The sequence below is a fragment of the Salvia hispanica genome, chromosome 4 (genome assembly GCF_023119035.1).
Source record: "Salvia hispanica cultivar TCC Black 2014 chromosome 4, UniMelb_Shisp_WGS_1.0, whole genome shotgun sequence".
Lineage (NCBI taxonomy): Eukaryota > Viridiplantae > Streptophyta > Magnoliopsida > Lamiales > Lamiaceae > Salvia > Salvia hispanica.
In genome coordinates this window covers 24,093,125-24,161,775 of record NC_062968.1, presented here as the reverse complement: position 1 = coordinate 24,161,775, position 68,651 = coordinate 24,093,125, and the positions used below count along the sequence as shown (strand labels likewise).

General features: G+C 34.9%; 10 protein-coding genes and 1 non-coding gene across 25 annotated transcripts in view; 5 read left to right on the top strand and 6 right to left on the bottom strand.

Annotated features, from left to right (window-relative positions):
• LOC125185582 (maltose excess protein 1-like, chloroplastic) overlaps positions 1 to 2,317 on the bottom strand; it is a 3,808-nt gene extending 1,491 nt beyond the window's left edge. The window contains exons 1-7 of one of the 4 annotated variants that reach the window (XM_048082139.1): positions 2,024 to 2,317; positions 1,782 to 1,875; positions 1,343 to 1,686; positions 1,077 to 1,250; positions 704 to 994; positions 538 to 627; positions 28 to 129 (exon numbers count right to left, since the gene is read on the bottom strand). In XM_048082139.1, coding sequence (XP_047938096.1) covers positions 28 to 129; positions 538 to 627; positions 704 to 994; positions 1,077 to 1,250; positions 1,343 to 1,591 — 906 coding nt within the window. In that variant the 5' untranslated portion in view covers positions 1,592 to 1,686; positions 1,782 to 1,875; positions 2,024 to 2,317. Of the gene's footprint in view, positions 1 to 27; positions 130 to 537; positions 628 to 703; positions 995 to 1,076; positions 1,251 to 1,342; positions 1,730 to 1,781; positions 1,876 to 2,023 lie in introns of all 4 variants that reach the window. The other 3 variants (XR_007170190.1, XM_048082138.1, XM_048082140.1) reach the window with 3 other exon arrangements.
• A 2,523-nt stretch (positions 2,318 to 4,840) lies between these two features.
• Positions 4,841 to 6,984, top strand: LOC125220725. Its single transcript, XM_048122872.1, has 3 exons — positions 4,841 to 5,033; positions 5,118 to 5,204; positions 6,499 to 6,984. The coding sequence occupies exons 1-3, from the start codon at positions 4,841 to 4,843 to the stop codon at positions 6,942 to 6,944; spliced, it is 726 nt and encodes a 241-aa protein (XP_047978829.1). The 3' UTR covers positions 6,945 to 6,984.
• An 840-nt stretch (positions 6,985 to 7,824) lies between these two features.
• Positions 7,825 to 12,322, bottom strand: LOC125221825 (zinc finger CCCH domain-containing protein 55-like). Its single transcript, XM_048124103.1, has 4 exons — positions 12,225 to 12,322; positions 10,913 to 11,301; positions 8,347 to 10,552; positions 7,825 to 8,146 (listed from the first exon to the last, which is right to left on the bottom strand). Exons 2-4 carry the CDS (start codon positions 11,239 to 11,241, stop codon positions 8,111 to 8,113), a joined length of 2,571 nt encoding a protein of 856 aa, XP_047980060.1. The 5' UTR covers positions 11,242 to 11,301; positions 12,225 to 12,322; the 3' UTR covers positions 7,825 to 8,110.
• Positions 12,323 to 13,483: 1,161 nt separating this feature from the next.
• LOC125217556 (carbamoyl-phosphate synthase large chain, chloroplastic-like) lies at positions 13,484 to 18,045 on the bottom strand. Its single transcript, XM_048119071.1, has 4 exons — positions 17,889 to 18,045; positions 16,456 to 17,820; positions 15,659 to 16,351; positions 13,484 to 15,139 (listed from the first exon to the last, which is right to left on the bottom strand). The coding sequence occupies exons 2-4, from the start codon at positions 17,788 to 17,790 to the stop codon at positions 13,595 to 13,597; spliced, it is 3,573 nt and encodes a 1,190-aa protein (XP_047975028.1). The 5' UTR covers positions 17,791 to 17,820; positions 17,889 to 18,045; the 3' UTR covers positions 13,484 to 13,594.
• Positions 18,046 to 19,201: 1,156 nt separating this feature from the next.
• LOC125218114 (vacuolar protein sorting-associated protein 45 homolog) lies at positions 19,202 to 23,487 on the top strand. The gene is made up of 13 exons (XM_048119714.1): positions 19,202 to 19,518; positions 19,977 to 20,178; positions 20,373 to 20,452; positions 20,572 to 20,799; positions 20,993 to 21,118; positions 21,213 to 21,293; positions 21,388 to 21,529; positions 21,656 to 21,834; positions 22,119 to 22,274; positions 22,496 to 22,603; positions 22,690 to 22,811; positions 23,006 to 23,137; positions 23,211 to 23,487. Exons 1-13 carry the CDS (start codon positions 19,429 to 19,431, stop codon positions 23,269 to 23,271), a joined length of 1,707 nt encoding a protein of 568 aa, XP_047975671.1. The 5' UTR covers positions 19,202 to 19,428; the 3' UTR covers positions 23,272 to 23,487.
• A 723-nt stretch (positions 23,488 to 24,210) lies between these two features.
• Positions 24,211 to 28,233, top strand: LOC125222969 (protein LAZ1 homolog 1). Of its 7 annotated transcripts, XM_048125892.1 has the most exons (10): positions 24,215 to 24,465; positions 24,768 to 25,051; positions 25,222 to 25,278; positions 25,807 to 25,915; positions 26,462 to 26,646; positions 26,727 to 26,815; positions 26,911 to 27,166; positions 27,274 to 27,291; positions 27,383 to 27,519; positions 27,624 to 27,790. In XM_048125892.1, exons 2-10 carry the CDS (start codon positions 24,836 to 24,838, stop codon positions 27,637 to 27,639), a joined length of 1,083 nt encoding a protein of 360 aa, XP_047981849.1. In that variant the 5' UTR covers positions 24,215 to 24,465; positions 24,768 to 24,835; the 3' UTR covers positions 27,640 to 27,790. The 7 variants fall into 7 exon arrangements, with proteins under 7 accessions (XP_047981851.1, XP_047981849.1, XP_047981850.1 ...); XM_048125894.1 differs by lacking the exon at positions 27,624 to 27,790 and having other exon boundaries at positions 24,211 to 24,465; positions 27,368 to 27,513; XM_048125893.1 differs by lacking the exon at positions 27,274 to 27,291.
• Positions 28,234 to 28,810: 577 nt separating this feature from the next.
• Positions 28,811 to 28,901, top strand: LOC125185765. The gene has a single exon (XR_007170265.1). It is a non-coding gene; the product is annotated as a small nucleolar RNA Z221/R21b (small nucleolar RNA).
• A 654-nt stretch (positions 28,902 to 29,555) lies between these two features.
• On the bottom strand, positions 29,556 to 32,758 carry LOC125218697 (uncharacterized protein C57A10.07). The gene is made up of 3 exons (XM_048120435.1): positions 31,759 to 32,758; positions 30,265 to 30,389; positions 29,556 to 30,064 (listed from the first exon to the last, which is right to left on the bottom strand). Exons 1-3 carry the CDS (start codon positions 32,354 to 32,356, stop codon positions 29,747 to 29,749), a joined length of 1,041 nt encoding a protein of 346 aa, XP_047976392.1. The 5' UTR covers positions 32,357 to 32,758; the 3' UTR covers positions 29,556 to 29,746.
• A 9,585-nt stretch (positions 32,759 to 42,343) lies between these two features.
• LOC125220724 (dof zinc finger protein DOF5.3-like) lies at positions 42,344 to 45,333 on the bottom strand. Its single transcript, XM_048122871.1, has 2 exons — positions 45,269 to 45,333; positions 42,344 to 42,803 (listed from the first exon to the last, which is right to left on the bottom strand). Exons 1-2 carry the CDS (start codon positions 45,331 to 45,333, stop codon positions 42,344 to 42,346), a joined length of 525 nt encoding a protein of 174 aa, XP_047978828.1.
• A 9,430-nt stretch (positions 45,334 to 54,763) lies between these two features.
• On the bottom strand, positions 54,764 to 58,383 carry LOC125185119. Of its 6 annotated transcripts, none has more exons than XM_048081608.1 (8): positions 58,233 to 58,383; positions 57,715 to 57,817; positions 57,064 to 57,149; positions 56,871 to 56,912; positions 55,775 to 56,728; positions 55,475 to 55,693; positions 55,256 to 55,380; positions 54,764 to 55,104 (listed from the first exon to the last, which is right to left on the bottom strand). In XM_048081608.1, the coding sequence occupies exons 2-8, from the start codon at positions 57,736 to 57,738 to the stop codon at positions 54,917 to 54,919; spliced, it is 1,638 nt and encodes a 545-aa protein (XP_047937565.1). In that variant the 5' UTR covers positions 57,739 to 57,817; positions 58,233 to 58,383; the 3' UTR covers positions 54,764 to 54,916. The 6 variants fall into 6 exon arrangements, with proteins under 6 accessions (XP_047937565.1, XP_047937564.1, XP_047937562.1 ...); XM_048081607.1 differs by having other exon boundaries at positions 58,228 to 58,372; XM_048081605.1 differs by lacking the exon at positions 58,233 to 58,383 and having other exon boundaries at positions 55,475 to 55,681; positions 57,715 to 58,209.
• A 4,282-nt stretch (positions 58,384 to 62,665) lies between these two features.
• Positions 62,666 to 66,137, top strand: LOC125217652 (WAT1-related protein At1g43650-like). Its single transcript, XM_048119174.1, has 7 exons — positions 62,666 to 63,019; positions 63,101 to 63,163; positions 63,282 to 63,398; positions 63,539 to 63,782; positions 64,219 to 64,377; positions 64,858 to 65,009; positions 65,892 to 66,137. Exons 1-7 carry the CDS (start codon positions 62,817 to 62,819, stop codon positions 66,001 to 66,003), a joined length of 1,050 nt encoding a protein of 349 aa, XP_047975131.1. The 5' UTR covers positions 62,666 to 62,816; the 3' UTR covers positions 66,004 to 66,137.
• Positions 66,138 to 68,651: the final 2,514 nt, after the last annotated feature.

Here is a 68,651-nt window from a genome sequence, read left to right as displayed (position 1 = left end):
TATGTAAAAGAGGATGAAAGAATAAACCATTTGTGCAACAGCCATCCACATGAAAAGAACAGTAGCGGTCCACCCAGATATCGATCCAAGAATTTTGACGCCTTTGTCAGAGAGCTTGCCCATGCGACCCTGAAAATTTTACACGTAAATACAGAAGATTCTCATTTTCGGATCCTGTTGCTATCCAAACGACCACCAGTATAAACATTAACACATATTTTATGAAGCATGAAAGAAAACTATTGTGATATTCATACATAAGTTAGAATGCATTTTCACTTTTCATTTGCCACCAAATAAAGATTATAGCTCTATCTCTGTGTTATCTCTCTATTTGTATTCTCACTGTTTTCTTAGCTCTGGTATGAAAGTCATCCCGAAGCCCTATACAGAAGTTCTACGATGCTAGTACTAAACCTATTCGGACAGCTTTTCTTAAAGCAGAGCAAAAGCAGAGATCATCTCAATAAACAAAAAAAAGATTATTTTCGCCCTTTGTATTTGACAAATAAATGAGGTATGGAGCCATCATCTCACCATAAATACAGCAACCAAAGAGGTAATGAAGGCGATAGTTCCCGGCAAGATAGTGTTTGGCACATAAGGAATGAAAGTCGACCACATGACCTGCAGTAGCCACAGGAAATTGATGTCAAATGGTTCGAAATAGCCTATGAATCATCTTGAGTACAGCAATTATTACTTGTGGGAGGACGGAGAGCCCGGCTACGGTAACAAAGTCTTCCCAAAATCGCCAGATTTCGGGGTGGAGCCAGTCGAAATATTTCAGAAAGTTTAAAGTCATACCAGAAGCGACCACGATAGAAGTTGCAACAAAATGAGGGAGAGGCATAGCTCCACCCATAGCCAACTGCAACAATACCACATACGTTGATATCACTCCTAAGCTCTGGACTACAACTGCTTCAGTCTCCTTCTTCTTAATGAAGTACGAGGCCAGGCAAAGATTTCCAAGCAATCCCGTAAGCATGCCCTGCAACATAAGAGGATATAGTATACGCCACTTATAATTTTTACTCCCAAGCATAAACTTAAGCCCAAACAAAACCCCTAACCAGCCATGGAACGGCCAGAAGCGCAGAAGTGTTCCCCGACAGAAGATTCCTCGTATTGAGTATGATCTGAGGCAGTTGCAACAGCAAGAAGGGCAAATTCGCAGCTCCAGCAAACTTTGCTGTCATTGAATCCCATTGCTGAAATCCTTCGCCTTTTTTCACTTCGACTGATTCCTTCATATGATTTTGTTTTGTTAAACACCACCGGTAAGAGGAACATAATGCAAATTACAATAACGAACAAGTTAACATTTGGACATAAATACCTGACTGCTCGGATGCAGATAATCTGAGCTAGAACACGAAACAGTCTTGTCCCTATAGCAACAGAGTGATTGGCCACGAAAGAGAGCCTCCTTCAAGGGAAGCTTGTTTTTCTTGATGCCTCGTCTCAAGTGTATCGAAGGAGACGAGACACACTCCAACCTTTGTGGATTAGAACTGAAAGAGCACCTGATTGATGGCCTAGGCGTGTGCAGCGGTATCTTTCCCAAGATTATCATCGAACCCGCCATCGATTAAGAAAAAGCAATCACGATCCTCCTCTATTTGCAGCGCTCCAATAGTGAGAGTTAACTTAACTAGTCACTTTTACACTCAGTTGCAGAAACTTCATAACAATCAACCGCAAATTCAACACTTCAAGCTAAAACCTATTGACAGAGCAATGGCAAATAAAGGACACCATTGTTAAGAACAAATTACCTCAGCTCAAATCAAGAATTATACTCTCCACAATAAAAAAGATGAAATTTTGGCATTATGCAATCCACATTCAAGAAGCACAACAATCTTTCTACTGCAATGCCAACCAAAAAAACAACAAAAACAATCAAACTTCAAGAATTCTGCACAGCCCTTTTGGGCATTTCGTCAAGCAGCTAGGCAGCTTCAGCAAAATAAAGCTCAAATCAATCATCAGTCACAAATTAAAAGGCTCAACTTACATATATCATCTTCTTCCACAATCTTGAATTCAAGTCAGAAATCAAGTGAATTCTTGCCAAAGATTGTTTCTTTAGGAAATTTTTAATTTTTAAATTTCCCGAGCTATCGTTGTGGTTGCGCTGTGCTAATTTGGAAGGAAACAAGCGATTCGGTAAGCAAAAAAGGTGGTGCTTTGTCTGTTTTCTACTTGCAGAAATATCTCAAGATTCACGATCTTTTATTTAATTTTTGGGTAAAAGGAATTCAGGAAGATAGAAAATTAGGAATTACGGTTTTTCACTTTTTTTTCGTTTAGCAATCCAATGAGAATTAATTGGGAGTAAATCTCAATTCTCAACTGACGACTTTGACATGAATTGATTGAATTGAATTGAATCTAATTTTTAACCATATCCACTTTTTGAAATATGGACATAAAATATGCAATTTAAATAGTAAAATTATTTATGTGATTCCATTCTTTTGGATGCAAATACAATTGCGTCTCAACCACACACAAAATATACCTATTTTTGAGATATTTTATGATGATATAAGTAACTTCAATTCGAATTTATAATTTACACCAAGTTTTAGTATATTATAATTACAATAATATATTTGAATTTATTTATTTCTTGAGATAATCACCATTTCCGACAAACTTTGTGAATGTATCCAAAAAGACGGTGCTCTTGTTTAGAAAATGATATTGCAAAAAATGATATCACTATTGTAATTATATTAATTGTTAAAAGCATCCAAGATCCAAGATCTTTATTGTTTATAACTTAAAATTTATGAATAAAAGAAATACTAAAATTTCGTTGAAGAACAAAAGTTATACTAATATAAAATAAATGAAAATTCACACAATACACCTTAAAATAAAAAAAATTGGGGAATGTTTTATAAACAAATAATAATGATTATTATTATATTAAAACCTATTTTTTCTAATTATTAAAATTACAATGACACATGACGTGCTTTTATTGGACAACGGGTAGTCTCTTACATGCACCATTGTGCGAGCATAACATAAGCAACTATCTGCCGGCACGTGCTCAAAACGATTGTACATCATACGGCTATGGTTGCTCTCAGACTAAAAAACTTATGTAAATACTATAGGTTCAAATAAAAATAGTGTCAATTTCAGAAATCAATCATTCATAGTACATAAGTTTGTTAACCTTGAATAAACCCAACAATTTTTTTTATTATACTTCACTATTGCTGCCTTCAATCAGCAGCTATATTTACTTGCTATAGTTCTTCCAATAAGCAGAAATTATCTACTTAGAAGAAGAAGAAGCTCCTTTCTCAATATCAACACAATACACATCATCCTTCTCCTTCTTGTTGAAATCTTTCTCAAACCTCTCATCCTTTTCAATGGATATAGCTTTGGCCTCTCCTCCATAAGGCCCTTTCACAATGTCCTCCTTCACCTTCACATGCTCGTCCCGACGTATCACCCCAGCCTCCTCCTCGGTCTTCTTCTCCCCCTTATTCCTCGTCAGCAAGTGCCACATTGCTAGTAGGCACAGGGCCAGGAGGACGAACCACCCGAACGAGACCACCACCACGATGAAGGCAATATGAGCAGCCATTTTAGTTATGATAATGATGTTGATTTGAGTTTGTTTTGTATTTTAGTTTGGGAATGTTGGTGATGAGAGATATGGTTTTGCCTCTCTTTATATTGTGATGAAATGTTCATGTTTTTTATGCTTTGAAGGGTTGAGAGACTTAGCTCCCATGTTAAGGTTTGCTTTTGATTGAAGTGGAAAACACCTTTTATTTCATTCACAAGTTTTTTGGATAAAAAAAATTGTTTGGGGTGTTACCTACTACCAATAGATTGTAGTATGAGTTTAGGGGCTTATGACAATAATTTTATTTTAATTATTGGGCTTGACATGCTACCGCAATTTTAATACAAGGATGGTACATCCAAGTCAAATAGATAAAGTATTGTTATTTCCTAATTTATTGCTACATTCATTTATATTCATACTCAACAATATCAACAAATATTATCCATATGTAAGGGTAATTCTGTTCATATATAGTCCTCATTTTACTTACTAAAGCATCTAATTAAAAATGTGGGGAATTTGAATTTTTAAAATTTTCATCAAATTTGGATTTGGTATACTAATTTTGAAATCTACTTAGAAATTATAATTAAACTATTGATTTATTTAGATTTTGTTATTAATCAAGATTCTAGTGTTGTCGCAGTTCTACGACTTACTTGCTTACGTACTATCGGATGTCAATATTATTCCTAAACCCTATAATCGTTGATATATTTTTAATTTAACGACATCGATTTGGTCTAGTTAGATATTTTGACATGCCACATCAGACCAAGACGACATCGTTTTGGACATTTCGGCATGTCATCTTGAATTCAACTTGAGGGAAAATCAATTTTATAGGAAATTGACTACACATTAAAATTTATGAATATCCACATTCAAAGTTGGTGATAAAAGATCTTATTAACCCATAACTTTTGTATTTTTTTGGCTATTAGTCCAATTTGTAAATTTCAAGTGCTTCGAATTCAAATTAGAAGCTAATTTACTCTGGCATGTGTGCAAATGCATAACCAATTTAATTGGCTAGAAACGCTAGTCTTTCAATTCAATTTAACCTCTTCATTTAATTTAGTGAAATAGTAAAATTTCATTATCTAATTTAATTTACAGTAAACTGACATGTCTCAATTCAATTCAAGCATGACCTAAAACTTATTTAAGGGACATCCAAATTGCAAAATACCATAATCTAAGTTAACAAAAAAAGAAATGTCTTCTACTACAATGAAACTATTATTTGCCACAACATGCTTTACTTTCGTTTCGATCGCAATCGCGCTCGACACCCCTGACGTAGGTGATGGCAGTTTAATCCCGAGACTTCCCATCCCGGGGTTAGGTGATGACAATTTAATCCCTGGACTGCCCATTCCAGGACTAAATTTGCCTGGCATCCCATGCCTAAACTTGGTGACAGGTGTGTTAGTGTGCATCAAAGATTTGATATCATTCGTTTTGAGCATCTAGTTGCGACCCATCAGCAAAGCATGTTGTGATTCAGTATTGAAAGTTGAAGATAGTTGTTGGCCGAAAGTTTTTCCTACCAACCTGTTGAGTCCGGTTGTGATAGAGAGCATTTGCCAGTGGAGTCAAGCTCATCCGTTCCCGTTCTCGACCTTGGCCCCCCCACCGCCGGAACCATCAGCATAGTTGTGGTGTCGATGTAGTCGATGATTGTTTTAATATTGTCATTGTGATATGTTGCAATAGGCTAAGAATTCATCCCTTTCATCATTAAAAACATTATTAATCGGAATATTAGTATTTCACATGTTCACAAGTTTTTTTTTTAAATAAATTTTTGGAAATGAAATTATTTAGTTCAGTATAATATCCTAATTTCACATGTTCACAAGTTCAATTTGAAAGTATGTCTAATTTAATTTAGGAGAAACGGTCATGTTTCAATTCAATACAACTTGGCTCATTTAAAGCTTATTTAAATGACATCCAAATGCAAAATATCATAAGCATACTATATAAACAAAAAAATAATGTCTTCCAGTATGGAAAAATTATTATTCACCACATTATGCTTCTCTTCCGTTTTAATCACAATGGCGGTGATGTCATTATTTTGCCGGGGCTGCCTAAACTCGGTGACGGAAATAGGAGTGTGCATCAAAGATCTGACATCATCAGTTTTGAGCATCGAATTGCAACCCATCAGTTCAGCATGCTTACTTACATAACATCGTCAGGCGCCAACTACATCACATCATAGGAGGCAGCAAAACAACAATGCCAAATTAAATTATTTTATTTGTTGAATTAGGATATATAATAAAAAAGAAAAGAAAAAAGAATGAGATGGGAGAGAGAAAATGAAAATCAAGAAACAAGATGGAAGGGATAAATAAGTTCCAGAAAAGAGTTCAAATACACACCCAAAAAAGTCTTAATAAAAAAATTATTATAGTCCTAACTAACTATGCTAAATGTAACACAAATGCAATACACAACTGTATAATCGAACACTTCATCACAATCTAAGGTCTATAAAAAGAAAAGGAAGTTATTCGAGAATAAAAAGGTCTATAAAAAGAAAAGGGAGAAGAAAAAAAAACTTATTAACCCATAACTTTTTGTATTTTTTGGCTATTAGTCCAATTTGAAATGTTGAAATAGTTTTGCATTTAAAGTGCTTCAAATTTAAATTAGAAGTTAATTTACTTAGGCATGTGTGCAAATGCATAACCAATTTAATTGACTAGAAACGCTAGTCTTTAATTCAATTTAACCTCTTCATTTAATTCAGTAAATACTAGTGTTTCAGTATCTAATTTAATTTACCGGAAACTGTCATGTCTCAATTCAATTCAACATGACCCATTTTAAAGCTTATTTAAGGGACATCCAAATTCAAAATACCTTAAGCTAAGTTAACAAAAAAATGTCTTCTACTACAATGAAACTATTATTCGCCACAACATGCTTTACTTTCGTTTCGATCGCAATCGCGCTCGACACCCCTAACGTAGGTGATGGCAGTTTAATCCCGGGACTGCCCATCCCGGGATTAGGTGATGGCAATTTAATCCCTGGACTGCCCATCCCGGATTTTCCAGTCATCCCATGCCTAACCTCGGTGACAGGCGTCTCAGTGTGCATCAAAGATCTGATATCATCCGTTTTGAGCATCCAGTTGCGGCCCATCAGCACAGCATGCTGCGATTCAGTGTTAAAAGTTGATGATAGCTGTTGGCCGAAAGTTTTTCCTACCAACCCGTTGATTCCGATTGTGATAGAGAGCATTTGTCTGTGGAGTCAAGCTCATCCGTTCCCGTTCTCGACCTCAGCCCCCCCACCGCCGAAACCATCGGCATAGTGGTGGTGCCGATGCAGTCGATGATTGTTTTAATATTGCCGTTGTGATAATTGGCTAAGGATGCGTCCCTTTCATCGTTAAAAAAAACAATTTAATCTGAATATTAGTATTTTACATTCACAAGTTTTTTTTAAATAAATTTTTGTAAATGAAATTGTTTAATTCAGTATAATATCCTAATTTCACATGTTCACAAGTTCAATTTGAAATTATGTCGTATTTAATTTAGGAGAAACGGTCATGTTTCAATTCAATACAACTTGGCTCATTAAAGCTTATTTAAGTGACATCCAAATCCAAAATACCATAATCTAAGTTAACAAAAAAAATGCCTACCAGTATGGTAAAACTAGTATTCACCAAATTAAGCTTCTCCTTCTGTCGTCTCAATCACAATCGCGTTGGACATCCCTAACCTGCCTGGCACGAGATGGTGATGTCAATATTTTTCCGGGACTGCCCACCCCGTCACTAAATTTGCCAAACATTCCATGCCTAAACTCAGTGACAGGTAGCGTTGTTATGCATCAAAGATTTCATATCATCAGTTTTGAACATCGAGTTACGACCCATCAGTACAGCATGCTACTATGCAACGTTGCGAGCTCGAGTCCAAAGGCAAATCCATATTTCAGCATTAATATGACTCATATGACTTGCATACATATAAGACACCAACCCAGAAACGTTGCGAGCTTGAGTCCGAAGGAAGATCCACATTTCAGCATTAATATGACTTAATACAACTTGCATACAAGACATCAACCAAAACGACACCACATCAGAGGCAGCAAAACAACATCGTTTTACATCAAATTAAATAATTTTATTTGTTAAATTAGTATAGATAGTAAAAAAGAATGAGATGGGAGAGAGAAAATGAAAATCAAGAAACAAGATGCATGGAAGGGATAAAAAAGCTCCAGAAAAGTTTTCCAGAAAGGCTGTGCAGTTCCAATACACACCCAAAAAAAGTTCTAATAAAAACAATAAATATAGTCCTAACTAACTATGCTAAATGTAACACAAATGCAATACACAACTGTATAATCGAACAATTCATCACAGTCTAAGGTCTATAAAAAGAAAAGTGAGAAGAGAAAAGGAAGTGATTCAAGAATCGAAGGTCTGTAAAAAGAAATGGGAGAAGAAAAAAAAGAAGTGATTCAAGAATCTGTCTTTAGACAACGGTCCACATAAGCCTGCAGAGAGAGAACACAAGTTTGTGTGTTAGCACAAGGAATCAAAACTACTGCTTCACCACATCAGAAAATCCAATAAAATTGACTACATATTTTGATGATAAATGAGGGATTTGGAGGCTGAGATCACAAACTGAAAGTAGCAATTTTTAGTCATAAGAAAAGAAAAATATTAAGCAAAAGCACAGAGTTTACTTTACCTGTACAAGTTTGGTGATTTTGGGTTCGGAAAATGAGAGATACTGCTCAACTTTCTCTTGCGTCTTTGGAACGTGTTCGGTTTGAATAGAGCTTGTTATTTTGTCCACCACCTTTTTCACGATAGTTTTGTGAACGTCTCTGCTCATCCGGCCTTCCTTCCATTTAGGCTTCAGTTTGTCCTTCACAAACTCTACCAGAGAATTTTTGAACAGACGCATCCCTTTATCATCCTTGTTAGCAGTACTTTCATCGGCTTTTCCCTGGCCATCCAAAGTTTCAGATTGCTTCCCGTCTTGAACTCCCTTACTTTGCTCCCCCGTGCCCACTTTCACTTCATCACATTCTGGATTTTCACGTGCTGTCTCTTGTGGCTTATTTGGCCTTCCGGAATGATCTATTTCTGAGTTATCTGCCGAAGGTACTTGATTGCCTTCATGCTCATTGCTATTTCTACCATTCTCCACAGAACTGACTGGATCATGAGAAACTGTAACTGGATTGAGTTGTAGATTGGCTGTGCTGTCAAGTGGAACGTGGCCAGATGCATTAGATGTAGAAAGCACCATTCCTGTTGAATTGGAGACTTCTTCGACTGGAGGTTTTGTAGAATGTTGATTCTCAAATTTTTGATTCAGGACAGGAGCAACGTGCTGAAGAGCAGCAGATAGAAGAGTGTTTGCATATTGAGCAGACTGCTCGTTGGTTAGATTTGGAAAAGGCAAAAAGGTGCTCGTCTCTGTCATCCCAGCCATTTGGATAGCGTTTTGAAGTTTCTGAATCTGAGAGAGATTCAAATTAGCAACCTGGTGCATCTCAGCCCCATTCAAGGCTGGCATCTCTTTGCTAACAGCTTCCTTCGGAATAGATGAATACCCAGCAGGAAGTACACTTTCGCCATTTTGATGCGAGTTTTGCGCAGAGATAAAAGCTGGAACGGTAGCATTTCTGGGGTCTTTCACCTCATCGATAATGTCAGAATGGAATGAACTTACTACGTTGTTTTCTACTACTCCAAGGTTCTGATGTTGAATATGTGAAACTGGAGGAACATTCTGCTGCCAGGCATTCGAGGGAAACATTTGCTCTACCTGCAATTTGCTCGTACCATCTTGATTTTGCAGCTGCATATCATGAAACACGAGGACATCCTGTTTGGCCATAATATTTTCCTCTATAATAGATTCAGTAGTACCTACATCACCATCATAACTGCCATTTCCTGCACGATGTAGAGGCGCTGAAATATTCGTGTGTTGTGGAAGTCCCCAGTTTATATTCTCATTTCCCAAACCGTGGCTCATTCTATTGTCAAGAGTGCTGTCTGTAACAGTAACAGCAGAACTATTCCTACCAGAAGGCTTCATATCATCTGAGATTCCACCTACCTCGTCCCATGGTTCCCATCTCGGGTCATCCCTCTTGTTAACCTTGTCATGTGAGCGACGGTCATTGTCACGTGAACTACGGCCATTGTCACGTGAACCACGGCCATTGTCACGTGAACCACGGTCACTGTTGACTTTACCCAGCCTGCCCTCTAGACGATTAAAATTTGGATCCTCGTGAGAGAATTTGCAATTATCCCGTTCACAATTTCCCGCTAGAAAATACTTGCAAGGTGGGTTCCTATTTCTGTAAGTCGAGGAGGAAAGTTTAGTACCTTCAACAGAGGATTCATCGTGGTGAGAAAATTTGCAACCGTCTCCCCACCTACAGCTACCCTTGACAAAGTTTCTGCACGGTACTGCACTTCTACCTTTATGTTGGAATTGCTCATCCTCTCCATGATAAGGATCAGAAACATCACCCCTTAATTCAATCCGAGGACCTCTGCTGTAAGACTGTTTAGATTCATTTCCATGATCTGCCCTATTTCTCCGACTCTCTGATATGTCCCCTCCCCCAAGGCCGCCATCCCTGTGACTGGTGTTTTTTGGATGGAAATGTTTGCTAAAACCGTCTCTTCTGCCCCTTCCTGAAGCAAAATCGCCTTCAGTTGCCATCTCAGGTAGACTTCTCCTGTCACTCCATCCAGAAGCTTGATGTTTATAATCTCCTAAAGGGCTACGACTTCTTGTCCAACCCCTTGCTTCGCTGTCACTTCTGCTCCTGCTCCTTCCCCTCACTCTTTCCCTGCCCCTACTCCTGCTCCTACTGCGACACCTGCCTCTACTCCTGCTTCTGCTCCTACTTCTTCCTGGGTACCTACAATAATAAGACAACAATCAAGCATGCACAATCAAAAAGAATGCATCACAATTCCGACATTTCATATTTTGTTTCAGGACATCTTAGAATAAGACTCCACTCCACCATATCCCACCTTAGGACTAAAGGTAAGCTATTTTTTATATACACAAGCACTAAGTAACATTACATTATAGCTTGAATTGCTGCAGTGAAAGATTATTTACGAGTTACTGATAAACTGAGAGAAACTAGAAGAGGGGAAGGGATATTAGAAAACAACAGTCCACATGTCATAATCTTATTATGTGATATTGTGATGCCAGAAAAGGTCGATAATACAACTATAGCCTAGATTTACAGATACTACTGGTGTACCTGCGAGAATGGCTTCGGTCATCTTCAGGAAATTGGTTGTATTTGAACTCAGGAGACATGTACTGATAATAACTATTTTCACCGCCTATTCCCTTTTCTTCATATGCGCTCTCTCTACCTTTGGGATAGCTGTCATTCATCCAAGCAACTGGGTCTTCATGAATTGATTCCATAGACGGGTGACCAGAATGATACCTGAACTTCGGCACTCCGTGGGATCCAGATGCAGGAAACTCATGATTATGTTCACTATCATGACTGGGATACGTAAAAGGTTTTGTTTCAGCTTCCTCACTCCACAATGATTTGCGTTTTCTGCGCTCACCCATTAGAGAACTCTCTGGCTACAAAAGCTTGCCGTAAATTTGTTTCAGCTCATGCAGCTGGATCTACAAAGAAAGCAATATAGCTAAACTCATCATTCTTGCACCATTTCAGGCTTACCAAATGTTTTCTTCTTGAAAAATTTACTCTACCATGTTCTCAAATAAGAAGCACAATTAATGAAACATTCTTCAAAAAAATGAAATGTGCTTGGTCTCTGAGCATGAGCTATGATAAGCATAGACTCTTTACCAATCAAATTTTGTTACACAGTAGTAGACATCATTATGGTAACTTGGTAAGTCGGGACTATACTTCATTCAAGCCACTTCATTCATGCAAGCAATTTATTTTTCTCTCTTTTCTCCGTGCGCGCCTATGCACACAGGGGAAGTGGGGACTGTACTTCACAGAACCACAGCAACTGAGCTCCTTCCATTCATGTTCTATACATGGCAACTTTCTAAATATATCCTAGAGGTTAACCATTTCCAGCAAAGATCAAAGCTTCCTGTTGATTACAGTTCGCCTATGGAACACCTTATCGAACCCAACACTGTGCCTACACTATCCATAATTAGAGCATACAGTGTCCAAAGTTGGCCCAGCCAATCAGATGAAAAGAGGCTAACTTTTCAATTACGGACTACGGTCAAGTGGAAATATAGACTGGATAGCACCAACCTTGGTACTTGTGGAAGAAAACAAATGCAGAAAAAACGAATCAAACAACTCTACCAAATTAATCAATATATGCAGCAATTCATCAAACAGATAATCCCCAACAAACAAACAATTAATTCCAAATCTGGCCCAAAGTTCATAGCTTTTCAGCTACACCTTCAAAACACCTAGCACTCTGAGCTCAATTTGCAGGAAAACGCATACTAATAAAAAAAGGTTCGAGCTAAACACAGAAATCAAATAACCAAAAAAACTAATTGAGCAAAAGCACAACCGAAAAAAGGCGAGGACGGCGAAATTAAACCTTTGAATCGAATCCCCAAACCCTCGTGAGCGAGCTAGAGAGAGAAAAGGGTGCGGGCCTGAGATTTACAGAGAGAATTGACTCAGTGAAAGTCGTTTGGTCGCAGGTTTTATGCCAATTTAGTATTCCAGAAAACTGTAAATTTTAATAAATTTTTTAAAAAAAAGAGATCCAAACTTCAAAGTTCAAACCATAAGGTAAATTTCATATTAAATCTAATCAAATAAATAGCCTTTGAAATGTGAACATTTGTTCTAATTGATTTAAATCAAATTAGGATTCAATAATCTTTAAATATAGCTTATAGATCCCTACTTTTGTCTATTGATGGTAACTATGATCTAATTATGGTGTATGCACAAGTCTTATGGTCATAGATAATTGTTTACCCGTATATATTTAGGTTTCTAATTGAGTTGAGATTTTACTATATTATTATCAAATAAAAAGAATCAAAGAAAACAAACCGAGATTTGGATCGGCCGTAGAACTCACTGGTAGAAGATCGAATAGGCCGTGCAAGAGATTTTTCTTGAAAATGCGGCGGTATGCAGAAGATTTTTCTTGAAATTGTTGCGGCGGTAGTGTGCCCTATTTGCAAATGTTCGCTCTTTTATTTGTTGATAATTTGGTAATTAATGATTGTTTCTGGGACAATATTGTCCATTCACAATTTAAACATAAAAATTTATATACCAAATAAAAAAGTAAATTATTTGCATCATTGATCTAATATACTTACCAAATACTAACTCATGATAATTTAGCCATCTAAAACTAAATAATTGAACATAATTTTCTACTATTGAAGTAACCTCAGTAGTACATACCAAACATATTCAATATAAGTTATTTAGTTTTGTGTGAATAACTAACATGAGTAGATATTTTGTGTATTAGATAAACAAAATAAATATTTAAATTCAATGATGGAAATACTATTAGTTTGTATTTAAATATGAATTATAATCGCACAAAAACGTCCTTAATAAATCACAAAGGTGAAAACTTTGAGTGCAATAAAAAAAATAACTATATTATCGCATTTAACTTTAAATATATTTGATATGTAAATTTTATTTTATAGCAACTTATTAAAATTATATTTTTAATTGTTTGTTTTCAGTATAAATTCAAAATGATTTTAACCTCTGAAATAGCAAAATACTATCAATGCATCGTTCCATCTCAAAAATAAAACAAAATTATACAATAGCTCAAATAGAAACATAAAACTAATACTCACTGTATCGTCCCAGTTCAAAAATAAAACAAAAACATAAATATATTTGTTCCAAATTCCACAAAATGAGTTATTCAAACAGAAAACAAAACTCAGAAGCATAAAAAAAGCAGCAACTTAGCAAGTCTCAAATTGATGCCGATTGCAAAGTTTTGCTGCTCTCTGTATCTCTCTCCTCCATGAAGTAATCCTGAAGAGCCGTCATTTCAATCTTGTTCGATCTCAAGCTCTTGATCGCCGCAGCAGTAGCCAAGGCACCGGCCACCGTTGTTATCACCGGAATCTTGTATGCCAACGCCATCCTCCGGAGCTTCAGGCCGTCGATCTGGTCAAGCTGGTCGCCCGAGCTCGTCACCACCATCATCTGAATCTGCCCGTTGGCGATCATGTCGGCGGCATGTGGCCGCCCTTCGTGCATCTTCAGCACGCGCTCGACGGGGACGCCTCCTAGCTCAAGGACTTGAGCCGTCCCGGACGTCGCCACGATCTTGAAACCGAGGCTCGTGAAGGCTACGGCGATGGGGCCGAGATGGGGCTTGGTCAAGTCGTTCACGCTGAGGAATAGCGTCCCCGATAGAGGCGGCTTCTGCCCTGCGGCTATCAGCGCCTTTGCGAAGGCGATGGAGGATCCGTAGTGGATGCCCATGACCTCGCCCGTGCTCCGCATCTCCGGGCCGAGGATGACGTCGGCGCCCTGGAACTTCTCGAATGGGAGGACGGCTTCTTTGACAGATATATGTCTGGGGATGATCTCATCTGTGAAATGCAGGTCTTGAAGAGACTTGCCAGACATAACCAGTGCTGCGTACTTAGCTAGTGGGTGCCCGATCGCCTTCGACACAAATGGGACGGTCCTCGAGGCTCGAGGGTTCGCTTCGAGCAAGAAGACATCTCCAGAAGCTGTGATTGCATATTGACAGTTCATAAGTCCACAAACGTTCAAGCTCTTAGCTAATTTTGTAGTCCAAGACCTTATCGTCTCCAAGCTCGAAGACGACACCGTTTGTGTGGGAAGCATGCATGCTGAATCACCCGAATGGACACCGGCTTGCTCAATGTGCTCCATTATCCCACCAATCACAACATTACCATATGAATCAGCAAGAGCATCAATATCGATCTCGATAGCATCAGATAAGTACTTGTCAACCAAAACAGGACGGTCGGGATCCACCTTAACTGCAGTTTCGAGATAAGTAATGAGCTTCTCGTCACTGTAAACAATCTCCATTGCACGGCCACCCAGAACATATGACGGTCTAACCACAACAGGGTAACCAACCTCCGCTGCAATAGCAAGAGCATCTTCCTCGCTCCTTGCAATTCCTCCTTGCGGCTGCTCAATTTTTAACTCTGTCAGGATTGCGTTGAATCTCTTCCTATCCTCAGCAGCATCAATAGAATCAGGCGATGTGCCCCAGATGCGAACATTTCCAGAACCACTTCTGCATTCGGGCTTGTGCTCATCTATATATTGTTGAATAGGAAGAGACAGTTTCAGCGGAGTTTGCCCACCAAACTGCACAATAATGCCATCTGGCCTTTCCAAGTCAATGATGTTGATAACATCTTCCACCGTGAGAGGTTCGAAGTAAAGCCGATCACTGGTGTCATAATCAGTTGACACTGTTTCAGGGTTGGAATTCATCATGATTGTTTCAAAGCCTGCGTCCTGAAAGATAAAGAAAAAGTAAGATATAAGCATGGACAATCAAATTGATGAAACTGAAATCAATTAAAATTAAGTTCCCCTTTTTCTTATTTTTGCACTAACTGAATCAGATCCCATTCGGAACTTCAACAAATTCCTCTATCCAACTAATAAAAGACAAAGCTCTTATATAAGTTTAGTATCAATAAAATTGTTTTGCTGCTACAGACAGGCAGTGAGTATATAAATCATATGAAATGGCACTATTGCATCAATTATATTTTCATCTTGGCCCATAATCTCAAAATAAACCATATAGATTTACAAGCTATAGTCACATAGCTATTGACATTTTCATCCAAGTCCTACAATGACTTATCACGAGTAGAAAGGATCAATCGGCAAATATAATTGCAAATTAATAACAGATCATATTAACTGTTGCACATTTACTAATCCATTTGGAAGATTTCTTGTAATGTAGTTGGGGAACTAAATTGCAAATGAGAGAACACAATAGGAAATTAAACGATCACCAACCTGAAGGGCAAATGAAGTATGACAGCAGCAGTAATCAAATTCAATTCCCTGGCCAATTCGATTTGGTCCCCCACCAAGGATCAAAACTTTTTTCTTGTTGGTAGGAGCTGATTCACATTCAGTTTCATATGAAGAATACATGTAAGGTGTATCAGCCTCGAATTCTGCTGCACATGTATCAACTCTTTTGTAAGCTGGTTTGACACCTAAAGACAACCTCTTTGATCGAACTTCCTTCTCAGTAGACTTTGTAGCAAAAGCTATCTGAACATCACTGAAACCTCTCCTCTTCACTTCCCAGAAATCATCCTTGGTCAATTCTGATAAACTCCGTGCTAACAGATATTGCTCCACATCCACAAGTTCTTTAAGCTGAGTGAGGAACCATGTGTCTATAAGACTCAATTCATGGATGCCCTCCACTGTCATTCCTCGCTTCATGGCAGCATATATGGAATGAATACGATCGGGACTGGGTACCCTCAGGCTGTATTTTAGTTGTTCCCAGTCCCAGTCAAGTTCCTTGACCTTTCCACAACCCCATCCAGAGTACCCACATTCTAGCGAGCGGACTGCTTTCTGAAAAGATTCCTGAAATGTCCGCCCTACAGCCATGGATTCACCAACGGACTTCATTTGGGTGGTCAAAATAGGCTCAGAGCCAGGGAATTTCTCAAATGCAAACCTCGGTATCTGCATTCAAACATATAGAGTATATGAACATGTTTATTGGACACAACACATCGAACTAAGAGTAACGAGATAGAGATAAATGAAAAGGGAAAACTGAACATTACCTTGGTTACAACATAATCTATAGAAGGCTCAAAACTTGCTGGTGTCTTCCTAGTGATGTCATTAGGAATCTGATCCAATGAATACCCAACTGACAATTTGGCAGCCATCTTGGCAATTGGGAAGCCAGTAGCTTTAGAGGCCAACGCAGATGATCTTGACACTCTAGGGTTCATCTCGATTATCATCACTTCTCCATCTTTGGGATTAACAGCAAACTGAACATTTGAACCACCGCATTCAACTCCAATTTCCCTGATAATCGCAATAGAGTAATCCCTAAGACGTTGGTACTCCCTGTCCGTCAAGGTCTGTGCAGGGGCAACAGTGATGGAATCCCCCGTGTGAACCCCCATAGGGTCGATATTCTCAATCGAGCAAATAATCACCACGTTGTCTGCCAAATCTCTCATAACCTCAAGCTCATACTCTTTCCATCCCAACAGCGACTTCTCCACCAAAACTTGTGATGTCACACTAGCCGCCAGGCCCGACTTACAAATAGCTTCAAACTCCTCCCTGTTATACGCAATTCCGCCTCCCGTCCCACCCAATGTAAACGCAGGCCGGATAATCAAAGGAAACTCCCCAATCCAATTAGCAATCTCAAAACACTCCTCCAACGTTGTCCCAATCCCCGAAGGAGGTGTCTTGAGCCCAATATTCTTCATCGCCTGCTTAAACAGCTCTCTATCCTCAGCCTTCTTGATTGCGTCAAGCTTCGCCCCAATCAGCTCCACTCCATACTTCTCAAGAGCACCGCTCTCTGCCAAGGCAACAGCAAGATTAAGCGCAGTTTGGCCCCCCATCGTGGGCAACAGAGCATCCGGCCTCTCCTTCTCAAGCACTTGCTCCACCAACTCAGGTGTCATAGGCTCGATGTAAGTCCTATCCGCCAAATCCGGATCAGTCATTATCGTAGCAGGATTCGAATTAATCAATATCACCTCATACCCCTCCTCTTTAAGCGCCTTGCAAGCCTGCGTCCCCGAATAATCAAACTCGCAAGCTTGCCCTATCACAATCGGCCCCGCACCTAGGATCAAAATCTTCTTAATGTCGGTCCTTTTACCAATTTTTCCACCACTAAACCCCCCTACATTCGCTAAATCACCACTGCTCTTACCACCACCACCACCACCACGCTCATTCTCACACTTCACACTATTCAACACTGACAGCCGAGTCGACAAGTATAGATTACTCAAATTCCTCCCCGGTGCCACTCCCAATTGCCGCGAAACGCGCGGAAATTGCCTTTTTCCGGCGGATAAGTAACGATTGGATTGAGTAGACTTACAGAGCACATTACTGCAGCTATGCAGAGACTGACTCATCTCCTCTTATTCAATTTAGAAGCAGAAATCCTGCAAACAAATTCATTCAGATAACAGGAAACCAGCAGCAATCGTACAAATGCAACAGTGGGAAATACCTCCCTGACGGCGGCGGAGAGAGAGGTGAATGATTGGCGTTACTTTGTCACTGCTAACGAGTGTGTGATGGTGCAGAAATGGAGAGAGAGCTGTGTTTGTATTTATGGTGAGGCTAGGGTTTCCAGAGGTGGATTTGCCGGCGTTTTCTCCATTTGTAGTAAAATAAATTAATGCGGTGAAGAAGGCGACAAATAAAAAAGATTTAATCGAATAAAACCGGGTATATATTTTCGTTTATTATCGAAATAGAGATTTTCGAAGTTTATCCAACCGTTTTCTGAAGTCAAATTTATACAAAGTGTTTTGGTTTTAAGTAAATCATCACCACATTCATACGAATCAAATAGTCGTTTAATTATAACGTTTCGTAAATTTCATTATATTTTATCTTTTTTAGAATGTGGTTTAGATGAATTTGGGGACAGATAAAAAGAGTTATCAGCATAGTGGTATGACAATTCTTTCCACTATATATTATGGGATTGGTGTTGCACTGATAATAATTTTATTGTTTACATGAGAATATTTATTTTATTTTTTCTTACGTACAAAAATATAGAAAATATCTTGAATATGCGACTTTTATTATTTTACGACTTTTATTATTTGGGGTGTAATTTATCATAGAATATGCGACTAGTTAGATTTGTTGCTCTTGGTACATGTGTTAGTGATTGTATCTAGGGTTATTTTTATGAATAAACTCTTGATTTTGAATGTCACTTTACTTTAAAATTTGCTGAGAGATTTCATAAAAAGAGAGAGATATTTTTCAGATTATTAGTATATTTTTGCATTTTTCTTTTTCTTTTTTTAATTCTCTTCATTTTCTTTTTATTTTTCTTATATAAAATGAACAAATTATCTTATTAATTAATTATATACCTTTTTAAAGAGATAGTAAAAAAAATAAGAAAGATATTTCACTAAATAATTAAAATTGTACATAGACATGAGAGGCTCCATCTTTAAAAATTTTTTATTAAATATGATTGTTTAATTCATGAAAAAATATTCGATTGTAATATGTTATGTAAATTATTCACATAATTAATTATTTATATTTTGTGCAAAAAATAATAAAAAATAATAGAAAAATATGAAGAAATGCAAAAATTCATTTATTATAAAAAATTCGCATGCCTCAATCCTAATTTTTAAAATGGTCATGAATATAATCTCAAATTTCAAAAAAACTAGCCAATTTGATTCCCTGAAATTTCACAAAATTTGTAAATAGAAGACAAAGACACTACATTCCTTATATCTCAATTATTTGAATTGTAGTAGTAGTAATTTGGAATGTCTTTTATTTTATTTTACTCTTCTCTAAATAGAAGACCGCCGTCCGAACTACCAGCTGAACGAACGACGTCGTACCGTATTCCCTTCACCTGAATCTCTCTGCTTGATCTCCCTATTGACTGACTCTCTCTCCCAATTCTGTTTAATCCTACCATTCTTAAACCCCAATTCGTAAAGATTTGTGATACAAACTGATCAGATCGGCAATCCAACTGGATCTTTCGGAAAGGGAAAATGGTGCTGATTTCGGTTGTACGAGATTACATCAATCGAATGCTACATGACATTTCCGGCATGAAAGTTCTCATCCTCGACTCTCAAACGGTGATTTTCGCTTTTCGCATGCTCTTTTGCTTCCTTTATCGTTGAAATTTCGATCTCGATTCGTCAGTTTATGTGATTTTTATGTTATGGTTCTTAATTGATCGTTGAGCGTCTTTGTCCTGCGACATTTGATGTTAGAATTGAAATTTTGAAACTTGCATTTTCATGATTCGTATTGGAAATTTGGATCACTAAGCTGTAACAGAACGTCCTGAAATATGGATGAACGAGCTCAATTTGTTTGGTTCTATATTATTGATTACAACTACAATGAACAATAGAGTGAAATTAAGGAAGGTTAAGTGAACTGATCACATGCTCTGTTATCCGAATTCAAGATGCTAGTTAGCTTTTTTGGTTGAAGATTCGATGTGCCAATGTATATTTCAGAAACGGAATGAAGTTCAGAGTGTCTGATCGTCCACTTATTTAAGTTGAATCTTCGAAATTGGCTGCAGGTTAGCGTTGTGAGTGTTGTGTATTCACAGTCAGAGCTGCTTCAGAAAGAAGTGTTTCTTGTGGAGCTTGTGGATTCAATTTCGATGTCAAAAGAACCCATGATGCACCTGAAAGCTGTCTATTTTCTCCGTCCAACATCTGAGAACGTAGTTCTTGTGAGACGTCAGCTGAATCATCCTCGGTTTGGAGAGTACCACCTATGTGAGTATCATTTTATCTGTATCACGCATTAGTCATCCCGGATAAGTAGGATATGGTTTGTTAATTTGCTTGTCAGAATTTCGTTCAGATTTTACTTCAGAAGCTGCTTATGAATAGTTGCTGGTATCTTAATTTAGTGGAATGTATTGTGGATGAGTGACTGAAGTCCCTACTGCCTGGTCATATTGTTACAGTTTTCTCCAATATGTTGAAAGACACTCAGCTGCACAATTTGGCTGACGCAGATGAGCATGAAGTAGTTCAACAAGTGCAGGTACTTCAAATTTTGTAGAAGTGCCTCTTCACTGCCAAGGAAACTGACATTTTTAATTACTCTATTGGTTTGATTCATGTAGATGAAAATTGGCCTTTGTCTATTTCTTTGGTATGCAGGAGTTCTATGCTGACTTTGTTGCACTTGATTCCCATCATTTCTCCTTAAATATTCCATCAAACCATATGTATATGCTTCCAGCCGTGGTGGATCCATCAGGTTTACAGCACTTTTGTGACCAAGCTATTGATGGGATTGCTGCCATCTTCCTGGCTCTAAAACGTAGACCTGTTATTCGTTATTCACAGACATCTGATATAGCCAAAAGGATAGCACAAGAAGCGATGGTGAGTTACATTCCTTTGGGGTTATTCAGTAAGATTTAAAAATTCCACTTGTTCCTTCAAAAAATCCTAAGTCTGATGACATAAAAAATTCCTATGGTGAACATAGCATGCTCACTGGATTCACTTACTTTCTTCTAAATGCTTTAGGAAGATACTATAGAACTGATTTGGGGTTAATTTTTTGTCTCTGCAGAAGCTGATGTATCAGCAGGAGAGTGGTCTTTTTGATTTTCGGCGTTCAGAGGTTTCTCCGTTGTTGCTTATTCTCGATAGGCGAGATGATCCAGTGACTCCTCTTCTCAATCAATGGACATATCAGGTCATTGTCTCCTAAAAAAAGATGTTGATGTGGTATTACATACTACTAATATTCATTCTGAATATGACAATTTATTAGCTATTGTTATCTGTAGGCCATGGTTCATGAATTAATAGGCATTCAAGACAATAAAGTAGATCTCAGAAACATTGGCAAGGCATCAAAGGACCACAAGGTTGTTATTCTTTTCAGTATAATGTGGCTTTCTGCTTTGTCATTTCCAATGTATGAGGAAGTTTGTAACTTCAATTTATTTTTAACGCTCTCAGGAGGTTGTACTGTCTTCTGAGCAAGATCCCTTTTTCAAAGCCAACATGTATGAGAATTTTGGAGATATTGGGATGAATATAAAAAAGTTGGTGGATGATTTCCAGCAAATTGCAAAAAGTAATCAGAATATCCAGACAATAGGTTCGTCTTCAGGCGGACGTCTTTATCAGACAGACACTCTATGATATTTTTCTTCTTTCTGTATCTGTAACTTCATATGTCCTTGATGGAAATCTCAAACATAATGACAATTTAATAATTTTGCAGAGGACATGGCTAAATTTGTTGACAACTACCCAGAATACAGAAAAATGCATGGCAATGTTTCCAAGCATGTGACATTGGTTACCGAAATGAGTAGGATTGTTGAAGAGCGGAAACTAATGTTAGTCTCACAAACAGAACAAGATTTAGCCTGTAATGGTGGGCAAGGGGCAGCGTTTGAGGTACAATGGTGTTTTTTCAAGTATTGAGTATAGATTTTCTTCCAATTATTTTCAAATTGGTCCTGATTTTTGAGATGATTGTTACAATAGCTCTTCTAGTGCATCTCAGTTTCAGCAGTACATATTTAATGAAAGGACATAACCTTATAGGTGACTAAGCATGCCTGATGTCTGCATTAAGATGCTCGAGATGACATCCCTTGGATATTGTTGGATTTCATATAATCTGTTCCAAATTAAAAAAGTGTCTATGTAACTGTCTTATACTGTGTGCTCCTATGCAGGCTGTTACAAACCTGTTAAATAATGAAAATGTCTCGGATATTGACCGACTGCGCTTAGTCATGCTGTATGCTTTGCGGTATGAGAAAGAAAGCCCCGTCCAGCTGATGCAATTATTCAATAAATTGGCAGCTCAATCTCCGAAGTATAAACCAGGGGTATGTCTTTTTAAAACCCTGGAATTGGGTTCACATTTCTAACCGATTGTGTACTCAATTTATTGGACTATTAGTCTCCCTGTGCGGGGATGGTATTCTGGACTTTATAATACTGAAGCTGTTGATACGGGAGCACATTAATTGAGTTTTTATGAAGAGATTTTGTACTTTGCCAACTGATAATTTACAAGATGTATGACATTTGCTATCTTGGCTTGCAGCTTGTGCAATTCCTACTGAAGCAAGCTGGTGTTGATAGGCGAACTGGAGATCTTTATGGGAACAGAGATCTGCTCAATTATGCTCTTAATATGGCTCGCGGACTCAAAGTATGTCCACAAACTCGCATCTAATTTTGCTTAATTAAAAAAAGTATCTAACTAGGTTTTGAAAATAAATCATCTCTCTTTCTCAGGGAGTGGAGAATGTATACACTCAGCATCAGCCCCTGCTATCTCAGACGATGGAGAGCATTACTAAAGGACGTATGAGAGATGTGGACTACCCTTACATCGGAAACCATTTCCAACAAGCTAGGTACAGTCTTTGAAGTGTTTCCTCCCTTTAGAGCTAGTCAGACGTGAGAAACTGCTATCAGCCACAATTGAACATATGGTTTTCTCTTTACAAAATTACATTGTTAGTAGGAGAGTATTCATCTAGTTTGTGTCTGCATAATTGGATTTATAGTGTTCAGTTGTAGATCATCTTCGAATATATTTCTTTGACAGGCCTCAGGATGTCATAATTTTCATTGTGGGCGGAACTACTTATGAGGAGGCCCGCGTGGTTTCCCTCCAAAACGCTACGAATTCTGGAATTCGTTTCATCCTTGGTGGTTCAGCAATCCTCAATTCAAAGAGGTATGTTTGACTTTACTTGATTCAAAAGTTTCCCAATTCAAGGACTGCTTAAATCATCGCGACTGCTATATAGGTTTCTGAGGGACCTCGAGGAAGCACAGAGAATCATTCGGACAAGCACAAATGTGATATGAAACGCACCATGATGCCTCACACGAGGGATGTAAATTTTGGCTTGACATAGAAATTTGATTTCTAAACAAACCGAGTTCGATGAAGATATCAACCTTGCTCTCTGGATGGGTTTAGATTAGAGCAATTTTTGTTGTTCTGTACAACGTTGGTTATGTATTGTTTGTAATTGTACAACTATTTTCTTCTTGTTTATACAACAAATCTTTAGGAATTCATTTGCAGTGAAACATTTGTGAAGTTGCATAATGTTATACATAGAATAGATCATCAGTTTATACTTTATATAGTACTAACATAAATAGGACCTGAACTTTTAAGGCTGCACATTTAAGGTCTCTGAAGTTTTTTTTTTATAAAATGTCTATGAACTTTGCTTATTTGAAAATTGAGATGCATTTGCACTTATTTAATTTTTTCAAACAAAATTGCCCTAGTCCACTAAACAACATTTTAAACTTTAAAATATCTCTCACCCTATATATTTCATTTAATTTGCTGGATTGTAGTTTTATTGATGACTTAATTTACTATATATATTTTATTTTAATAAATTCATACTCCTATATCTTTATAATCAATTTTCTATATTTTTTATTTTATAAATTCACAGTAATTCTTAAATTAGTACTATCCTTATATTCTGTTAACTTTGATATACTGATAATCTAGTAAACTACATTTTCCTCCAATAAATATAGTAGTATAGTCTATTTCTTTTTCCAAGTTTACAAATTTCTCATATTTATTTTTAGAATGTCCCAGATTAAATAACTTATTTTATACTTTATTAAAACGTAATAATTCATTAAACACAATTTTCTCTACCTAATTCCTAAATATAATTTTTTCTACTTAATTTACTACGGAGTACTAAATAATTTTAAATCACTGATTTAAAACCGTAGCCATATATCTCAACAGCGCACAGAGAATCTCGCCACGTATTTAGACTGTGAGAGACTTCTGTGCCGTGACGGTGACACTAACACGATTGTTTTCCTCAGTTCCCAACCGCCGAAGCAAAGGTCGATAGAGACTCTCTCTCTCTTCTCTTCCTCTCAAACACACATTCACACACGCTCGGAGCCCTTGAGAACTGAGACTTTTTGATCTGGAACGAATCTCGATAATCACTCCACTTGACTATCGCTCCAACACTTGGTTGATTTTGGGGAAGAGTAATTTCGCCATCGGTAAGAGGTTCAGCTCCGGCCTGAAAAAGCACTCTATACCTTGTTTTGGATTTTGCTTGGTTAATTTGATGAACTTGTGTTGGTAGGGATTTACTCGGATTTTTTAAACGATATTTCTAGGAGAATGAAATACTAGTTGTTTGGTGAATTCAAAGCTGCACGGATTCTGATATTGTAATTTCTCTTTATTGATTGATGATTGTTTGCTAGGATTGATTATATACTTGGATGATTCTTTCAATATTTGATTGTATTTGTGATCGGAGAATGGTGAATTGTGATGTGATCTGGTTGTTTAGCAGGATTTTAGGCTCACGTTGATGGAGCTCGATTTGGATTAATGTGCTGAGAAGCTTGATGATCTGCTGCAATGCGGTGGAAAGGGGTGTTAGTATCGTTACTATGTCTTGCCACTTCGGGTGAATCAACAGACGTGATTTCTAGATTTTCTTCTATAGCTTTGGGTACTGAGACGTCTTCCCTGTACAAATGGACGGTTGCCAGTGCGGGGATATTCGTGGCTGTGGCTCTTCTTTTGTCAACGTTTCTCATCTTTGAGCATTTAGCTGCGTACAATAAGCCGGAGGTTTGTTATAGGTTTTGCTTTTTGATATTTGTTCTAGCTTCATAAATCATAGTTGATTGTCTGGCTTTGGCTAGACCTTTTATCTTTATCAATTACTCCATTTATCAATGCTATTCTGATTGATTTATGCTGTTGTAACAACTAACAAGTATCTCTTTTTTATGTTTCAGGAGCAAAAATTTTTGGTTGGCCTGATTCTGATGGTTCCTGTTTATGCAGTGGAATCGGTAAAGATAGCTTATCACAACTTATATTTCCTATTTCCTCTCAATGTGAGAGCATCACTACATTCAAGAGATGGGAGTTGAACAAAAACATATTGAGTAGTAAATAACATGTTGGAGGAATTGTTTCCATGATTTGTTTATTTTTTGTAATGTTTCTGTTTAGTGCATTATACAGTTATGCTAAGTTATGCCAGGGAACTTGGTTTTGTTTCATGTATGTTGAAATAACTTCATCAAGTCGATATGTCGATTTTGTTCACTCTTCTTTATTATGAAGGGTCTCTCTCAATATGGTTGCTCTTGTATGGGAATACAATCGTAGAGATCATACAATTATTTTGTTGGACATAAGATTAAGATGTTTAAGTATATGACTCCTTAGGTGTACTTCACCGAAATTTCATTATCAATAATCTATGCTCTATAATCTATATGCTCACAGCCTCACATTTTTCTAGATTTATTTCTCTAATTAGGATGGCGTAAAGTTTTTATTTTACGATTGATGTCCTTGCCTTTTGTGAACAGTTCTTGTCGTTATTGAATGAAGATGCTGCTTTTAACTGTGAAGTTATCCGGGATTGTTATGAAGCTTTTGCTTTGTATTGCTTTGAGAGATATCTCATAGCCTGCTTAGGTATGTACTCTAGTGCAAAACTTGTATTATATTAATAATATCATTATGTAGTGCTAATTATTTTGAATTACAAGTCACACCTTCTTTTGTGGCCCTTCTTTTGGCATTCTAAAAGTTGTGCTCCAAAATGTTATCTGTTCAGTTAGTGAACACTTGTATGCTAAAGATTTAAAAGGTTCGAATTCCTCTATGCAGTTGTGCTTAAAACTCATTTCCTCATTCTAATGAATTGGCTTTTATAGCAACGAACAATGTTATCTCAACATTTAGAACTTTCATTAATCATTAACTTAGATTCTGTATCCTCGGGTCTTCAAAACTAGAAAGAGTGTTAAAAGTGGAATGTTGAGTATGATACATAAATGTGATTAATGTATTTTTATTGATTAACATTTTAGATATTTCAGATTTGATTGTTTGATACTTATCTTTGTGTAAAAGAGTAATTATTTTGTGTTGATGGAATTATTAGACATTATTTACATTTTATTTTCTTTTCAAGAATAAAAGATGTACTAACTCTGGTGGGCATATCACATCCTGCAGGCGGGGAGGAAAGTACCATTGAATTTATGGAAAACCAGAATTGGATCACTTCCAGCCTACCTATTATAGATGAAACTTATGCTTATGGAGTTGTAGAGCACCCTTTTCCATTGAATTGTTGTCTGAGGGATTGGAAGCTCGGCTCCGAGTTCTATCAAGGCGTGAAAATTGGCATCGTTCAATATGTATGCATGCTATTTTTCATTAAACAGAATTTAATGTTAAGTATATGTATTGACTGCAATCTAAATGCCTATATCTGTAGATGTTACTGAAGCTGATATGTGCCTTACTAGCAATGCTCTTTCAGTCTTTGGGTGTATATGGAGATGGAAAGTTTGAATGGGGTTATGCGTAAGTTTTTGCTTTGAGGCTCTTTAGTGTACCATTTTGGTGTGTATTTACCCAAGATAGTTTTTTTTGCTAATCAATTTATAATCTGCTTGCAGTTATCCATATTTGGCAGTTGTTCTCAACTTCAGTCAGACTTGGGCCTTGTATTGCCTTGTGCAATTCTATTCTGTTACCAAGAATAAGTTGGCACCTATTAAACCTTTGGCTAAGTTTCTGACATTTAAGTCGATTGTGTTCTTGACATGGTGGCAAGGTGTTGCCGTAGCTTTTCTTTTCTCTTTTGGAGCTCTGCAAGGGTCGCTAGCACTGGTTCTGAAAGCACGTATACAAGACTATATTATCTGTATTGAGGTGTGGGAAGTATTTCATAAGCAAACTTGCAATTTAGATTAAAAAGGTTCTAGAAATGCTGAATTTACTATCCTTATTCTCAATTTTCTGATATCCTTGTTATTCAGATGGGCATTGCTGCTGTGGTACATCTTTATGTGTTTCCAGCTGTACCTTACAAACGTGGAGAGAGATGTGTAAAAAATGTAGCTGTGCTGACAGATTATGCATCTTTAGGAACTCCACCAGATCCAGAGGAGGTTCGAGATAGTGAACGATCAACTAGAGTTCGCTTTTCTCGGCAAGAAGACAGAGTGCAAACTCCAAAGCTGCATCAGAGTGTTCGTGATGTGGTCATCGGCAGTGGTGAAATTGTGAGATCATCATCCCTGCTTCTCTATTTTCTCAATTAATGCACTTCATGAGCTTTTCTTATGGACATCACCATAAATAACTGTTGATTTGATATTTTTTCTAGATTGTCGATGACATGAAGTTCACAGTATCACACGTTGTAGAACCGGTTGAAAGAGGCCTTGCAAAGATCAACAAAACTTTCCATAAGATATCTGAAAATGTGAAACGGTATGATGAGGAGCGTAAGAAGTCCAAAGATGATACCCATCTCGTCCCTCTGATCTCAGGAAAAGAATTCTCGGACGTGCATGACAACCTTCCTGAAGGCAGCTTGAGTGACAGTGGTGTTTCCGATGGGAAGAGGCATCAGTACAAATCTAGAAGTTCGTCTTGGTTGAAACACAGATAACATATTTTTATCACAGGTGACTATCTCTAACTGCACTTGCACAGTTTGAGTATCTACTTCTTAGGTTAGGCGTAACGATGCAGGAAAATACATCTTGTAAATCTGAGTAACCTTTTAGGATTCTAACCGCGACGAGACATTGTTTTTATGGTGTCCGATCGCATTGTTTCTAAGGGATACAAACTGACACTATCCAGAATTAAACTTCCGCTTGCTGGAGTAGTTTGATATTCATCAATCGAAGGATATTCATGTAACAAACACCATATGTGGAGTAATATCTAATGCAGTTTTATGATCTAAAAAGCTATTTTTCTGCAAATGTTTGGTCCTCGATCGAATGTGTTTCTTTGATCATGTAGATGCTTGGATACTTTCTTGAATCATAGATTTTCTCCAATACACATTGGTCGTGTTCGTGTTTTTGAATTATGGATTCAGAGTTTGTTGAAGTTATATAGACCCAGCAGAAATATCTTTTTGACAAACAAATCCTGAAGCCGAAGCAAGTAGTTAAATTTATTTATTAAAATTAATCTAATAGTACTATCTTTCAAAACAAAAACTGAAATAAAAATAAAATTACATGATGACTAACTTAACAATATTTATAATAGCGAGAATCATTTAATTAATTAATTGAGTTAAGATTAAGATGGCCGTAGAGAAAAAACATAAAATTATCTTTTCTAAACGAATCGGATTAGCCCAAGGATAAAATGGTAATTTAACACATAATGATTAGGGTTTCAAATATTCTCCCTCTTATAAATAACTAAATAAGGAGTCGTCTCTCTACTTCTTAGCTCAGCTGAATTTATCACTCATGTTTGCTCTCTGCTTCTTCTGAATCTGAAATTAGGTCGTTTTTTGAAAATCGAAATGAGTTTGATTTGGAAGGGCGGTGATGAGAATCTAGATAATGTCATGCACCACTCCGACGATCTTCGTGTGACGACAACATCTCATACCCAAACAATTTCTGAGCCCTTATCTCTCTCTTCCATTTTCTTTTTGCAAATGTTTTCTCTAAATTCCTCAATTTGTTATATTATTCCGAAATATTTATTTTATCAAAGATTTGCTTGAGCTAAGAACCAAGAGATGGGATCTTTCTTATGAAAGTTCAAACCATGATGCGGACCGTACAGCATTTTAATGCTTCTGGGGATAAATTTTGGTGTCTGATGGTTCTTCATTTTTTTATTTTGGATAATTTATGTTTTCAAATTAAAAATAGTTTATTCCAATTTTGGATTAATTCAATATATTTATGTACCAGTGTGTTTGATATTGATATATATATATTTTTTCTTTCTGTATATAGTCTCTGAGTTTATACCGCCTATTGAAATTGTTAATATAAAGAGAAGACTACAAAACTAATCATTCTATCTTTACAAAATGTTAAATTCGAAACAATTCAGCTTCTATAATTGTAAACAGATTGTTAATCACAAATCTTTTTGCCTAAGCAAAAATTTATTTTACTTTAATAAACTAATAATCCACTAGTAATAATAATGTGACATGCATTAAAAAATTACTAGTAAATGAGATTAAATTTTGTAAATGAATAAAAATTGAAAATTTAAGACCATTGCTATATTGACCAATCACTCATATATTATCAAAATCACCAAGTTAAATCACTAAGGCAACTTATGTTATTCTAGTTGTCCAAATTAAAAGGCAAGTTAAAATCTCTTTAGCATGCACAAAATTCATGCTTCTTAGTTCTTTCTCTACAATAATTACAACAAGAGTGGAGTGATCATCAGCTATGCAGCATCTTATGTTGTGTAAACTCAAAAAAAATTTTTAAGACAAAGTTATTAAGCCCAAGGCAGCCAACCAGGAAATGGTGCAGTTCCACAATAACTGAACAACCCCTTGATTTCCGGGCATCCATTAGGGTACGGGATCGACCGGTGAAAGGGATCGCGCCCGAGCTTTTTGCGACTCAACGCGCCTAAACAACCATAAGGATCTTCTTGGAACTGAGACCTCACCAGTGCTTCGCCTTTCACTGCAGCTTCTCTCGAGTTTTGGGAGGACGCCGTGCCTGAATACAGGAACCGGAACTCCGGAAACCTAATTGCCGAACGGTGTAAATGGACGAACCTCTCCTCCTTGAAGTCGTAACCTACCACCTGAGTAACGCCATAGACAGTTCAAATACTTGGTAGATAAGTCGTAATCAAATCTTACTTAACTCACTAATCACAGCTTTCTCAATCTTGTGACGAAAAGAAACGCTTTTTGAATAGTTTAAATAATCGAAAGAAATGTTTTTTAGTTCCCAAAAAAGCACACTACACTAATTTTAACTACCAAAGTGTAATGAACTTACGGTAATGTTGTGTGGATATGTGCCCGTAAGCTCTCGAAAGCGACACACGCTAAACAGAAGATTCTCAAAGCTATCTCGAGCATGCTCTTCAGTAAGTGCTCTACTTCTCACGCTGTCTCGTTTGCCTGCAGAGTTTTCGACAGTCAAGATATACCCATGAGATGCATAAACTAGAAAATAATTTGCAATCTAGCATCAAAATACATTTCTTTGGTGCTAATCTAACCCCTGGATCGAGTACCCGAAAATTGTCAACCTCAAAAAATCATGAAAAATTTGATGTCAAAGCAATCTATTAGGAGTACTAAAGAGCAACTATCTGAGGGAAAAATCAAAGTGAATACTAATTTCAAATGTTACTACAAGTCTAATACTAACTTTCTACTTCTTCAAAGTTCAGATAATACGAGTCAAGATGGGGTAAAGAATTCCAGGACGATTCTACATTTAGATTTAACGATAAATCTGCATTTCTGCAATTAAATCATTCATACTTCAAATGACTGAAACACAGATTAAGGAAACAAAATCAATGAGGATTTAGTTTTCTCACCTACATTGCATAGACATCCGAAAGGATAAATGATCAAGAGAGTAGAGCTGTAGATGAATAAAACTCATAATCACAAAGAAATACTCTCTATGGAGTGTATATTCAACACAAAAGCTTTGTTAGGTTTTTGCAACACCCTTCACACGTCAAAATCTATATAAAGAGGGGAACAAAAGGGATCCGGACCTTTTCTTTTCACTATGTTCCCCCCATAATTGGAGCACACATTGAACAAAAAAATTCGCAAATCAATTTTCAAAGAATCTTTGGTTACAATAAAATCACAATATTCACTCATACTACTTCTTCCCAAAGGGAATGATCCAAAATCATCCAGGTCATTGTTGGACTTAACAACATCAATTTAGTTCTAGATAGATCCTTCAATGTATACCAAGACTTCCTAGCTAGCATCCAGAAATGACATCAAATTATCTCACTTAAATCTGTCACACTCGCGAAAACCAGAAGCAATGGCTCTCTTGGCTGATCAAATTGCAGTTGGGCATTAAACACAATTCTACAAAGATTTTATGACATTTTGATATGCTGCATATTCTCAAGGACTAATAGTCATGCTTGAGTCGAGGAAACACGGATAAAACAACAGAAGAATTTAGACGTGGAAATGTTGCAACTTAAGGTATTCCAGAATACGAAAAAGGATGATAATTTTCAGTAGAGCCAACAAGTTACATACTTCAATACATCATCTTCAAAATCCGAAAAAAACAACCTGAAAACTCAACCGCATTAACTATCAAGCAGTAAGTGACTTCAAGAACTATCATTCAATCCAATTCATGAATCCATGCTCCACTAATATATACTCAAACATCAAAATCATATAAATTTGATCACTAACATTAATTTCCATCCCAGCAAAAACAGCCACATCCACATAACTTGCAAAAGCTACAAAAAACGAAACATGAACTCACCAAACCATTGCTTGGACTCTGCCACGGTCCAATAACTCTGAGCTTCGCTCCGAGGACCAGCTTCCTTCCGAGTCTCACCTCCACTAAACAAGAGCAATGCTGCATCATCCTTGGCTGCAATCTCCACTCCCCTCTCAATATGCGTGACAAACGTTGCAGCCTGCCCCGGATGCTTCTGATACGGCTCCAAAAACCAAGCATCCTCCTTATCCACCTTCTCGCAGCTACTACTCGTGTAAACCGAATGCCCGGCCACCATCACAAGATTCCTGAGGCTACCAAAAGGATAGATATCCCTATCTGCATTCCTATCCACTACCCCATAAGAAGACATCATCCTCACACCTCCATCATACACCGAGAACAAAATCAGGACAGCAACGCCAATTGACAAGAAAATCAAGAACACCAGCAAAAGGGGGTGGAGTTTAACACAATGATGTATCCTATTTCCTAGTGATTTGATCATTCTCAAGAGATTATTTTTCGGCTTTCGTGATTTCTTAGGAATCCCAGATTCCAAGTCAAAATCCCTCCTTGGATATGCTTGGAATGACTTGGGACTATTGCTAGCTCCAAATGAATAACTTGGCTTCATAGATTATATTAATCAAATCCAAGAACCTAGTGCAAATGTGTGCAACAAATCAAGAAAAACAACAGTGGGCACCATGAATTTCAAGCATGCCCCTTTTCAAATTTCAACACCAATAAATGAGGAATTCGCAATGTTGGGAGTGAAAAAGTTGGGGAATTGACGAAGCCCGGTTGGGAATTTGGTCGAATGAAGTGAAATTCGAAGTGATTGTGAATCTAAATTGGGCGAATTCAGATTATGAGCTTTTGATCTTCGAGAACAATGCAGCAGTGATGAATTCGACGGAATCGATTGAGAACTGAGAGATCAATCAAACAAATCACAGTGATTTAGGGTGATTTGTAATTTGATGGGATCTAGCCAAGAATGAGTCAACTGAGAATTTGTTGCTTTCATTTTACATAAAACTGATCAAAACGAATCGAAAAGCCTTTTTTTTTACCTAATTTAGGAAATACTTATGAATATAATTTACTTTCGAGAAATAATTGACTTTGAGTAATTGACTTTCGAGAAATAATTAAATTCAACATTATTTTATACTACTATCATTATTGCCTAAATTTAAAATTTATTATCTAAACTTCAACCAAATATTTCTTGAAAATCAGAAACTAAACAGAATTTTCAGTACTTTAAAGTTTTAATTTCAATTTTGATTTACTTTTTGTACAGTCTTTGGTTTCATTTTTTCAAAAAAATTATAGTCTCAATTATACTTTTTGTAGCTTTGACGAGAAATTCTCAATTATAACTCTGTAAAAAAGTATTCTCCATATTTCGATATGACAATTGAAATATTTCAAAAATGTGAATTCTAGATTTTTTCTATAATAATATAAAATTGAGTATTATAAATTTTAAATTAAAAAACACTAAATAAATCAAAATTAATCATATAAACTGAAACAATTGGATCTTAAATCTCTATAAATACTTCCTTTGAATTGCAAATGCTATTGCCCAATATTGGGCTTGGGCTACACTACGTAGTCCATGTATCTTTATTTTTGAGTCGCTTGAAATTCATAATCTGCATCGAATATTTTAAAAAATATAGTCCAATAATTTGGACTATTCTCCCCTATTTATAATCTGCACGAATTTCCCCCTCAATGCATTTTTCTATTCTCAGTTCATATTGCAAGAGGCTATAATGACAAATGATGGATTGGCTCAATGCATGTTTGCATTTTATTTCTCATCACTATATATATTTATTTTTATTAATTTTTATAATAATAATAATAATGTTACATGAAATATTTATTATTGCATAGTTAAAATTGATAATTTTATATAATTTTATTTTGTATGTGAAGTGAAGAGAGTAAAGTAAGAGAGAATAAAATAGAGATAAGAGTGTTTCCAAAATATATGTAGTAATGCTTATATGACTAGCAAGTACTCCCTCCGTTCCCTCATAGTTGAGGCGAAACTTTTCGGCACGGAGTTTAAAAAATGAATATTGAGTGTGTTAAATAAATAGATAAAAAAGTAAGAAAGAGAAAAAGGTAGAGAGAATAAAGTAAAAAGTGAATAAAGTAGAGAGAATAAAGTAAGAGAGAGTAAAGTAAGAAAGAGGAAAAAGTTACTATATATGGAAATGACTCAACTATGAGGGAACTTCCCGAAATGAAAAAATGACTTAACTATTAAGGAACGGAGGGAGTAATATTCTTAATGCATATTTTCCTATTCCCAATTCACATTGTATACATTTGCATATTCCAAAAAGTTTTCTCTATTCTTAATGCATAATTTGTCACCAATTAATCAATTTGGTACAATGTATAGATTTGCATTTTATTTAGGTTTTATGCAAAGCTTCTTAAAGAAGTTGTATAATTGATGTAACTTTTGGACTTTTTTTGGGATAAAGGTAAGGGAGATTGGATTCTTGGGATGAGACCTATACTGTTATATATGTTGTTGGTCTGACCTACCGTCTCACTCCTTCATTAATAATTTTATTATTGTTTAGTGTACATTAATTGATTAAACATAAGATTATTAGGTAATTAATATTGATGGCATTTTCAAATACTCCAAAAAATATACATTAATTAGATCATAATGATGGTATTAATCAAACTATTTTTTAGATTTTAATCGTTTAAATAGTTTATTAAATATTGTCAAAAATTAATTAAGAAAACAAGTAAATATTTGTAAACTATGTGTAATGCTATGTACTTTATATCAGGTATGGTCATGTAAATTAAAAATCGTTCCACATACTAACATAGTATAAATTTAATCAATTTGGCTCAATGTATACATTTGCATTTTATTTAGGTTTTATTCATGATTTTTTAATCTATGAAGATTACCATTTCTTGAATGAAACTTGATCTATGACATGAACTTCAACTTCTTCTCTATTCCAATGGTGTAGTTTCTGCATCACAGAGAAAGCATCGGAAGTAAGAAAAATATTTTTTTTTGGGTGGAAAGGCTTCATCAAATTACCCAACAGTATATTACATTAATCCTGATAATTAAAAACTGACATTTATGTTAAATCAATCACAACAATCAGGTTAGGTGCAAAAGAGAGATATAATAAATACACACATCAAGCTGAAGAGGCAAAATGGGAATGTAAGTACAATACCTTCTATGCTTTGTGAAAAATAAAAAAGACAATAACATTAAACACTTGGTAAAATGATGTGACTCAACTAATTCAATCACAGTTTTGAAACACAGTCATATATCATTATCAATACTGAAGTAATAGACCAGTAACCACAAAGTAAGATGCATAAACATCAATAGACGAGCTTCCAAATACAGAAACTTGAATCCAGACGTATAAACATCGAGGGACAAGACTCATTACAGGAAATGCAAATAATCAAGAATACAGAGAAAAAAGTTATATAAACAAAAATGTATTTACAATTTCAAGATTTAATAATCAATAAAAAGTTATATAAACAAAAATGTATTTACAATTTCAAGATTTACTAATCAATAAAATAAAAAATTTATCAAATAATACTTAGGACTGAACTCAACCAATAACAAAATCAATACTTAATTTGATCCAATTAGGACTTATTATCTCGCACAAGACAATGACAAAATCAAATTAGAAAAATCAAATCATATCAGATCAAATATTCTTATATATCGCAAGTTTTGTTGATAATAGCATATAGCAACAAATTTTAATTATTTTTCCTTTCCTACTACTCTATTTACATAATTATATCTATATTTATTTAACAACATGAATATTATGATTAATGTTCGGATATTTGATGTGACTAATGATAAACCCAAGTAAAAATAATAGATATTTTTTTTTCTTTGTTGAGTGTTAACTATATAGGTTTATTAAATCTTCAAAATTTTAAAAATTTTAAAAATAATCTTTTGATAAGTAAATAATTAAAATAAAAATTATGGAATTCTTAAAATCTAAACCATAATACGTTAGTTTGAATTAATATATTATACTATGTATTAAAATTTTTTAGAAACATAATAAGTATTAAGAGCTGGAATTAGTAATTCACTGAAACTTAATTGAAAACATTTTGATTCTACTTGTATAGCTGTCTAACAATGTACTCAATTAATAAAATTTTTAAAACTTAATTAGTTTCTAGAATGTTTGTATCTATTTTATAAACTTTTTTTTTATCTATTTATCTCTGTTTATACTCCATGTAGTCATCTAACCATATAGTATTAATTAGTTTTGAAGGTACTGAATTACATATACATTAACGTGTATCAAATAGATATACATTTCATTTTCAGAATTGAGAAGGTTGGATGATGAGAATGCATGTTCTTTTTTTCATTTCACTCATATTCACCATGGATTATGAGAATGACATGTTCTTTATTTTTCAAAATTTTAATACTTCAGATCACACTTTTTTAACCATCGGATATAAATAAGATTAAGTGTTCTCTCTCTCCATTTATTTTACTGAGCAGTGAGATTATGCCATCTATTACAATTTCATAGGCCAATAAATATTTTATTTATTATTCAAATATCTTTATATATTAAATGAAATAAATAAAAAAATTATACCGAAATTCATATTTTTTTATCCTCTACAATTTGAGATCATATTTGCTATAGTTCTATTAAAAAAAAAATATCTATAGCTCTCTACATGTAATATTTCTTCAATTTTATTATTTCTCATTTTTTAAAAAATTTATTCACCATGCATGATGAGAATGACATGTTCTTTATTTCCCAAAATTTTAATACTTCACATCCAACTAATCTGTTAACCAATGGTTACAAGAATTACTTCCAAAAAATTGCTTTTATGTCTTTTGACCAATTAATAATTAATAGTAGTTATCAATTTTCAAAGAAATCAAATCAATTTGCAGAATTTTCTTTATATATTTTTATAAAATGGGAGAACATAAATAAACAACCTACATATACAAATGATCTATTAATATAATCTCTCTTTACCATCTTATAGTTTTCCTCTCTCTACGACTCTACTTTAAAATCATGATTTTATATTTTATGTTTAAATAAATTAACTAGATTAATTTTGAGTAACATTTTACTCCATATATTAACATGGATACACATAAAATTGTAACATTATGGAGATGTGTAAAATAATTTGTTACGTAAAAATCATATTATAGTATAATTAAATGCAAGAAAATTAGCATATACAACGTATAAAAAAAATTCAAACTTATTATATCATTAATTCATTGTACTATCTACAATTCTCAAATACTTCTACCATCTCCAAACAAGTATCTATAGTTATAGGAGTATATAAAATGTCCAAAAACCGGTTGAAGTACAAGTAAATGAATAGTTGAGGACCCCACAGAGCTGTAAATTCAATTGTCATTATTACTTTCAGTATTTGTTGGAAAATGAAGAAATAAATTGTCCCCCACTATTTATTATAGTGGAGTTCCTAGGATACATTAATTATTTGAAGAGTTCCTAGAATGTAAAGTTCCAAGTTTCTTATTTGTTGTAGTTGAAAAGTCTCAAACATCCCTATAAATAAGGGTGATGAGCATATCATTGATAAGAAAAAACAACAAGAAATACATTCTCTTTTCTTTCTACAACAATATGCCTATCTAATCTTTCTACATCTCTCTCGATTACCATCTTCAAGATGGTATCAGAGCAGGAAACCAACAAGAAACCTCCAATGGAGGTGAGCCAAATACACATCCCGAACTATTGATCGAGATGATCTCAAATCTAATTGATTTGTACAAATCCAACACAAACCAATGCCAAAATTCCTACCAGCCGAAAAACTTCGACATATGGTCCAAGAGCAGCCGAAGAAGTAATGTACCTAACGGAAACTATATCAAATCTGCCCAACCTGCCCAGTCGCAATATCTTTGGAGCGAAAAGATTTGGCTGGAAAATTGCCAGCCACCACTTTCAGAGAACAAGAAGAGACATCCTGAACCGAAGAAGATATATATAGTGAATAATGCAACCCTAAAAGTGAATTTGGGCTAGGCTAACATGTTTTGGGCCAAAAATAATTAAGGATTAACTAAACCCCACTTGAATTAATAAATGATAATTTTAAATTTAATTTGTGGTTGTGTAGAAGTATTAGTTTTAGTAAATTGAAGGTATTAGTCTTAGTAAATGTTAATTATAGTCATGTAGGAATATTAGTTTTAGTAATTAAAGGTATTAGTTTTAAAGTTTTAATTATGGCCACGTAGGTGTATTAGTTTTAAAATTTTGATTATGGCCATGTAGGAGTATTAGTTTTAGTAAATTTTATCACATACTTAAGATGACACATTTTTCTTTTTAGTTTGCCCCAAATAAGATGATACTTTTATCTTTTCTGAAAACTTTCTTTCTTCTATTAATACACTTAACCATGTTTCTCATTCCAATTAAAATATCGAGCTCTTTTTCTCTATTCATTTAAATCATTAATTGTTTTTTTTTTGTGGATAAAAAATTAATCTTAATAATATATAGTGATATCAAAATGTAACGTTATTAAAAATATATACTTATTCAATTAATAAAATAGTGCATCGTCCTGGGATTGAATATTTGGACAATATTTCATTAGATGGATGGAGCATATAACGATTCGAATCTAAAGTTCACATGTATCAATAATACATGATTATGTACTTATTTAATTACAAAAAATATCGTCAGTTGCGCATCGCGCCGGGGCTGAAGTGTAAATCCAACAATCCAAGGGTTTAGTTATACATGAGGTTAGGGTATAGTACCAACTCAATAAAATAGCGTTCGCTATGTGATCGAAGTTAAATCCACCTCCAAAGGGTTTAGTAATCCATAGGGTTAGGTTGTAGTACCGACTTAGTAACATAGTTTACAATTTAACAACATTCTGCAATATCTTTTTTTCTATGTAATATTTTATATGAAATATAAAATATTAACTATATAGATTTAAAATATTAAATAGATGAGTTAAGAACATGTGCTTCTCGCATTTTCAAAAATTATATTTTCTTTTTACCATCCATCATAATAAAATACTAATTTTTAGTAATTATTCAATATATCAGACTATTACTCAATAGATTATTTAAAACATCAATAACTATACCTACAATTAATTACCTAAAATTCATTGTATAGTTGTAACATCTTCTAATTTATTCAGACTAAAATTCATATTTCATCTATTTATTTATTCTTTTATAAACCCAAATCAAATTATTCGATATTAACTTCTAATTTCCCTAAAGTTTAATAGCACTCTTTATTTTATTATAACATATAGTTATTATTAGATTGACCATGATCATTAATACCACTCTTCATTTTATTATAAACTATAGTTATTATTTTTTATAATTATACGAAAAAATAAAGATTTAAAATATTAAATAGATGAGTTAAGAACATGTGCTTCTCGCATTTTCAAAAATTATATTTTCTTTTTACCATCCATCATAATAAAATACTAATTTTTAGTAATTATTCAATATATCAGACTATTACTCAATAGATTATTTAAAACATCAATAACTATACCTACAATTAATTACCTAAAATTCATTGTATAGTTGTAACATCTTCTAATTTATTCAGACTAAAATTCATATTTCATCTATTTATTTATTCTTTTATAAACCCAAATCAAATTATTCGATATTAACTTCTAATTTCCCTAAAGTTTAATAGCACTCTTTATTTTATTATAACATATAGTTATTATTAGATTGACCATGATCATTAATACCACTCTTCATTTTATTATAAACTATAGTTATTATTTTTTATAATTATACGAAAAAATAACATAGATAGTAAAATTATTAAACTATTCACAAAGTGTGTATGTGTATATAAGAGATGTAAAATACATGAGAAATTATATAAATAATATACATATATGTATAATTAACGAGTGGGTGTATGGAATATTATAGAAAAGTCGTCAGCTGCGTGGCCACGCGCTGGGGGATGCACTAACACTTTAGATTCTCTTAATTATTGTACTCTGTTTGTACAAACTAAATTGGTACATAATTTTTTGGTATGAAATCTTAAAATAATCTTCTTAGTCTTAACTAAAGAGAGTATGTTTTTCTTATAAATTTATAAGAAAATATGTATTCTTAAATATTGTATTCTTAAATATTGTACTCCCTTTGTCCCAATTAAGTTGGTGCAAAACTTTTGGGCACAAAGTGTGTTAAATAATTTCTTTTATTCATATCTCGCACGAATTATATGATTTACTACGAATTTTCTTAGCTGCGCAACGCGCAGGGGATATACTAGTTTTACATAAAACTGATCAAAATGAATCGAAAAGGCTTTTTTTTTTTACCTAATTTAGGAAATACTTATGAATATAATTTACTTTCGAGAAATAATTGACTTTGAGTAATTGAATTTCGAGAAATAATTAAATTCAACATTATTTTATACTACTATCATTATTGCCTAAATTTAAAATTTATTATTTAAACTTCAACCAAATATTTCTTGAAAATCATAAACTAAACAGAATTTTCAGTACTTTAAAGTTTTAATTTCAATTTTGATTTACTTTTTGTACAGTCTTTGGTTTCATTTTTTCAAAAAAATTATAGTCTCAATTATACTTTTTGTAGCTTTGACGAGAAATTCTCAATTATAACTCTGTAAAAAAGTATTCTCCATATTTCGATATGACAATTGAAATATTTCAAAAATGTGAATTCTAGATTTTTTCTATAATAATATAAAATTGAGTATTATAAATTTTAAATTAAAAAACACTAAATAAATCAAAATTAATCATATAAACTGAAACAATTGGATCTTAAATCTCTATAAATACTTCCTTTGAATTGCAAATGCTATTGCCCAATATTGGGCTTGGGCTACACTACGTAGTCCATGTATCTTTATTTTTGAGTCGCTTGAAATTCATAATCTGCATCGAATATTTTAAAAAATATAGTCCAATAATTTGGAGCTTTGATACAAAATAAATGTTGGTCCTTGCAGATAATCAATGAACAATAAATTTAGCCCCACTTAAGGTTGTGAGTTATGTGATTCTTGATTTTTCTACCAAACCACTATCAACATTCCACCTTCTTGTCTTCATTACAATTACTTTACATATGTTATATATGGAAAAAAAATGTATTTTCGATGAAATTTTGTATTTCAATTCACTTATTTATTTATTCGTCATAATTTATTTCATTGTTTGGTATCATTTTATTCTCTTTTAAGTCACACTACTATAGAAGTAATGGGGCCCATTAATTATTGAAATTAATTTGGTCCATGAATATTTGGAGAGCCCAACACGGTTTCTAAGTGGTGATTCCCTATGAAATTTCTTCTATTTTTCTCTTGAAATACTTAATAAAGTACTATACTTTACTTACATATAAATAATGCGGCAAAGAGCATATCTGTACATATAATTAATATTGGACTTCACTCATGCTCTGTTTTGAATCTAGTTTATTTAATTGTAGTACAACCACTCGTACTTGAAATGTGTGGTTATGGATAGTATAATAGTATTTCGATGATTTATTAAAATTATGTAATTTAATTTGTGTTTTGATTTCAAAATAAATTTTAATGAGAAAGTTGTGAAATACCATCGTTTTGGGTTTCAGAAGTGAAATGTCTCAATATGCCGTAATATGAAATGCTAGGGGTTTCAGTTGCTCAAGAGTAATTTGTCTTTAAGTTGTCTGAGATTGAATTGGTATGAAATTGCAGGCGAAAGTTTAAAACTATCCTACGTGCATTGTGTTGAAATTAAGTATCGTACCCTCAACATTGAAACTTGAAACTTAGCTAGAAAAATCATGAACTTTGAATTTATTTAGAGTAAAGGCCAAAATTGGTCCTGAGCATATGGTCATTTTACGTTTTTGGTCATAAACATTATCTTTTGGATCTTTTGGTCCTGAACATATGATCATTTTACGTTTTTGGTCCTAAACATTATCTTTTGGATTTTTTGGTCCTGAACATATGATCATTTTACGTTTTTGGTCATAAACATTATCTTTTGGATTTTTTGGTCCTGAACATATGGAAATTTGATCATTTTGGTCCTGGACTAACTGTTCCGTTAAAAACTAATGGTCAACGGGTTTAATTCCGATTTTCGACCAAATTAAAAGAATATTTAATCTTGAAAAATATCAACAATATAATCCATGTAGTTCATCGGAACAAATCCAAACTTCGAAAATAACCAAAATTTGAGAAAATTTAATGATTTTCTTAATTATAATTCACCAAAAACAACCCCAATTAAGCTAAACAATAGAAAACCTTGAAATCATATATTTTTACTTAATAAACCATTCCATTATGAATGTAAATTACGTACTTTGATCAGCATTTCTCAAAAAAAAGAAAAAAACAAACTCCAAGCAAATTCACACCTTAACACATAGAGACAAATGAAGAATTCAAGCAAACTACACCACCAACAAAAACTAAAATAAAATAAAACGTTACACCTAAAAATGATCATAAGCCGACAGATCCCAATTGTCACTCATCAAATCCTCGTACGACATTCTCCTACGATCGCCGCCGCTCCAAAACACCTCCTCAAATCCCTCCACCAACGGCGGCGGCCATTCAAACCCCTCCAATTCCGGAAACATCTCAAAATTCTCCGCGGCCGGCGCAGAGACAGAGGCCTCCGGAGTTGGAGGGGCGGCGGGGGGAGGGGTGGGGCGGCGGGATTTGCGGCAGGAGCCGCCGACGGGGACGTTGCGGAGGGAGCCGCCGCGGGTCCAGTAGCGGCGGCAGGACTTGCAGAAGTAGCGAGGCTGGGAGACGCTGTAGTTGTTGTAGTAGCAGAATTTGGTGTTGGAGGAGAAGCATCGAGGGCAGCTCGGGGCGGCCGCGACGACGTCGTTGCTCGGCCGCCATTTGCTGATTAGCAATGGGGGCTTGGTGTGGTGGTTGAAGCTTGATGATGATGATGATGATGATGAAGGTGGCATTATGTTTGTTTGTTTGTAATTGTGTTTTTGGATGTGTGTTGGTTTATTATATATAGAGATAGGAGATGGTGTGTAGGGTAGTGGTGGTGTGGAAATGTGCATGTGAGAACAAAACTCTTAGTTTTGAGTATATATTGTTTGTTTGTCACTAGTAGTATCTTATTATTGGTTGGCTTGTGTATTTTACTGTTGAAAAAACGTGGAGTTCGGTCGAATTCTAGTCTGTTTTGTAATTTTAAAAATCAGTCAGAAAAATCATGAAGTTTGAATTGGTTCGCAATTCAAAAATCTGGCAGTGATTTGGTAGTTTATGAGTAGACGTTATTGTTAACTTGCTGTCGATGACGTCTATGGTTGATTTTCGGGCAGATACTAGTTACAATTTAAGCAAAGGGTGATTTGGTGATAGGGTAATAGTGTGCAAAATATGCATATGAGACTTTTTTTTTTTGTTATAGTATACTGTTTGTATGATTGGTTCAAATGTATTTTTGGTCTTGCAATTAAGTGACATTTTTAGTGTAATTATTTTTGCTATATAGAGGCAAATGTAATTAAGTCTTAGATAATGTATGTGTGGCAAACATTTTAAAATATTGGTGGAGAATTGTGAGACTGCAGTTCAGTAATAGTACTCTTTTGTCCTAAAGTGAGTTGGTTGGCAAAAATTGAAATAAATTTACACACTATGAAGTACAATAGAAATGATGAAATTGTGAACGGAAATTTAATTGAAGCTCTAAATTTTTTATAAGTTAGATTTATAACACTATACTATACTCCCTCCGTCCACGAATAAGAGTCCCGTTTTTCCATTTTTATCCGTCCACGAATAAGAGTCTCGGTTCATATTTACCATAAATGGTAAAGAGACTCCACATTCCACTAACTCATTCCACTCACATATCATTTAAAACTAATATATACAAGTGAGACTCATTTTCCACTAATTTTCTTCCACTCACTTTTCTTAATATTTCTTAAAACTCGTGCCATTTAGAAATGAGACTCTTAATCGCGGACGGAGGGAGTACTAAACTATAATTAATAATGTAGTGATTACTGATTACTCTACGTTTATTTATAAGGTAAACCCTACACCCCTAATTAACATTATTTTTAAACAAATCATATACCCTGAGTATGAAATATTTCCATTGTATAAAATTTTTGACAAAGAAACAATGGGAAGAAAACAAGTGTGACCGAAAGGTGACTAGGAAAATCTAAAATAGTGTACCAACTAGCTAGTGGTATTGTGGTATATATGGAAAATATCACTTTTAATCTTAAAAATAAAATTTTATTATAAATCATGTTTTGAACTTTAAAATTATTTATTAATTTAAAAAATTAAACTATTTACATAAAAAAATGTCTATCATCCATTTACGACTCCTCAATCTCGACTATGCATGAGTAATAGATCGATTCGATTAATAACATAATAGAATAATAATCTATTAACATGAAACTTGTTGAATGCCAATATGCATTTTCTTTTATAAATGACATGACACAAAGCAACCATAATACTTAAAGAAAATTTCCATATTTAATTAATTAAAAGAAAATGACATCATTCTTTTAAATAATAGAGCACATCTTACATTGAAAATAAAATAAAAAATATACAAAGTGACATCCAATTATGGGCTACATTTAAATTTTAAGTACGTAAATATGAATGCGTGATATTTTTTTATATAAAAGTCAATAATTTGGAATTTACTTAAATACTATTTCTTACTATTTGAGACATTATATTTATAAAAATGTATATATTTATAGTTTATAATGAGCACACCAACGAATTACTCCTACAAATCAACAAAAGATTGTCACACATTCAATAGTTAATCAGTTAGTAGATGTTGATTGTAAGAAAAAAAAAAAAAAACATGTGGGAAATTTGGAAAGGCTAGGCTTTTGGCCTATAATGCCAAGACTCTTCATGTAGGCTCTCTTACCCTATAAATAGTGAGTGTTTTGGAGTAGAGAACACACAACCAACAATCATTCTCTCTTCTCTCTAAAGCATTCTAGTTCACATCTTAGGAGCATTGCATAGCTCGGTTCTCGCCTCCAATTCAAGTTCGTCGGAGCCTACGAGTTTGAGGTGCTTCAACTCGGTAGGAGGAAAGTCGTTTCATCTTTGGGGACGTTACACCAATCCGTGAGCACTAGCCGGGGCGTATCTCGTCTTGCGGAGAGAGGGATACCTCGACTCGACTTGAAGAAGACTATAGTTTGCATCTTGTTCTTTTATTGTATTTCTTTTGTTTTATTTACCTTCTAGTTTTTGGTTATTTTGTAATAGCAAGAGTTTGCCCGTGTAAAGGCTACACGATTTCCAACAATCGCAAGACGAGATAGTGTACTCTTGCCGAAATCATGTCGACCGAAGCTGGAGGGAACGGAAACAACAACATTGGATCGTCTTCTGCATCCGCTAACACCTCAACGATGGCACCTATTTCGACCTCAAGGGTCATGACTCAAGCTGACAAGCCCGAAAAATTTAAGGGCCTGGATTTCAAACGTTGGCAACAAAAGATGTTGTTTTACCTAACTACGTTGGGTGTTGCTAATTTCCTCAAGGAGGATGCTCCTGCTGTACCTGAGGAGGAGACGGACTTTAATGTTCGGGCTGCCTATGATGTTTGGCATCAAGGAGATTTCTTGTGCAAGAACAATATCTTGAACGGCTTGGGGGATAGTCTCTATTCCATCTTTGCCGGGGCTAAGACCTCCAAAGCTTTGTGGGAGGCTCTTGACAAGAAGTATCGCGTTGAGGACGCCGGTACAAAGAAATTTGTAGTCGCAAAATTTCTGGACTACATGATGGTGGACTCTCGCTCTGTGGTAGAGCAAGCTGAAGAATTGCAAATCATTATCCATGATGTCCACGCTGAAGGGATGGCCTTGCCAGACCAGTTTGTTGTTGCATCAATGATCGAGAAGCTTCCTCCGTGCTGGACAGATTTCAAGAACTACCTAAAGCACAAGAGAAAGGAGATGAAGCCAGAAGACCTGATTGTCCGTCTTCGTGTAGAAGAGGATAATAGGCGGTACCATCAGAAGTCAGGAGGGCCTGAACATGCCAAGGCAAATCTGATGGAGAAGGGAGGATCTTCCAAGCGTCCCCGCCCAAGGGAAAATGACAAGGGCAAGGGGAAGGTAGCTGCTGTCCGAAAGTTTGAAGGCAACTGCTTCAATTGTGATAAGCCGGGCCACATGGCGAAGGACTACCGAAAGCCTAAAAGGATGAAATTCAAGAAGAGTGCTCACATGGTCGAGAGAGACTTCAACGATGATGACCTGGCTGCGGTGGTTTCTGAAGTGAACCATGTTGACAATCCGAAGGCTTGATTTGTTGACACCGGAGCTACTGTGCATGTGTGCTCTGATCGTAGCCAATTTTCGACCTACAAGCAAGTCGTAGGGAAGAAGCTCCACATGGGAAACCAAGACTCGTCTGAAGTCGTTGGCATGGGAGAAGTGAAGCTCTTAATGACATCTGGTCGTGAGCTGAAGCTGAAGGATGTGCTGCATGTCCCAGACATCCGCAAAAATCTTGTTTCTAGTAGTTTGCTTGTTAGTCATGGCTTTAAGCTAGTGTTTGATTCTGACAAGTTTATATTATCTAAGTTTGGCACTTTCCTTGGAAAAAGTTATCTTTCCAATGGCTTGTTCAAACTTAATGTAATGGCCACTGGTGGCCGTGTACCGAATCAATCAGGTTTACCCCAGAACATGTGGAGGGAAGCTTTGCTAACTGCAAATTACATCTTGAACAAGATTCCACTCAAAAATAGGGATGTGACTCCTTATGAATTATGGAAGGGAAAGAAACCTTCATATACATACCTCAAAGTGTGGGGGTGTTTAGCAAAGGTACAAGTGCCACCTCCAAAACAAGTTGCAATTGGCCCTAAAACAGTCGATTGTATCTTTATTGGATATGCATTGAACAGTAGCGCATGTCGCTTCTTAGTTCATAAGTCAGCTATACCTGATGTAGCTGAAGGAACAGTAATTGAGTCAAGGAATGTTGTATTCTTTGAGAATGTGTTTCCTTGCAAGAAGCAAGATGATCGTTCTAGTGAAAGAATGGTGGATGAAACCAGTAGTTCTAATTCTCCAAAAGTGACGAGGGCAAGTCCTGAGGATGTAGAACCAAGACGTGGTAAAACAGTTAGATTTGCTAAGACTTTTGGTCCAGACTTCATAACTTTTATGTTGGATAGTGAACCAAAGTCACTATCAGAAGCACTGTCTGGCCAAGACGCAGTGTGGTGGCTAGAAGCTATCAACAGTGAAATGGAATCCATCATGCTAAATAACACATGGGTGTTAGTAGACTTGCCGGAAGGCTGCAAGGCCTTAGGATGCAAGTGGATTCTGAAAAAGAAATATAAACCCGATGGTACTGTAGACAAGTACAAAGCTCGCCTAGTAGTCAAAGGCTTTAAACAGAAAGAAGGGCATGACTTCTTTGATACTTACTCACCTGTTACGAGAATAGCTTCCATTCGGGTGCTTCTTGCGATTGCTGCGTTGCACAATCTTGAGATTCACCAAATGGATGTGAAAACTGCGTTTCTGAATGGTGATTTGGAAGAAGAGATATACATGGAGCAACCTGAAGGGTTTGTTGTGCCCGGGCAAGAACGCAAGGTATGCAAATTGGTAAAGTCTCTCTATGGATTGAAGCAAGCGCCGTTGCAATGGCACTTGAAGTTTGACAATGTAATGTTGACAAATGGATTCACTATCAACGAGTGTGATAAGTGTGTTTACATTAAGAACACAGATAACGGGTTTGTTATTGTGTGTCTTTATGTTGATGATATGTTGATAATGGGCAGCAATAGTGCCATTATTAACGAGACAAAAAACATGTTGAAAAGAAATTTCGATATGAAAGATATGGGTCTAGCTGATGTGATTCTCGGAATCAAAATTTTGAGGACTAATGAGGGAATTGCCTTAACGCAATCTCATTATGTTGAGAAAATGCTTAAGAAATTCAACTCGTTTGATTGTAAGCCAGCAAAGACTCCTTTGGAGCTCAATGTCCATCTAAGCAAGAATATGGGTGAGCCTGTTGCTCAAGAAGAGTATGCAAAGGTTATAGGAAGTTTGATGTTTATCACGAACTGTACTAGACCAGATCTTGCTTGTACGGTGAACAAGTTGAGCCGATTCACGAGCAATCCAAGCAAGGAACATTGGAGAGCTCTGTGCAGAGTTTTGAGATACTTGAAGTATACTATTGACTTTGGACTGCACTACACAAGATATCCCCAAGTACTTGAAGGGTACTGTGACGCAAATTGGATCTCTGATTCAAAAGACTCATTTTCGACGAGTGGGTATGTGTTCACTGTGGGGGGTGGTGCTGTTTCGTGGAAGTCAGCGAAACAGACGTGTATTGCTCGCTCCACCATGGAATCCGAGTTTATCGCATTGGATAAAGCAGGGGAAGAAGCCGAGTGGCTCAGAAATTTCCTAGAATGTATTCCATGTTGGAAGAAGCCAGTGCCCACAGTAGTGATACACTGTGATAGCAAAGCCGCTATAGGTAGAGCACACAGTGGCTTCTATAATGGTAAGTCTCGACACATTCGTCGACGACATAATACCGTAAGGCAGTTGATCACAAGTGGTGTTATCGCAGTTGACTATGTTAAGTCAGTGGATAACATAGCGGATCCATTAACAAAAGGTTTAAACCGTGATCAAATGCATAAATTGCTAAAAGGAATGAGACTGAAAACCACATCTTAAAAGATGAGTATAGTGGTAACCCAACCATACGATTGGAGATCCCATGGGATTGGTTCAATGGGAAACAAAGCTATACAAATCTAGTTGTAACACTCAAAAGATTTTTATCTTCGCCCATTCTTTAGAAAGCATTGAGTGTTGTAACCTGCACGTGGTAAGAGGCTAAGTCTTTTGACTTCTAATGATTCTTGAAATCTCAAGGAGATGCAGTATGGCAGGATACTCATATGAGAGAATCACATGTAAGTGAGAAGTGGGGCCGCTTCGTGTGTGTGAGTCACTTACGAATTCCAAAGAGGTGTTCCACGGCCGAAACGACACAAACGTGAGAACTGATGGAGTTGAGACAATATTGTGTTGATGCTATTGACTAGGCATACACCAAGGAGGAATAGTTCAAGGCATCTCGTCCACTAGCCCGTCGGTATGTCCGATAGTGTTGACTATGGAAGGTTCAAAACCACAAGTTACCTCTCCAAAGACAGTATCGTTTCTCGAGAACTGAGCAAAGAGTCTGCATACATGCATTTGTGTCTAGTGTTGGTTTGAGCTTGCAGCGCTCTAACCAATGTGGGGGTTTGTAAGAAAAAAAAAACATGTGGGAAATTTGGAAAGGCTAGGCCTTTGGCCTTTCATCTTGTGGTAACCTCCAAATGCATTATGGTGAGCCTTAATGCCAAGACTCTTCATGTAGGCTCTCCTACCCTATAAATAGTGAGTGTTTTGGAGTAGAGAACACACAACCAACAATCATTCTCTCTTCTCTCTAAAACATTCTAGTTCACATCTTAGGAGCATTGCATAGCTCGGTTCTCGCCTCCAATTCAAGTTTGTCGGAGCCTACGAGTTTGAGGTGCTTCAACTCGGTAGGAGGAAATTCGTTTCATCTTTGGGGACGTTACACCAATCCGTGAGCACTAGCCGGGGCGTATCTCGTCTTGCGGAGAGAGGGATACCTCGACTCGACTTGAAGAAGACTATAGTTTGCATCTTGTTCTTTTATTGTATTTCTTTTGTTTTATTTACCTTCTAGTTTTTGGTTATTTTGTAATAGCAAGAGTTTGCCCGTGTAAAGGCTACACGATTTCCAACAATGTTCAAACTCGAAACTATCACATTCTTATCCATCAATATAGCCACTTAAGCTCAATTTTGGCACCTTCTTTTTTATACACTTGAAAATGATATCGATATATATATTTCTAACATAAATATCAATCTATCAAAGTGCAAATTGCAGGAAAAAAATATAATTAGCAAATAAGGGAAGCTTTGGCCATCCTTTAGAGAATAAGTCCCTAACTTTATTATAACTTTAATTTCACCCATAACAAAATTAAAGTTATCCAAAGTAGTATCTGCACAATAGTCCTCATACTTTCATAGATAATCGTTTGACCCTATAAGTTATATAACATTAGTAGATCACGTAATCGGGTCAATCAATAAATAGTTATAAATATTATATAATCTTTAGACTATTATGTTGGACCATATTAAAATGTTCCAACATAAAGAAGATAGAGATGCTTACAATGACGGTTGGTAGACCAACATCTGATGGAGCATGGAGACTGAAAGGAAAGTGAATTAGTTCACGACATCTGAAATGTATTTAGGGCCAATCCAATCAGAGTCCGGTACTTTTTGCCTATATATATATATGCTCTTTCATTGTAATTGTAACATGTATAATGAAATATATGGATTGACGTCGCTCCTAGATCGTAGTCACATAGATATATAGACATCATATCAAACTAATTAAAAAATTTATATACTTCATGGTTACTTTTGTTATAACAACGTTGGCATTAAAAGAACCGGTATCGTCTATTCGTCATATAATCAGCAGTGGCGTGCCGTCGGCAATAAGCTGTGGGAGAGAGACACGACCGTTTGTTTGTGACCCACCCTATCCTTGATATCTCACCTCACTAGTTGTAGAAAGAGATTGTGCATATTGAACTAGTGTGACATGTCATAGAGTCCATTTTAAATGGAGTAAAGGCCAAAATTGGTCCTGAACATAGGATCATTTTACCTTTTTGGTCCTAAACATTATCTTTTGGATTTTTTGGTCCTGAACATATAGAAATTTGATCATTTTGGTCCTCCGTCAACATTTCTATTAAAAACTAACGGTCAACAGGTTTAATCCCGATTTTGACCAAATTAAACTTTTAATTCTGAGTTTTTCTTCCCTAACTAATTCCCTAATTATTTTTATAAATATTCTAAACCCCAATCACCACCTCCAATTATCGGCCTGATTTTTCGCCAGTTACTGCAATTTAGCCGTCGCCGACCTCTTGACTGCAATTGAAGAAGACTGCAATCCGTCGACACAGAGCTTGACGGTTGGTTGGAGGTCCTCCGGCTAGATGCTCTCGATTATCTCCGTAAAAAACATTTCTCTCTGTAGGAAACCGGAACAAGGCTCCTGGTTGTGGTCAGAGGTCGTGGCTTGACTGAGAGTAGGATCCGGGAGAGTTGCGAGGCGCTGAAGCTCGCCGGAGATGTCGCTGGAGCAAGCGGAGAAATCAGTGAAGGCGCGTGAGATGTCCAGCATATCGTCGGAGTGGGTCTTAGAATCGGTAGACGATTTAGTGGCAAGCTCACCGAGGCGATTCCCCAATCTGCCTGAGGTTGACCGCAGAAGGTTGCAACAAACAGGACAATCATGTCGGTGCTCAAGAGGGCTTGGAGTATTGTGTAGTCTTCCTCTCTCTCGGGCTTATTCAAGAATGTGCGAGTGAAAAAAGATGCTTTGGTTGTTGATTTCTCTTCCTCTTTATCCGGATTTTGTATGGTTATTTGGGGAGGAGTTATGGGCTCTTTCTTCTGAATCTGATCTGATCTCTCCAAGTTTTGGATTCTTCTTTGATGGCGATGAGCAGAGGTAGAAACAGTGCTGCACAGACCACGGTGGCGCTGCCTGCGTAAGCCGCGGGCGAGAAGGGGACGAATTCCTGGAGGACAGTCGTGGCCATAAAAATAAAAATAATTAGTAAGTAAAAAATCAGAATTAAAAGTTTAATTTGGTCAAATTTGGCATTAAATCAGTTGACCGTTAATTTTTAACGGAAATGTTGACGGATGACCAAAATGATCAAATTTCCATATGTTCAGGACCAAAAAACTCAAAAGATAATGTTTAGGACCAAAAAGGTAAAATGACCATATGTTCAGGACCAATTTTGGCCATTACACTTTTAAATATGTTACTACATATTACAATCTTTTATCTCTCTTACAGCTACTTAGACTTAAGGGTTGCATGTGGTTGGTTCTTAGCTAGAAATGGGCATGCAAAGAAGGCCCATAATTTGATAAGATGTGATTGGTGTACCTAATTGGAGAGATGTTTGTTATGAGGGTCATGTGCCACCTAGGGCTAAACATTTTGTGTCAATAGTCTCATTGTTGATTAAAGATTCCAAAAATATAAAATTGCAATCAAATTCAAACTAGTTTTGCTGGGATGGAAAGAGAATTCAAGAGGATTTAATGAAACGAGTATAATTAATTAGTTATTAATTAGATGAGCTTCGGTTCATCAAAGTCATTAATGACTCACCAATAACTTAAATGGGAGCTACATAGTGTTATAAGAATTAATTGGGTTTTTATCCCATTTCGTTAAACTCTAAACCCAAACCCCAACAATCTTATGGGAATGATTAATTTCATTCTCCAAAGATGTATACTAATTAACATTTTCATCAGTTTTTTGGGTGTGGTAAAGTAAGTAAAAGAGGTAGAAAATCGAATATCGCTTCCATTTTACGATTATACATTGATCATAAAGCTTTCGAATTTATGTTTACAGTGTATACAAACACTTTGGTGGAATATTGCCGGAACATATTAAGTTTGTGATAAAAAAATAAAGATTCATACATAAGTTAATAAAATCGAATTTTCAAAACATGTGTGTATGAGTTGTAATACAAATTGAGCTAATATCAAAACTAAAAATAGTGGCACGAACATGTAAAATCACTACATTTACGTACAATGAAATTAATAGTAATATTCTTCCTAAGATGCTACATATATATTTCAAAATAGAGTAATAAATCGAATAACCTATTGAATAAATAGAAACTTATAAATTTAAAGTGTTTACCTAAAATTTAAAAATAAACAAACTAAGAAAATAATAGTGATCGATGAAACTCAATTACTTAAATAGTGGTCAAACTAAAAATAGTGGCACGAATTGAACATGTAAAATCACTACATTGACAATGAAATTAATAGTAATATTCTACACATATATTTCAAAATAGAGTAATAAATTGAATAACCTATTGAATAATAGAAACTTGTAAATTTAAAAATAAACAATCTAAGAAAATAATAGTGATCAATGAAACTCAATTACTAGAAGAAAGAGCAAATGGCCCATATCTCAAGTCTTGCAAGACGAATTTAGTATTAATGGCCCACAAACTAATGGATCGAGTCAATATGATTGGGTGTACTCTAGTTAGTTGAGTTAATTTAGTTTCTAAAAGTCTCAAATGTTTGTTGAATATTGAGGACTCCTATGATAAACAGAGCTTACTACTCCCTCTAGCTAATTATCTTGTGGCAAAGAAAAAAAAAACTACAAATAGTTTCATTTTCCAACTAATGAACTATGTTAATTTAATAATGTGGAAATTGACATCAAATTATTAAATAAAATAAATAAGAGTAATTATATCATTATTAATTAATTTATGGCTTTACTTATTTCATTACTAAATTAGTACTAATAGAAATCAATTCTCTCTCTCCTAAAATATTTTAAAACATTAGTGATAGTAAAATTTTCTCTCCTAAATATTTTAAAACATTGAATTGATCATGGTTGCCTCTATTTAAATTATTTTGTAAGAATTCTGACGAAATTCAATTTTTATATATATCAATCGTAAAAAAAAAATTATACTACAATCAATAATGGTAATATCATCTATTTGTGATGACTCAAACCCCCAACCTACTGATTGATGAAGAAACGTTTTACCAACTGAGATGCGTTTCTTCGTCTAGTTAACGTTTAAGGAGAAGTCTTTTACATATATTGAATAAGTGTTTTATCTTCGTTAAAGCACTAGTACTAATATTTTTATTTAGAAGAAACAAGTCTCAAATTGTGTGGGGGCACACGTGCTATCTATCTCATTGTCCATTTCCAAGCTGATACTATGCGACAATTTCAACTAGAAACATAAGACTGAGATAGTGTCAATATATAAGACGAGTTGACTTAGCCAACAATATTACACTCTCATAATCCTACTCATTCAAATATTTTCTCCTACATATACATACACACATCATTTTTTTTTTCCATAAATTAAATTAAAACACTCATCACTCTTTCATTTCCCGCCGCCAAACATGTCCGACGCCGGCCCTTCCCGCAGTCTCCGTGGGGCCCGCCCCTCGCCGCTGAGCATAAGCAAACAATCCCACAACATAGCAAAGGCAAAATCTCACCGCCGCCACCCTCCGCCGCCGCCGCCGGTAATAATCTACGCCGTCTCCCCCAAGAAATACAACGTGGAGCCCGGAGAGTTCAAGGCGGTCGTGCAGCGTTTGACCGGCTTGAACTACTCATCTCCGGGGCCCGCGCTGATCGAAACTCCGCTGCAGCCGGATTTCGGAGGAGTGTTCCCGGCTGAGTTTTCCGGCGGCGGCGCGGAGATGCCACAAAATTTATTGTGGAATGGAACTGATTTTGATAATTTGCATGGAAACAGAAATGTGAATAATTTGATGATGAATTTGGCTTCTTCTTTTACTACTAGTAATTTCGACGTTATTAATTATTTCTATGATATCTAATTATTAGTCAATGATAAATATGTTAGGCCTCATGTATTATAAAAATTAAGTCCAATGAGTTTTAGTCTTTTAGTCAATTGTTTTTTATTATTAACATGTCACAATTGATGATATGGCAAATGCTTGAAATCTAGTAGCATATTATATTTTGTCTACATTATGATAAAGTAATTATTAAAGATTGTGGTAGCCGTAATTTAATTTTAAAATCTTCACTTATTTGATTATGTAATTTTTATTTTAATTATTGATAATAATGAAGTAATTAATTGCATACGAAAATAGAAATCGTATAAAAGTTGTTATTACGGATTTATCACAACCATATATTTTACACATTTCTTTAAGAACCAAAATCTATTTCACTTAGAAATTCATATAGATTTTACACATTTCTTCAAGAAACAGATTATATTCACCTAGAACTTTATATAGTTGAATTCAAAATTTGCTACTGCAGTTGCTTAATGGAGTAATGGGGCTCTCCCCTCCAAAATTTGCTGCAACAACCCCATTTTCGTCCACGCGATCTCTATGCATCACCGGGCTGTAACTAGACGGACAGCGTGATGCCTCCCGAGCTTGCTTTTCCCTAAAGACCCCCCACATATAATATTTGCCCTGAAATCCTGCACACACAAAATAACAACCATGTCAAAGAGAACATTTTTTTTCCTTGCAGTATTGTTTAGTGTGTTAAGTGGATACAGAATAAAGTAGAGAGATTAATATTTCTATTTGTAAAAAAGTGTAACTGGGACGGAGGGAGTATTTACTTACTCCAGTGTGATAATGGCAGTTTCGTCGAAGGAAACACCAAAAGCTCAGCATTCTTAACAATGGCTTTCAGAGCAAGATCCTCTTCCACCATTTCATCAACAAGGTTATCATAAAATCGCTCGCTTCTATACCGAATAAACAGTGTAATTCAGTTAATGTAATTGTAACGTGAAGGAAGTGCAGCAACATGTTTAATAGCAACGAAGAATGATGTCAAACCTTTCTGATGGAAAGAAATAGAGTGCGATGTTTCCAGCACTCGATTCTGAGCTCTCGAAACGTTGTGGCCAGACATGAGATCTTGGCAGCATTTCTAGGTGGAGCAGTGGTATAAACTGGCGTGCCTCGTTGTATACTTTCTGGCATGCCGATAAAGACATGTGAGCCATGATATCCTCTAGTATTTCGTGTTGGTTGTTGGAAATACTGAAACTTCCCCTGCGATTAAGAAGTTAATTCTAATAAATGCAAAAAATAACATCGATGTAACAACTTTACCATGTTTATTATTTTCCTCACCTCCAAATTGGTTCCATGACTGGTTCGGCTCGGATTTGGCAATCATCCGGTGGTAAGATTGTTGAATCCTTTGGAAACCCGTCACAAGTTGGATTGATGCTCCTCTCAGCAGTCATGCAAGCAGACGGAGTTCCTGAGTCGAACCCTTTGTGTTTCTTGACACGTTGAGCAAACAGAGGTTTACGCTTGTGGCCATTGAGATTAGCTGCAGAAGGCGTGTCAGGTTTCATCTTCTTTGAACTTCCCAAAGAACCACTGTCTGACGAGAAACGAGACAACGCAGGATTAGTCTTGACATCTGACCCACGATGCAGGCCGTAATATCTCTTCAAAGAGGCTGTAATGCCCTTCATATCTTCCGATAATGTAGATTCACTAGCCAATTTAGCACGCTCATTGAAGCCAACATTAGTGCATTCGTTATGAGGCCTATCCGAGGTGTTACTACAAAGTGTATCCCAGCCTTTTCTCAGGTCGGACACTGGACTCGCACTTCTCTTTTCCACGGAACAATCTTTCCGAGATGTATCATCAGCCGATAATGTACTCAAAACCAGATTATCCTCGATATTTTCCTCCTTGTGCGAATGGGAAGAGCTCTGCTCATGTCTTTTGCTTTCATCTGCTGAAAGAACGATAGCCTCGTCTATCATTCTCAAGCCCGCAACGTGACAGTCACTGTCAGTTGCAGACAGTTCAACCAAGTCCATCTTTGCACACAGATCACTAGATTGAGACACAGGCTCTTCTTTCGTGAGCACCACTATACATTTTTCCTTTGTTCCTGTTCCAGAGTCGCGTTGAATATGCTTTGAAGTTGAGCAGTTTCTTGTTTTGTTACGAGTGTCGTAAATTTTTAGGTGAGGCCGTTGGTTTTTCACCTCAGCTTCACAATCATCACACAACCATCGAACAAATTCATTGAGTGACTTGGGTACTACGTTAAGGCAATAGCTGGAAAATAAGAAAGTTACAAGTTTGAATAAAGCAATAAATAAATCATAAATTCTCCTCTGAAGAAGCTGCTCCTCCGAAAAGGGCCACAGGCCACAGTAAAACGATGCATTGAACGTAGGTACATAAACATATATCTAACCTAAAAAGAAACAGAAAGCTGTAACATGTCACGTTCAGCTGCCTGCAGCACAAAGATGTATAATAATCATAGATGATGAATGCAACCTAAGCTCTTATTTCTGCATTTTTCATTTTTCTTTGGTTCATGGAGAAGTTGAAAGTTTCAATGAGGAAATAGTTTAAGAAAGGAAAAACTTCATTATGCAACTTACCGATGCACAGCATATTTGACGCATTTGACACAGTACACAAATGAATTACGGAATCCTACGTCACCACACTGCAAACATACTATCTCCTGCACGAGGAATTTATGCACAAGTCCATTATAACAAAAGCTGGTTCCATTTATACAGTTAAGTTTTTCTTCGACATCCTAAATTGCAGTTAAAAATTGGAAGACTAAGCTGGCAGATAATTCTAGAAATCAAAATCAGTCAATTGATATTTTCTATGTAAAAATAAACAAGCAGACTAAAATATATGAAAACCACGAAAAAGTTCCCTTTTCCTCTGTTAGTATGGTATCCTGTCTAGTGATTTTCATTCGACCTATCATCTTTCGAGTCTAGACTTTCACTGCAGCATCAATGCTTCATCTGCTAATCGTCTTTAAAAAGTTCCAAAGTACTTTTTTTAACTCGATTTCCATTGAAATCGCAGCTAGACTTCAGTTAAACAACGAACGTGGAATTCAAGCTTACAACGAAAATAATGCAAACAAAAAATCAAGTCACAACAATTGAACAAAGTAATGAACATAAACTAACTTAGCTTTCCAAGTAAGATTGCATCGACATTCGACAACCAGCTATATATACATAACAAAAACACGACAATGTAGACGATCAGCACATCCATACCGGAGTAGAAGGCCGTAGAGTCATGTTTCCACACGAAGGGTATCGAGGATGATCTACATCAACTACTTCCACATCCTCACAATGCCAAGCTATTTCTTTCAATCTGAAGAAAGGGTAAAACAAAATTGAAAGCTTAATCATCTCAACCAATTGATAATCACAGTAGCTACATTATCATCCAGCAAAATCCAAGCAAACCCCTCCCTATTTGTAAACTAAAATCGAAATTCTCCACAGCATAAATTAATTTTCCCCAAAACAAATCCGATAACTTGTTTAATTCAATAAAAAAACACACATTCACAATCCACAGAATCCCTAAAAATGTGAAGGGCGACAGAAAAAGGCAAGAAATTGACATGCAGCTGGAAATGTCATCAAACTCAAAAGGGGGAAACCGAAAAACATGAACGAAATCACTAATTGTGACTGCAGCTTTGAATTGAACTAGAAAATTGAATAGTGACTCGCTATTGCAAAAAAACAGCGAGAATTGTGTGAAAAGAGACGAACAATACGGAAATTCAAGCTTCGTCGCGTCATCAATGGATTAGAAATTTGGACGGAGCCAATTTAATCCAGAAAATCTGCGCGCGATTTCAATTTTTTCATTCAGTTTGATGAAATATTTTTCACATCCACCTTTAACAGAGTATATTTTGGAATTAAAAATGTCTAAATAATTATAGATTAATCTGGAAAAGTGAAAACTCTAGAAGAAGGAAATACAAAAAACCTCATACTAATATTTTTTTAAATATTACTCCTTTAGTATAAGACACAAAATTTAATAGTAATGCGCAATTGATAAAATAAAAGAGAATTAAAAATAAAAAAGTAAGTAAAATATTGCAAATAGAAGATGAGTCTCGTCTTATTAGTGAAAGAAAAGTTTCAAAAATTAGAAAGTCCATAGTCCCGTGAGACACGGAATAAAAATGAAAGAATGTGTACTCATCCTCTGGGACAGAGGAAATAATAATTTATCTATCTTGATGAGTACACGTTAAATTTATAATTATAATTATTAAATATACTTATTCCATTCCAATTAAGTTGAGTCAAAACTTTTGAGCACGTAGATTAAGAAATCTATAGGTCGCCACAGGCAGCGCCGCGGCCAGGGACCCTGTGCCGTGTCCTCGCCGAGCACCTGGCGCGCCAACGTCCTCCACTACCCACTGCCGCCGCCCTCGTCCTCCCCTATAGTGAGCCGCGGCAGCCGACTATCGTGGACACTCTTAGAGAATGAGGAGGTACGCTTTGAGTGCTTTTTTTTTGTTTGGCTTTTGTTTTGTTGTTGGGGCTTTGTTGAGTAGTTGTCTATTGTTGTTAGAGTGTCCACTATAGTTGGCCGGGCCAAGCCACAAAACGTGGCCAAGCCATAAAATCGTGGTCGGGCCACCAACGCCCATGTTTTACACTATAGTGGACATGCCCAAGCCACCAAATAATTTATTTTTTTCATTTTGTGTATATTTTAATTAAAAATGGGTATATTTATAGAATTTGTGTAGGAATGAGTTAAAAATGTGTATACTTATAGAATAACAAAAAAAAATCAAAAAATAGGGAGAGCCGCGGCCCGTGGCCGCTGCAATAGGAGAGCCACGGCTCCCGCCCAAGAGCCGCGGCCGGGCCACGATCGTGGCGCTCCCGTGTCCACCCCCTACCCGCCACGGCTGCCCATGAATGCCACTATAGGGAGCTGCGGCTCGCGGCTCTGGCGTGGCCTGGCCGCGGCTCCCCTATAGTGGATGCTCTTATGGTTCTTGTGTGGCCTTTTTTTAGTGTTCGCCTCTGTTGTCTTTGTTTCAGTGCTTGGGTTGATGTTGTATGATCATTTTGCTTCTTTTTCATCTGCTTTATCTTTGTTTTTGTTTTTATGTTTTTTTGTTCCCAGGAGTTTGAAAATTTTTATCAAAATAAATTCATTTCCATAAGTATATTAGTATTTAGAAACTATATCTTACTATGATTTAGACATCACTCAAAATGATTTCTTAAAGTATAAACTTTAAGCACTAACAAATGGGAAGCATTAATTATATCTCCACTAACTCGAGCAGTTGATCAAATAGTTTATATCACTTGCATTTTTGCATAATTGACTTGAAAGATTAGAAAGCACCGACCACAACAAATTAATATTGTTAATAGAGCTTAAATATGCAATTAGAATCAACTGATCAATGTAATATACCTAACAATACAATTATAATTATAATATACTCCATGAGACATACACCTAAATTAAACATTATTTAGTGGGATAACTAAATAATCCCACTTTCCATGACCAAAATTTGCTAGTAATGATGTAATTATATCATCCTTTCACATATTTGGTATCATATTTGACTTGGGAGTGCAAATATTGCACAAAGGATTAAATTTCACTAAACTCCATAGCCATCATCATGCCACCTAGTCTTTAGTCCAGTCATATTCATTCACCTAAGTTTGAGGAATAGAATGAGCTTCCACCAATAACAAAAATTATTAAATATTCCATACATATATTGTTGTTTGTCCAAGATAATTTTCTGGCTTCACCCATGGTATCACTAAAAGAATATTATGGGCTTTCACCAATAATCTACTTAATTACTTTATACTACTAAAGTTCCCTTATCAAATTCTTCGAAAAAATTTTATACATATCTTTGTAATTGTTAGTAATAAACTCAAACTTATATATTGTATAAACTCAAAACTCCTCAATAAAGCTTCAACACAATTTCAATATAATATCAACATAGTGTAAAATTTCAAGATTTTTGTATCAACACAACATCAATCATTGACTACCGTTGAAATTTTGTTGACATTTTCTTGTTGATGTTTTTTTGTGATCTGTTGATATTTTTCAATGGTCTAAATCATAGTTTTGAGTTTCTACATTATTTAGAATTTTCATTTAATCACATCTCTTTTATAATTTCAAGATATATAATAATTTGTGGCTCCACCCTTATCGTAAACAAAGGAATATCCTGAGCTCCCACCAAAAATGCTTGATCAATTATTTGAATATTTATGATTAATATCATGAATTCTCTAACATAAACATAGCGCAAATGCAGTGCATAAACCTGCACGTTCTTAATAGCACTTTTAAATTAATTAATCATTAATACAACGAACATAACAAATCTAGATTTTAATTACTAACAAATAGTACTCCATAAACTATTTTAGACAGTTATTACGAAAAACTAGATTCATAGTGGAAAGGAAAAGTTGGTTTTGACTTTTGAGTTTGCAGAGTTTTAATTAATTTAAAATTGAATTCAAGCTTCTATAACTCTTGACCAATTTGGAAAATTTAAAATTTAATTCTACTTGAGACAATTAAAAAAAATATGAAGACACTGCTCAAGACGAGAGAACGTCGGAAAATTTAAGGCTCAAATATTTAACGTTGAAGTCTATAAAATCAAAGTCTATTATTTAGGAAGATCCTTTTGCAAAGTGTAAATCTATTCATCAATAGAAATCATATAATATATGATGCGTTTTCCCATCATGTATCTGATTGTATCCATTCAAATAAAAACATAAACTGTAGTAAGTGACGAATAATATGACCAAAATTTATTTGGCATTTTATTAATGGAAAAAATATTAACCCACTCGATATCATAATAATTGAAAATGTTTGGCATTTTTATTATTTGAAAATATAGGAGTATCAAATATTTTAAATTTGACGACGCAAGGCGATTGTTGTTCTAGAAAAAATAGTGTAATTTTGAAATATAAATATCTGTTTGTTTAGCCAAAAATCAAATTGGTAATTGAATATATAGTGCTTCACTAAACACTTTTTCTAGTTGTATTGCTAACTTTATTGATAGTGTTTTTAGATTTTTAAAGAGAGACATGATTGGACAGCAGTTCATATTTATAATCTTATATTCCCTTCTTTTCATTTTAATTATCTCATTCCATTTTTATAATTAGATGGGTCATCCTTTTAACATTACATATGTTGTGAAACACCGCTTAAAATTTAATTATCATCCTATAAAATGTGTATTTAAAATGTATAAAAAAGTATAGTACTAGTATTTTTCTAGGGTAAATAATTTTAACAAATGTATTTTTTCTAATATAACTCACATGCTCTTGAAGTGACTTGAATTACACAATGGAGAACAAACATCTTGGTGCCTTAAATCCTTTGTTTCAATATTAATTTAATGATATTCATTATAAAAACATATACTCCATACTATAATTACTACTCCTGATAAATCTTAGTACTTCCTCTATTCCATTAAGATCATCTACTTTCATTTTTGTTTTGTCCAAATCAAATTGACTCATTTGTAAAAAATCGAAAATACTTGTATTTCTACTTTATTCATCCTTTCTTTATTTTCTTAACTTAATACACAAAATAAAATTGCATAAAATCTCATGCCGCTCAAAAAAATGGTCATCTTCCTTGAGATTAAGGGAGTAATATTTACTATTGACATTTAAGATATAATTACATTCATTAGAATACTATAAATCAAAACAAATAATTATAAATTTGATGAACTGGATTTGAAAAAAATAAAAGTGGAAAACGAAGTGGTACACATTGAATTGCAAAAGATGGGAATCTATCATCGGACCCCCACTCTAGTGATATATTGGTACCTACATATTTGCTATATTTGTACTTATATTACTATTTCCATTTAAATTAAAAATGCAAGGAAAAATATCAACAAATTAAAATTTTAAGAGGCCAAGAACAAAACGGAATTAAGTAAAAAAAAACTACCAGAAAAATGAAACCAATTTTAAAAATAACTTGTATTCATTGTATACATTGCACGAGCCATTAACTATCTCATTGTGTCATTTTTAGATATCCACTATAATATTAACATGTCGTATCTGACTCATATTTCATCATAAAACTAATATACCAAGGAACCACATTTCACTTATTTTTCTTCCCCGATATTTTTTCAGATTTCTTGAAATTTGTGACGATGGCTGAATGTTTGAATCTATATATAGTACTATGAAGAGTTTGTCATTTCATACATCCACATGATCTAAACTCACTAGTTCTTTTCTTTTCACATATATAGAGAGAGATGGCAAAATCATTTGATATAGTGAAAATGTTAGGAGAAAAAAAGCCATATTTGGCCATGATATTAGTGCAATTAGCATATGCAGGAATGGCTCTCTTTTCTAAAACAGCAATGGCTAAAGGAATGAATCCATTCGTCTTTGTGGCATATCGTCAAGCATTTGCTACTCTTGCTTTGCTCCCTTTTGCACTAATTCTTGAGAGGTTCATTCTCTTTTTATTCTTCCTTTAATCATTTTATAATGTTCTTGATTTAATCTTTTTTTTTTTGCTATTTTTTCTTAGGAAAAGTGGTGATCAATTGTCATACAGCCTACTATGGAAGATATTTTTAGTTTCTTTATTTGGGTAAGTTTGGATGATAGTTCGCGTTTTCGTTGTGTTCTTGGTTGTTACGTTGCTTTTGATATTTACGTGTTTTGCCACTGAGGCCATAGCCATTTGACATGATTTGACCGTTTTGTAGGATTACTTTGAGCTTGAACCTCTACGTATACGCGATAAACTACGTTTCCGCAACGTTCGGTTCGGCTAGCAACAACAGTGTTCCCGTATTCACCTTTGTTGTCGCAGTTGGTCTCAGGTACCTCAATCAAATAGTACTCCATTATTATGTGTCGGACCGTTTAACAGGTCAAGATTGTCAAACTTTATATATATAGTCATGCTGATCCGGGTCTCGAGACTGTCAGACACATGACTCTCCCGTGTGTTATTGATCAGGATTGAGAAGTTTTCAATCAGGGAATGGTCAGGGATTTTGAAGATTGTGGGGACTGTGGTGAGTTTTTCAGGGGCAATGGTGTTTGCCTTTGTGAAAGGGCCTCAATTTAGTATTGTGAATTTGTCTGAAGAGAAAGCTATGAGCAATCATGGAAACTATATTAGCAGCAAAGAGAAATGGATACAAGGTTGTCTACTTATGCTCTTGTCCAATGTTATTTGGGCTTCATGGCTTGTCATGCAGGTAATGTTTATTTATACAAATAAATTAAAAATTGATATTTTATAGTAAATATATACTTTCTCCTTTGCTAATACATGCATGTCTTATTTAGCTGTCCCATTTCAATTTTATTATATAGGGTAAATTGCTCAAAAAAACTATAAAGATTGTTTAGATTTTGGTCCATTTTGTAAACTAGTTAGAAAAATCATGAAGTTTGGATTTTTTTTTTCAACCAAATAATATCTTTTCATTTATGAGTAGACAACATTGTTTGATTCATCGATAATTAAAAAAAAATCCAAATTTCATTATTTAGTATTATACTTTTATTAATAAGATAACAATGATTACAAATACATATCAAACTATCGCATTGTACTCTAATAAAATTATAGTACTAGTTTTCCATCATTAATTATTATGTAATGAAACACATTATATTGATATTTGGTAGGCCCCTCTAGTGAAGATGTATCCAGCAAAGTTCCGATTAACAATGCTACAATGCTTATTTAGCTGCATACAATCAACAGTTTGGGGCATGGCTCTGCAAAGAGACATTTCTTCGTGGAAATTGACGTGGGATTTCAATCTTTTATCTGTCATATACTGTGTACGTCTTCACAATCTCTTCGTCAATACGTGTCTCATTTTTCCATTTCTGGCACTCCATTAAATTACCTAATTACACTACTCGATTTGTCTTAAGTTAATTGATTAGTATTCACTTTCAAAATATCCCTGACTAAACAAACCATTTTTTTTTTCTAAAAAAAATCAACCATTTTAATTGTTCTTACGTTATTATTTCTTCAACCATTTCTAGAAAAAATCAACCATTTTAAAATAGATAGTGTTCTCTGTTTACTTAACTTACTGAACACAACTTTCTGAAATTTCGTGTATGGAAGAAATGTCTCAATTAACTTGGGACTGGAAGAGTAATATATATAAAAGTAGAACGAATATTTCCTCTGTGCCAAAAAGTAATGCGTCTATTGACGGACGGAGGGAGTAATGTTTGAATTTGACATGGTATTGAGAAATACATAATTCTTTTAGATTTTATTTTAAAATGTATTGTAATGTACAGGGTGTAGTAGTAACTGGATTAAGTTACTGGCTGTTTCTTTGGGCTGTGGAGAGCAAAGGTCCTCTTTTTACTGCTGCATTCACTCCTTTGCAACTTATTTTTACCGCCATCTTCTCTGCTTTTTTATGGAATGAGATGCTCCATCTCGGAAGGTCAGTAATTATATTGTTTCGTATTTCAATTTCGTGATTTAGGAAAATATCAAACGTCTGTTGCAGTCAACAATCCGAACAATTTCAGAAGCGTGAATAACAATGTACATATTCACTTAGTAAAAATTGTCAATTTAACGTGTACCATTTAGGTAATTATCATTTAATCGTGCTACCACTATAAAACTAAGTTGTATGATAAAAAAGGCCAGTCTTGTCAACAACTTTGTGTGGAATAAAAGAAGTGGTAAAGAAACCGTAGTTAAAAGTGAAAAGAAAGTGGTTTACATTATATATAGTGTTATCTTGTTGTACATTATTTTAGCATAAAGACAAAATGTCAAAACTTGTGATAAATAATTGTGTTATGAAGCACTATAGTGACTTTTTGCACGATTTGAAATTCCAATTAATTTTGGGAGAAAATTTTAAACTCAAGTAACACACAAAACAACGTTATTTACATCTATTAAATACGACATCGTTTCTTATATTAATCGGATTTGTCTACCTACGTGATATTATGTGCCTTGTTGAATCCAATTTAGAAGAAAATCCAACTAGTGGAAAATTGGTTACAAATTTTAAAGATGTTGACGACCAAATTTTAATTTTATGGAAAATATCAAATTTCCGAGATGATACTCATTTTCAGATAATTTCGTTATTGCTTGGATCAAATTCATAATTCGTCTGATCTATAGCTGATTTTAACATGTCAAACAACCTGATACACAATTTATCCAAAATTAAAAAGATGTTTTCGATATCATGTGAACCACATGATACCCGACCATGTCATGTCCTTTTATATGTAGTATATTGTGATTATGTGCCGTGTCGAAAATTGTTCGTTTCTAACGAAAGGGCTCTTTTGTGCAGTATATGCGGCAGCATGTTGCTTATAGTGGGTTTGTACTGTGTGCTGTGGGGTAAGAAAAAACAAGTAAAAAGTGAAGATGATAAGGCTACAATGAATGAGACTAATGTGTAGTTTTGAGTTATGGATGAATGATACTACTAAGTCTATTGATTTTGGTGATGTATGTCTTTTTTATCTATATAAATATAAATATGGCTATCAGTAACCCTTGATTTTTGAATACTATGATATTATCAGGTCAGGTATATATTGATGGCATGGGTTAATGCATCAAATTTCAAACCTAGAATGATAATGCATCAAATTCTAGATTTTCCATGAAACAAATTGCCTCAAATAATTAGAAGGTGATTTGGTATATAAAAAATGATGTGATAATCAAAATGAATCCTCATAAAAAAAACAACCGTTATTTAATTGAAAAAAATCATTTATTCATTTATGTGCACTAACTTAGTATACAAGTTATAAATTGTAAAGAGGTAACAAAGCCTTTCAAGTTTCAATCAAAGTGGAAATTCAAAATTATTTGAAATCCAAGCCCACTAGCCCAATCAATATTCAATTGGGCCTACAATATATACAACTAATAGGCTTCAATTTAACAAGTTATTTTCTAAAAGGTTTTAAGTCAAGCTCAACTTTATAGTTATCTTTGCATAAAATGTTATTGAAAAATATATTACTAATACTCCATATGAGAAGCATTATTACAAATATTTTTGTATATTTAAAATAGTACAATCCCCTAAAATGTCACGTTTCACGAAATCGATGATCCAACGCACGTGCACGTTGTTCTGCCTGGCCGTGTAGTGTTTAGACGTTGAGCACGATGTTGCCGATGCACTTAAGGTGAGTTTGTTGGAGGTATATATGGTGTGAATAGATAATTAAATACTTCCAATATGGATGTATACAGTTAGCACTCCACTTTTCATATGAAAATGTCAGATAATAAAGAAGAAGCAAAAAAGAGGAAAGGCAGATGAATTTAGTTATATTTGCAGCCAATTTTAATACCATCACTATTTCGGACCCCATCAATACACAATCATCATAATTCATGAAAATGACGCAATTTCAACATATTTATTTATTTTGGATGAAACTAGAATTATTTTTAACAGGTGTCCATGAAAACTTCTCCATAGCTTCAGTTATATTTTTGGATAGCTAGATTGCAGGAAAAATCATAAAATTTAATCAATTTTTGATCAATTTTCGGTATATTTAGCTAGACTACAAAGGTCAAAGAGAAATAAAAAATTGTGGATAGTTTATATCTATACATGCAATTACCTTTTTCTAATAAAAACTAGGTGGAGCTTATATTTTTCTAACTTATTCAATCTGTTTAATCTGTTTTTCGTTTGATTTCCTAAAACTCATACCATTATAATCAAATAGGACTATCATTGCGTGATGGGGAGAGTACTAATTTGAAACTTGTCAAGTACTACATGAGAGATTTTTGTTTTGTTTTGAGGGAAGTACAAAAGTAATATTTCAAAAACCATTACACAATCTTTGGTATATATAAAACTAGTTGAATGTGATAGTAACTTGACATGCACAATTACTATAAAATAGTAAGTACCATTTTGGAAAATACTTCATTTCAAGAATATTTAATCTCAACTTCTCCAACACCTCTTGACCACCCAATATTGTGGGCCCAAAGATAAATGGGAGGACATCATCAAACAATAAGCATGGGAAAGCACGATGAGGCATTCATAAGGTCAAATAATTGATATTATACTATCTTTGTTATGCATATCATAATTGAGATATATAATAAAACTATTTTATCCTAGACATATGTATATATCTATACCCGTCATGTTAAATGATCTTAATTAATTTATCATAAAAAATTAAAATACTAAAACATTGCGTTTGTATTGCATTCACACTGAAATTAAATATATTTGTAAAAGATACATAAATACAAATTTTAATGTTGCACTAATACAGCAAAGAGATGTAACTATCAACTAATTAAAGAAATATGTGATTGAATGGTTAAAATTTTAAAACGTTTATATATATATATATATATATATATATATATATATATATATGTCCTTACATTGTACTATGACTTCTCATTTGACACCCCCTGAGATCGGTTATACTGCAAACCACTCTTAATACGAGAACAAGAGAACATTACTTTTAACGTATGAAATAATCATATACGTAATAAAAATTAAATATATACAAAAATACATTTTACATCTCCTCTAAGATTTGAACTCATGTTTGCATTAATCTAATAAGAGAAATGCATCTATTTTAGATATTTTTCTAATTGATTTAAAAATATAATTCCCATAATTATAAAAATTGATTTTAATTTGAACATCTATACATGTACTCCTATATTCTTTGTTCCTTAGAGAAATTAGTTCATGAGTGGTAGGGTCATATATAGATTGTGACAACACATTGCTAGTTGATAGTAGTATTTGCAAAGTTACGTCGATTGAAGAAATTATCCACTTCAATTGGCTTTTCTTTTGAAGAAAAGCAAACACGAAATAAAAAATCCAATTATAATTATTTATAATTAACATATAAATAAAAAATAGAATAAATATTTGTACGTACACAAGATCAACATTCAACAATACCGCGTTAAAAATATAAGTGAAGTATTAATTTGTACGTCACTATAAATCGAATTAATTGTTTCAAAATATACGAATTTTGGCTCATTTTACTTGTATTTCTCATATAAAATTATAAATTTT

Excerpts from the sequence above, each read along its gene's own strand:
- LOC125217652 (XM_048119174.1), top strand. The coding sequence starts at position 62,817 with ATGGCAAAATCATTTGATATAGTGAAAATGTTAGGAGAAAAAAAGCCA. Across the intron at positions 64,378-64,857 it reads TTTTATCTGTCATATACTGT|GGTGTAGTAGTAACTGGATT; the intron begins GTACGTCTTCAC and ends TGTAATGTACAG. Across the intron at positions 65,010-65,891 it reads GAGATGCTCCATCTCGGAAG|TATATGCGGCAGCATGTTGC; the intron begins GTCAGTAATTAT and ends TCTTTTGTGCAG.
- LOC125220724 (XM_048122871.1), bottom strand. The coding sequence starts at position 45,333 with ATGACCCTTGAGGTCGAAATAGGTGCCATCGTTGAGGTGTTAGCGGAT. Across the intron at positions 42,804-45,268 it reads GATGCAGAAGACGATCCAAT|CTTCAACCACCACACCAAGC; the intron begins GTTGTTGTTTCC and ends ATCATCATCAAG.
- LOC125222969 (XM_048125888.1), top strand. The coding sequence starts at position 24,836 with ATGCGGTGGAAAGGGGTGTTAGTATCGTTACTATGTCTTGCCACTTCG. Across the intron at positions 25,279-25,806 it reads CTGTTTATGCAGTGGAATCG|TTCTTGTCGTTATTGAATGA; the intron begins GTAAAGATAGCT and ends TTTTGTGAACAG. Across the intron at positions 27,520-27,623 it reads TCATCGGCAGTGGTGAAATT|ATTGTCGATGACATGAAGTT; the intron begins GTGAGATCATCA and ends TATTTTTTCTAG.
- LOC125217556 (XM_048119071.1), bottom strand. The coding sequence starts at position 17,790 with ATGAGTCAGTCTCTGCATAGCTGCAGTAATGTGCTCTGTAAGTCTACT. Across the intron at positions 16,352-16,455 it reads TAGATTATGTTGTAACCAAG|ATACCGAGGTTTGCATTTGA; the intron begins GTAATGTTCAGT and ends GTTTGAATGCAG. Across the intron at positions 15,140-15,658 it reads ATACTTCATTTGCCCTTCAG|GACGCAGGCTTTGAAACAAT; the intron begins GTTGGTGATCGT and ends TTTATCTTTCAG.
- LOC125185119 (XM_048081604.1), bottom strand. The coding sequence starts at position 57,855 with ATGATTAAGCTTTCAATTTTGTTTTACCCTTTCTTCAGATTGAAAGAA. Across the intron at positions 56,729-56,870 it reads AGCTTTCTGTTTCTTTTTAG|CTATTGCCTTAACGTAGTAC; the intron begins GTTAGATATATG and ends CTTATTTTCCAG. Across the intron at positions 55,381-55,474 it reads TATTTCTTTCCATCAGAAAG|AAGCGAGCGATTTTATGATA; the intron begins GTTTGACATCAT and ends TATTCGGTATAG.
- LOC125218697 (XM_048120435.1), bottom strand. The coding sequence starts at position 32,356 with ATGAAGCCAAGTTATTCATTTGGAGCTAGCAATAGTCCCAAGTCATTC. Across the intron at positions 30,390-31,758 it reads AGAGTCCAAGCAATGGTTTG|GCAAACGAGACAGCGTGAGA; the intron begins GTGAGTTCATGT and ends AAAACTCTGCAG. Across the intron at positions 30,065-30,264 it reads CATATCCACACAACATTACC|GTGGTAGGTTACGACTTCAA; the intron begins GTAAGTTCATTA and ends GGCGTTACTCAG.
- LOC125218114 (XM_048119714.1), top strand. The coding sequence starts at position 19,429 with ATGGTGCTGATTTCGGTTGTACGAGATTACATCAATCGAATGCTACAT. Across the intron at positions 20,453-20,571 it reads AAGTAGTTCAACAAGTGCAG|GAGTTCTATGCTGACTTTGT; the intron begins GTACTTCAAATT and ends TTTGGTATGCAG. Across the intron at positions 22,812-23,005 it reads AACCATTTCCAACAAGCTAG|GCCTCAGGATGTCATAATTT; the intron begins GTACAGTCTTTG and ends TTTCTTTGACAG.
- LOC125220725 (XM_048122872.1), top strand. The coding sequence starts at position 4,841 with ATGAAACTATTATTTGCCACAACATGCTTTACTTTCGTTTCGATCGCA. Across the intron at positions 5,034-5,117 it reads ATGCCTAAACTTGGTGACAG|TATTGAAAGTTGAAGATAGT; the intron begins GTGTGTTAGTGT and ends GTTGTGATTCAG. Across the intron at positions 5,205-6,498 it reads AGAGAGCATTTGCCAGTGGA|TTAACAAAAAAATGTCTTCT; the intron begins GTCAAGCTCATC and ends CCTTAAGCTAAG.
- LOC125221825 (XM_048124103.1), bottom strand. The coding sequence starts at position 11,241 with ATGGGTGAGCGCAGAAAACGCAAATCATTGTGGAGTGAGGAAGCTGAA. Across the intron at positions 10,553-10,912 it reads GACCGAAGCCATTCTCGCAG|GTACCCAGGAAGAAGTAGGA; the intron begins GTACACCAGTAG and ends TTATTATTGTAG. Across the intron at positions 8,147-8,346 it reads AAATCACCAAACTTGTACAG|GCTTATGTGGACCGTTGTCT; the intron begins GTAAAGTAAACT and ends CTCTCTCTGCAG.